Source organism: Mesoplodon bidens, assembly GCF_964165515.1.
Source record: "Mesoplodon bidens genome assembly, chromosome: 5".
Lineage (NCBI taxonomy): Eukaryota > Metazoa > Chordata > Mammalia > Artiodactyla > Ziphiidae > Mesoplodon > Mesoplodon bidens.
In genome coordinates, this window is record NC_138161.1 from 86,625,315 (window position 1) to 86,697,403 (window position 72,089).

General features: G+C 40.1%; 1 protein-coding gene across 1 annotated transcript; it reads left to right on the forward strand.

Moving 5' to 3' along the window:
• Positions 1-12,803: 12,803 nt before the first annotated feature.
• On the forward strand, positions 12,804-51,623 carry SAMD7 (sterile alpha motif domain containing 7; the record flags this gene model as incomplete). Its single annotated transcript, XM_081235480.1, has 8 exons — positions 12,804-12,908; positions 21,351-21,477; positions 22,702-22,826; positions 33,005-33,083; positions 34,179-34,807; positions 35,817-35,938; positions 48,117-48,227; positions 51,429-51,623. The coding sequence occupies exons 2-8, from the start codon at positions 21,377-21,379 to the stop codon at positions 51,621-51,623; spliced, it is 1,362 nt and encodes a 453-aa protein (XP_081091606.1). The 5' UTR covers positions 12,804-12,908; positions 21,351-21,376.
• Between the last annotated feature and the right edge of the window lie 20,466 nt (positions 51,624-72,089).

Consider the following 72,089-nt stretch of genomic DNA (forward strand, 5'->3'; position numbering starts at 1 on the left):
ATTACATGAAATGGACCAATCTGACCTCTAAGGAAAAGTCAAGAAAAAGAGGCCTTGATTATCTTGATTATTGTTCTATACAGGATTTCCACTCTAGAAAGGGAAATCCTGTAGTACTTAGTGCTCTCAGTTAAGTATTCTATACAGGAACCATAAAGTATTGTTGAAATAAATGAAACCTTGCTGTTCATCCAGATGTGCTGAGTCAGTACTCCTCTCCATCCCTATCTGACCTCTGGAGGCCTGGCCAGAGCAGCAATGTTGGAGACAGGCTTCAATGGATCCATTCATCAGAATATTTTAAAAAGGAGACAACTGAGTGTTTAACCCAATTTTATTTGTCATGTTTTTAAAATATTAATGGTTGCTGGGCATATAATAGTGCCTGTAAGTGTTCATTGAATGAATATTTGTGTATATAGTATTTTACAGGATTTACACTTATACTTCAGGGGAGAAGACATTCTAGTCATTCACCAAAACACGGCCTGGACCGAGAACACAATTTATGGGGCATAACCTCATCGTGATAGTGAGAACTGCTGTCCCTTTCATTCCTTGATATTAATGTTCCAGTACCTGGTGCTCTGAGGGCTTAACTGGATGCATTAGTTTCCTACAGCTGCCATAACAGATTCACAAACTGGGTGGCTTAAACAATAGAAATTTATTGTCTCAGTTCTGGAGGCTAAAAGTCCAAGATCAAGGTTTGGGCAGGCTTGGTTCCTTCCGAGGGCTGTGAGGAAGAATTGGTTCCATGTCTCTCCCCTAGCTTGCAGTGGTGTGCTGACAATCTTTACTGTACCTTGGCTGGTAGGAGCATCAGTCTGATTTCTGCCTTCATGTTCACATGCTGTTCTCCCTGTGTACATGTCAGTGTCCCAAATTCCCTTTTTATGAGGACACCAGTCATTGGATTAGGGCCCATCCTAATGACCTCCTTTTAACTTGATTACTAGGCCCTATCTCCAGGAAGGTCACATTCTTAGGTACTGGGGGTTAAGACTTCAACATATAAATTTCAGAGGAATGTAATTCAACCCATAACATGGGGTGACTCTTATTTTCCCAGGCTCCCTGTCCTTGGGGATGAAAACTCTTGAGTTTTCCAAGGAAGCCACTGGACTCCAAGGCCCCAAGCTTTCCTTCCTTTTCTTATTGGCTATAAGGCAGGCTTCCTGGTCTTGCTCCTGAAGCTTTCTCAACAGATGAAGCTGTGGTTCATGTTGCCTGTTCCAGCTCTTGGTGACCTGGGTTCGTGGCTACTACTTCCCTGTCACTGGAATATGATTCTCATCTCTCTCCTTTCACTGCAATAATCCTTAAAGCTATGGAAGAGTTTCTCCCCTGCCAGCAAACACAGTTTTTTTGGCCTAACTTCCAGTGGCCTGGTCTTATACTGGCTATTACATTCTTTAAGCCCTCCTTCAAAAGGTAGCCTACTTGTTTGAGGGACTTGGGATATATCTCCCAGATCTAGAGAAATGTGGGCAAGTAATAGCGCACCTCTCCTCTATTGTCCTTGAACTCTTCTCCGGGGATCAATTTTCCTTCCTTCATTCAAGACATGATACATCCTCTGCATTTCAGGGTACCACAGTCCCCCTAAATCAAAGGCAGCCTTCATCACATCTTTGTTTAAGACTCATCTTGATGTTCTAGGAGTTTGTAACTTCCCAAAATTCACTATCCCACTTCCCAAGACCCCGAGGGGGCCTCATGCAAACGGGAGTCCTAGTAACCAGCCAGGATACTCAAGATTTCCCATGGCCAATGTGCAAACCAGGTGTCCATTCAGCTCTCAATGTGTGAGAAACATCTTCACATAACCATCATTCCTGCTGTTCGGAATCTGTGCTCAGAGCAAACAAGCAAAGGAAAGCCTCACCCTTTCAGATATGTAGAGTTCTAGCTAGATTGGCTGCATTCTTAATCACAGTGCTTCCAAAACTAGAGCTAGAAAGATGACAGCTATGGACTCATGTTCCTTTAGCCGAAGAGTGCCAAGCATCATTAGCAGAGAACTTCAGGGAACTTATGCTCACCTTGTGTTTTCAAAGAGTAGACAGTTATGCTCCAGGTCACCACACAATAGTAATAATTGCGTACTGAGACCTCAATTGCAAGAAAAAAATGAGTAACCTGGGGAGACAGGACCAGGGGCTGGATAACCAGGAAAAGGCCCAGAAATTCCAATGACTCAGACCTGGGGGTGGAGATGCGGAGAGGAAGAGGGAGTTGTGCTCCAATCCACTCAACTCCCACCTAAGGCTGTGTGTGAAGGTGAGAAGCTTGTGAAGCCAGACAGACTTGGGTTCAAATCCCAGTTCTCTTACTAGCAGTGGGAGCCTAACTGTATCCTTGCCTCAGCATCCTCATGTATAAAATGAAAGTAATAATAGTACCTGCCTCACAGGTCTGTTGTGATGAATACATGAGATACTGTGTAAGAAGTACAAAGCATAGGGCTTAATACAGAGTAAGCACTCAATAAATGTTAGCTATCATCATCATTCTTGTATTAAGTCCGAGGTATTCTTGTGTCCTAAGGCTCTGTTCTGCTGAAGGAACATTGATAACCCTCTTGGCCCTAGCTGCCTGCATTTATGGACAAAGAATTTCCTCTCTCTAAACTCAGATTGGCACCTTGAGGTCAGTGTTATCCTGTGAAAAACATGCTGGCATGTTTCTCCCAAAGCCCAGGGCAGAACTGCCAAATTTCTTTGGCATTTTGTAAGATGGAGGTGCTTCCTCCAATGTTACATTTCATAGTCACCCTCTCTTCACACCTCCCACAGTTTGACGAGTATGGCTAGCTCATCCGTCTCACCAAATAAGACAAAATGTCCACAAAATTGGAGTTGTGTCCCAAAATGCATGGCTGGAAAGACTTGGATCCAAAGGAGCTTTCTCTAATTGAGAACAGGGACACAGGCAGCCTTTTACTCATGAGTGATAGGGTGAAACTCTAGCTAGAAAGGCTGTTGCCATGGTTGCTGAGGCAGGCATAGAGAAGAAATACCATTTTGCACTAATAGATGGAAAAGATAATATCTCACCCTTGTTTCTCACAGTGTGTCTTTAGAAGGGCAACAGCAGTTGAATAGAAAATAGGAAAAACTAGTAACAAGAAAAACTGATGCATTAACCCTAGGGACAAAGAGGCAAAATTACTTATTTTTCTATTATATATAAGCCATCCCAGAAAAATCACTTGACATGCCAGAAGTTGCTTGTATTTGCAATTCACTTCTTCTCTTCATGACTGACTGGTCTTGGCTCTATGGCTGGCCCCTGATTGCCCCAGAGTCTCCTCTGGGCCCTCCCCGTATGGGGGAACTGGAGGAAATCACGGTCCCTGGTTAATCCATACGGAGACCAGCTGCAGCTTGTTTTCCCTCTGAAGCATATTCCTCTTTCCATTTGAGAGCACCTGGGTTTATGACCCCAGGATATAGCACAAAGCACCTATCTTTGGTCAGGGGTTGTCCCTATTGTGTCAGGGTGATTTTGTTTAGATAAAAATTGGGTACATTTGATTATTAATTTTTTGGTGAACCTCTGCTGCATTTTTGACTGGAAACCTGAGAGGAGGACACTGCAAAGAAATGAAAACAGAACAGCGCTTGTGCAAAATGGTGACTAAGGTGTTTATGTGTTGGTGATGGGGGCAGGGGGTGGTGCCTGGGGAAGCTGCAGTGGTGTGTGTCAGCTGAATAATAATAATAAGGGCCAGACTGTTTTTCCCTCAACACTTCCTACACATGTTTTCAAGCATTTCGTCTCTAATCATTTTCCAAACCTACTCAAAGCTACAAGGTATTTAGAACCTTCCTTTAGGTGATGAATTTTAAAACCTCCCTTCTGTTGTAGGAAACACGGTTCTGACACGAGGAAGCAAGGACAGGAGGCACTAAAATTTAGCTTGATTCCCCTGGGGTCTGAAATCCAGTTCTTAGAACTACACCCAACAGCAACGACATTATTTCCTTTAGTCATTATTATCCTTCCAAGATACTGTCCTTATGACTGTCTTTAAAATTACATTGTAGGTGACATGTCAGGCAAGCTCTCGCTTTATTTGCCAAAATTTCTGTTGTGCTTTACAGTCACCATGTTTTCGACATCCATTTCATCATGCATGTTGCTACCTGGCTTCAGTGTGCCTAATGCTCTCATATTCAAGAGAACACAGACCCTATCCCAGGGGTGCAGGTACTCTCAAGGAGGGCAGGAGGGCAAGCAAAACCCCACAGCAATGAAACAAGGGTCACAGCAGAGATAAAAACACTTGGAGCGATCTCATGTCTGTGTGGTCCTGCAGCTGCTGTGCTCACCCTCATCAGACCCGAAGCCCCCTTCTCATAACAGACATTTTGGAGCACCCCTTAACATCCTGATGTGGAATTCCTAGATTATATAACCTGCTTACACACTTCCAGAAAACCAAGGTAATGTCCTAAGTGTAATAGGAAGGAGAAAAGCAAGTAAAATAACATTGAAAAAGTCATATGTATTTTAACATGCAAATACTCCAGCACAACTACACTGTAAGATACATGAAAAGTCAGCTGCTTATACCCACTTATATTGAAAATGTTTTATTTAATTTTTATGTGTGCTTACATTATTTAATACTTTATTATATCAACATATTTAAATTATATCTAATATTATGTTATTTATAGTCAATGTAATATTTTTGAGTTTTTAAAGTACTCGACTTTTTGAAATCAGGATTAAATTAGTATATTGTACAGATTAGCATGTTGTAAGATTTTCTAGAGAGAGATGTAGACATATAATGACTAAGAATGCAGAATGATATGATGTATTGATTTAGTGACTCAAATAGCATGAAGGGCATTGCTGTTTATGATGTGATTATTTTTGGAATGATGAACAACTCAAAAAAATTTGGAATGGAAGAAAGCAATTTTCCCTCAACAAACATCCTAGTTGAATATCTGGAAAATTCAGTGTATGCCAAAACCACTTTCTTCATGTAAAGTGGAGTTCAGTTCTAAGTTCTGCTAATTATAATTCATCTTCATAAATTCCCAGCAAAACAGTTTAAAATTGTGTACGAAACAACGTGATTCTTTGTTGAGCATGACTGTCCACACATTGCAGGATGTTGCCTATCCCTGGAACCACCCAGAAATGCCATAGCATTCTCTAAACAACCTAACAACCCAAAACCCTCCATTGGGTTCCACAAAACCCCTGAGGAGGTACCACTGTCCCCTCCCCATTGAGAATCCCTGGTCTAAGATCCCTGCTAGCTCTGAAATTCAGTGGTTCTATTTGTATACTTTACCCCAAACTTAACCTAATTAATTATTTTTAATTCCTAGTGTGTGCCTTGTCAATGAGGTAGGCAAAGATAAACTTGTGTCTTGTTCCTTTACAAAGACTTTTACAAATTTATCTCTAATGCCTAGCATAGCCCCTGATATATGGTAAATGCTCAATGAATATTTTTGAGTATATGCATACATATAGGAAGGATACTCAGGAGGTATAAAACATGAGTCTTTTCCTTACATTCTAATTGAAGATGTTATACATTTCCAATACATTCTAATTGGGAAATTAAGAACAACATGTGACAACAATAAAAGATCAGTACAAAATAATACTTCATTAAGAGGTGCATCTTATGGTAGAAGCTATAAGTATAATAAAGTGGTAAGAGAAGTTGCTGAGGTAGCCAGAGAATTCATAGAGTCAGTGGAATTGGAGCTGGGCCCTAATGGAGGGATTGAACTTGTATGAGGATAGGAGAAGGCTTTCCAGAGAAACTGAGAGGATACAGGGCCCAGAGTCAAGAATGTGCAAGGGCTGTGTGAAGACAGGGCTGGGAGGCACCCGGCTGCACTGGAAGTGCAGCAAGGTTCACATTAACGAGGTGTGGGAACATTGTGGTGAGGTGTACAGGGCCCAGATTTAGAAGGACTTGGAATACCAATTAGTTGAGACTTATTTGAAAAATTTTAAGGAAAGGCTAAAGTTATACACTGTTTTAGAAACCCAAACAAAATGCTTACATTGTTGGAGGAGGGAAGGACTGTTCATGGCTGAGAGCAGAAGTGGTCTAAACAGAGATGTGCTGGGGCCAGCTTGTACCAACTCACAATAGTGATTATTAAATTTTTAGGAATTTTGCAAGTTTGCTGTTAAACATAGCTATTATTAAAAATCAAGTTATGTACACACACTATTGAATCAATTATATTAAAAATAAGGTAATACATACTCAAAACATCACTTGCTAATTATTTTACCACATTTTACTATTTTGTATGCTTTTGAGGTTGTTTACATCTACTTATCAGAAGGGTGGAAGCAATGTATAATGCTGCTGTGTGTCCCTTCAGAGATGGTGGTGGCTTGAAATCAGTGGTGGTGAGAGTATGAACGCCATGGAAATCAGAAAATGCTTTGTATCAGTGCTCGATATGTTTTGTTGATCGTAGACTTAATAAGATGATGGAGAAAATGTTAATAATCCAGATGAAAACTTTAAAAGTGCATCATGTTTCTAAGCCATTGCTTAGAGAATAGCATAAAAAATTGAGGGAATATTCTTTCAGTATTTATAAATGTTTTTTCAGCTTTATTGAGGTATAAAATTTCCTCAAGAAAAGTAAAAATAGAATTACCGTATGATCCAGATATCCCACTCCTGGGTATATACCCAAAAGAATTGAAAGCAGAGTCTTAAAGAGATATTTGCACACCCATTTTCACAGTTGCATTATTCGAAATAGCCAAAATATAGAAGTAACCCAAGTGTCCCTCAGTGGATGAATGAATAAAAAAAAGATCATATATACATACAATGGAATTTTATTCAGCCTTAAAAAGGAAGGAAATTCTGATACATGCCACAACATAGATGAACCTAGAGGACATTATGCTAAGTGAAATAAGCCAATCACAAAAGAACAAATACAGTATGATTCTACTTATATGAGGTACCCAGAATAGTCAAAATCCTAGAAACAGAAAGTAGAATGGTGATTGCCAGGAGTTGGGGGAAGGGGAATGGAGAGTTGTTGTTTAATGTGTATAGAGTTTCAGTTTTGAAAGGTGAAAGGAGTTCTGGAGACTTGGTTGCACAACAGTGTGAATAAAGTTGCTACTGAACTGTATACTTAAAAGATGGTTAAGATGGTAGATTTTATGTTATGTGTATTAAGCCACAATTCAAAAAAAGATATTTCATGCCATGTGGCACTCATAAAACTGATTCATTATTGACATCTGAGATTGCTTTGAAACAGGATAAAGTATTGACATCTGAGATTGCTTTGAAACAGGGTACTGCTCAAGCCAGGAGTCAAAGCACTAAACTGGAGGGGAGTCAGGGAACCCAAGACCACTTCTGGTTTCATCAACGATATGCCATGTGTGAAGTACAGTTACTGCACCTTTGGAGGATTTGATCAAATGCTCTTACTGCCTTCTAAAAAAAAACTAGATGTTTTAATTATGAATGGGGTAATATTTGTAAAACTACAGAGGCTCTTTACCAAAAAGAAGACTTTAAGGAAAAAAAGTATCACTAGTGTTATTATGCTAATTCTATAAACATTGTTACATTGTTAAAAGGAATCTGTCCATTTAATGGTCTGTGCTAGATATCTATTAATGATAGGCCCTTTGTCACAGCAAGTAATATTTAGTTTCCAGAAACCAATCTTTAAAAGCCTGCTTTGTACAACTGTTGAAGTCTATCATTATGAGGATTTATTTTTGGCACTGGATCCTGGAGCTTTGGCTAATAGCAGTCAGCTGAGGTAATTCTACCTTAATTTTGCAAGTGTTCTAATGGCAGTAAAAATATATTACCCGTGAATCATGGTGACACTCAGCACAAGAGCTCAACATTTTATAAAGCTACAAGAGCACAGTAACTGTAGTTTTCATTTTTCATGGTCATTTTTTGTTGGAAATACTTTTATTATTTAGAGAAATGCAAATAATTTGGGGGGATCGAATTCCATTACAATTAATATCCACATAACAAAAATGTGTTCAATTCTAGAAGTGGTCAAGTAATCTAGATTCAAATTCCCTGGAGGAGTTTTTATCCTGTGTTCTTGGTACCAAAGAAAATATCACCATCAACACACAAGTGCAATTGTTTTAATGATCCTTTTAAATTAATTTTCCTGTTTGAAGATGAAATGCCATTTCTTTCTGTTTCCTAGACTACTTCCTTTCCTATACCTTGTCAGTTATTCTTCATGCTTGTTCTTATGCTATATCAGTAGTGAAGAGGGAGGAACAGGGGACTCATGTAGCAAAAAACAAGGGTCTTTAGAAAAAAAAAAAGTCATAGATTATAAGCCAGAAGCAAGAACCATGTTTCCAGCATACAATTCTCATCGTGCTTGGCATTTTATGGCCATTAAAAATCACTATTTAAGATCAAATGATATTTTTAAGGTACTTTGCAATGCAGTAAATAATTTTTTAGTATTATTTTTATTTTCAGGGTTCATGGCTTTCGAAATCTTAGTAAGATTTTATGTAATAAGATAATAAGTAATCTTATTTTTGAATGGGAATATCAAGGAAAGTGAGGCTTTCTAAAATTAGGGTAATTGGGACTTCCTTGATGGTTCAGTGGTTAAGACTTTGCCTTCCAATGCAGGGGGTACAGGTTTGATCCCTGGTCGGGGAGCTAAGATCCCACATGCCTCGTGGCCAAAAAATCAAAACATAAAACGGAAGCAATATTGTAACAAATTCAATAAAGACTAAAAATTGTCCACATCAAAAAAAATCTTTAAACAAATAAAATAAAATTAGGGAAATTAAGGAAAATAACAATTAAAACTAGTATTGAAAGAAACAAAAACCTCTGCTGATTGTCTTTCTTATCTTACCATTTCCAAACTGTTGTCCGCTTGTGTGATATACATGAGCAAGAGATGAACCAAAGCTCACTGATTGAATGAAATTGCCATTATAAAAATAATATACTTTATATTGATATGAATATATGCAAATTGATGGAAAATATGTTTGTTATTTCCAACTCAGTTATTTCCAGAAGCAAATACTTTTCATTTGTTCAAAGCTTATACTAAATACAGTATCCTATTAATTGTTAGAAGCATTATAAGGTAGCACATAACAATTTCAGAAGAACGTATCTAATGCTATCTTTTTTTTTTTTTTAATTTGGCTGTGCCAGGTCTTCATTTTGGCACGTGGGATCTTTAGTTGTGACATGTGGGATCTTAGTTGCAGCATGCATGTGGGATCTAGTTTCCTGACCAGGGATCGATCGAACCCAGGCCCCCTGCATTGGGAGCGTGGAGCTTTACCCACTGGACCACTAGGGAAGTCCCAAGTCTCCATATTTTTAACAAAGAATCACAATCTTATTAAGCTAGAGGTTCCAATTTTTTACAAACTCAGTAGATTTGAAGTTTTCACAATTTCCTTAGATCATGAAATAATTACCATAGAAGTTCTGGGCAAAGAAAGGGAAGAACAGATGAAGAAGGAATATTTCCTATTCTTTCTTTATAAGTCTTTTGTTTACATGGAAAAAGTGTCCTTGAAATTAATCGTATTACATTCTGTTTCTATACTTACATGCTTATCTTACAGAAAAAGATCTCTCAGCACTACAGGAGAAAATAATTTCAAGTGCGTGGTGGATCAGAAGTGTGTCAGCATCAAAACAAGTGAGGATATAAAATAGTTCTAAAGCAATCTTTATTTTTCAGTGTATCCTCACCACAATTAGATAAGTCACTGACAGTAAGTCAGTAAGAACTTTAGTAGTAAACAAAACCTGAAAGCTAACTTTATATTTTTTAAATAGATGGAGATGATACAAAAATGTGAAGCTATAAAGCCAGCAGCCACTTATGACCCCTCAGCAGCAGAGTCATGAGGCTCATGGCCACAGGAATGGAACGTGTGTGAGAACTCCCATCACCAAAGAGGCTGGGGTGGTCTGGCTTTGAGTCCCACACTTCCTTTTTTCATCTACTTAGTTGAGACTTTTATCCTTAAAACTACACTTTGTGGTGAGAGAATGGATAACTAAATTCCAGATCATCTCTGTTGGTTAGCATAACAAGAGCCAGGACTGGAGGACCTGCTCACGGTTGTGCGTCATCGGAAAGTCCCAGCAAGGCAGGAAGAGAGTGGCCTAGTTTTTGATTCTGGGAGCGCCCAGAGTACTCTAGGGTCCAGGAGAGGAGAACAGTGTTAGATGAGTAGAGGGGAAGCTAAGCACAGAAGCACGCTTGCCGCACGTCTCGTGTGGTTTCCTGGAAGAAGACTTCCCAGCAAGGTGCCCTAGAACAACCTCAGAGTGCCAAGAGGCCAGGCAGAGAGAGAGCCTGAGTTAGCTTTCCTGAGGAATCCAGAGTGGTGTGGAAGGAGGTGCCTGCATCCTCTTAGGCAACATTAGAGTAGCAGAAACTCTGCCCGGGAAGCTTGTTAGGGTGGGTCACCAATGCCAGGGCAAAAGTAACTCTGTGGTCAAGGGCTATAGCGAGGGCCACCTAAGCCAGGGAAGGGAAAGCCAAACCTCAGGGGCTCTGCTGTGTCAGAGGTTGAGTCAGCAGGTGGGGACTCTGGGTGAGCAGACCATAGATGGTGTCCACATGGGAAGCCAACAGAGCCTCCAGCCTGAAGCAGCATCAGGAGAACCAAAGGGCAGTATGTGGCCCCTCAGTACTCTCCAAGATCCCTTCCCCAACTCCTCCACCACAAGGACACTGCAAGCTGTCCACCCCCGGACTCCCATGCCATCTCAAAGAATAAAAAAGGAAAAAATCAGAAGGAGACCATTGAACTTGGAAGAGACTAAGCTACCGGAAAAAAAGAATTATAAATGGTAACTCCATATTGAAACAAGCACTGCTATTACACTGTTAGACAGGTGCTTATGCCTTGGCTGGGAACCTAATTACCCTTTAGGAAGTTGCATGTATAGAAGCAAAGCATTTATAAGTTCCCACTGAACAAAGTATAAACAAGCCTTTCAGGCACAAGCTCTTCTAATTTTTTTAAAAATTTATTTATTTGTTTTTGGCTGCGTTGGGTCTTCGTTGCTGCGTGCGGGCTTTCTCTTGTTGCGGCGAGCAGGGGCTACTCTTCGTTATGGTGCAAGGGCTTCTCATTGCGGTGGCTTCTCTTGTTCTGGAGCACAGGCTCTAGGCTCGGGGGCTTCAGTAATTGTGGCACACGGGCTCAGTAGTTGTGGCTTGCGGGCTCTAGAGCACAGGCTCAGTAGTTGGGGCGCATGGGCTTAGTTGCTCCGCAACATGTGGGATCTTCCCGGACCAGGGCTTGAACCCATGTCCCCTGCACTGGCAGGCAGATTCTTAACCATTGCACCACCAGGGAAGTCCCTCTTCTAATTTTAAGACTACCAGAGTGATGAAAATCTATATGCATTTATTATTTGTTGGCAGAAACTTCAAAATATGCATATAATACAATAAGAAAACACTTTAGTAAAGAAATCAAGGCAAAAGGAAAATAATGTTAGGAAAAACAAGATGAAGCCATAGATAATTTCTAGTTTTAAAATGCATGCTTAAAAGCAGGCCACAGATTTGGCCCTGAGCTTCCTAGCAGTTAATGCAAAAAAATAAATCACTAGTTACATGATTCTTGAGATTTTGTTTTGGCCGGATTTCTCAGGGAAAAACTCAATTATTCCTGGTACTGTGGGCTGAGAAAATTGTCTCCCGTGGATCCTCAACAGAGGACTTCATGTCATGTAGTTATCTAATACAATGGCTAACGCTAAGCGGGAACTAGCCAGGTAGTTTGTCTATTTTGTCACCTTCACATCTCAGAAAAACGCTATGAGGCCCTTCCAAGATAAGGAAACTGAAGCTCAGAGAAGTTTAATACCTTGGCCAGGTCGTACAGTTCATACACGGTGGGCCTGGGACTTGACTGGGTCTGTTAGTTAGTCATTTTAAGTCCCTGTTGTTGATGACTGCGTCATGAACAATCACCCTAAAATGCAATCAATACATCCCATGTGGTATTTTCTATAATGACCTCAATATCCAATGCTAAAAATGTGTGTCAACAAAGCAGCAAGTTATCGTCACTAGAAGCTGAAAACATTACTTGTAACTCAACTGTAGTTTTTTCATACAGTATTCTTATTTCGTACTTTCCACCAGTAAAATTGTTAGAAAAATATGGATATTCTTTTTCAAGGTTTCAACTGTTTCTTTAGTAAATAGAACAGGTCTATTTCAAAATTCCATATTTTCTCTTTTATATGGATCACAGCTCTCGCACAGATTATGAAAGGTTTCTTTCACTGTCTATAGGAATTAAAGTACAGTTGTCAATTCTAGAAGCTTCTTCCTTAAATATACTGCCATCTTTTGTTTAATTTTGCAGCTCTGTGGAAAATAACTTTTTTTCCCTACTTGCAAAAGGAACTTTTCCACTCAAAACCTGTTGGAAATAAAAAAATAGTTCTATTTCTATCAAAGAAAACCTTATTACTTATACGCAGAGTATTTTACTTTTGTGTCAAATTGAAGAGTGGCATTAACTGAATGCCCACAAAGCATCTTAAAGGCTAAGGAAGGATTAAAGTAAAGGCTAAACTCTGAGACAGGTTTATGTACACTGTGGTGCACTTTCCTGGGGCTTAACGTCTTTTCTCCTATCTGTAGAGGATATAGAGGGCAGCGTTTCTGTCATGAAATAGGACTAATCAACTTAGTTGAGTTCGTATTTAAGGCAAGGTGAATTAATTAAGACAGTCTAACACAGTTGTCAGATGTGTTTTTCAGCCTGCATTCAGAGAAGCTTCTGCAATTGAAAGACAGAAAGTCTTTGGATGGTTCTTCTATGAGCAATGTCTAAACCAAGACGTCTTCACAGTGGATGTAAGTACACAAATCTACACATTGATTTGTCCAAACGGAGGCTAATTACTTTCAGAAAACATGTTTGCACATAAAAATAAAGGGACAATTTTATCTTAAAAGGAATACGGTTCTATATGGGTCTAATGAAAAATGAAGACATAAGGAAATATTCTTGTATTATTCTTGTGTAAATAACATCAACAGCATTCCTCCCCAAACCACTGGGTATACTATAAAACATGATACACTTGGGAAAAATAAATATGTATAGAGAAATACTTAGATTTATCTATAAATTTTATCGGCTTCATTACTAACAGTATGTTAGCTAATAAATTCTTATTTGGCTGAAGTTACTAAAGAGTAAAGATTTATTTGCCAAATAAGTAAATACTGCCTGGCTTTAGTTTGGTTTTTTTAAGTAAAAGTAAAAGGAATTTTATTTGAAATAGTCATTTCAAAGTTGTTACATAAATTTATTAAGTGTTTCATTATCTTTAAATAGATTAAGTACCTGCTTCTGTGTGTCACAGCTATACATTTACTCCCCTTTCTTACTTTAATGGCCTCCCATTACTGCAGGTAACTATGTGCAAAAAAATTGTCACGAGGTATGGACCATGAAATGACAGAGTAGGAAATTTGGGGGAAAAAATTGAGGAACAATCAATGATAATCATGAAAAAAATCTCATTTTAATATTTCTTCATTCCTTTAAAAAGATCTAAGTGAAATATCTAAAATTCAGTTCAGTTGAGCACTGCTGGAATTTCACTTTAGTCTATGTACAGATTTATATATAATGGGTTTTGCTTCACAATCTTTGGAAGAAAGTGAACACAATGTATACAAACTGTGGTAGCACTTAAATTATGTTGATTTCAAGAAGAAAAGAAATTACGTAATTTCTACTTGCTTAATGATGACAAAGGCTTATCCCTTTTCATTATAATACTTGCAAATAGACCTAGAACTTTTCATTTCAAGAAGACATGGGTGGATCTGAGGACAATGAGCTTCCACAGTGAAAAGAAATAGGAGGTGAGGGAAGCACGCGCAAGCCATCTGTCATCAACAACACTTCCTAGGGAATGTGCATTTAGATGCATTTAGAAGAGTGCAAAAGTATATGCCTTCAGTAAAAGTGAAATATATTTTAGGGCCACTACCAAGTGCTTCAGTATTAACTGTCTTTGTTGTCAATACTACTTGCCACTATAGTGCTAACTCATTTATAATGTGCTTGTATAACAGAGAAAGTGCTTATTATTTAAAACCAAAATTAAGTCTAGCTGCCTTCAAAAGTGAGATGTTAGTGGTATAATTCAAACAAATAGAGATCACTAAACTCCCCTACCCTCAGCAAAGATGGAGTTGGGGAGGAAGATATGAAGAGACCAGAGTCAAAGGCCCACTGAGGAAAGGCTAAGAGCAGACTCAGGGAGAGGGGCTAGAGTGGTCTCTGCAAAATAAAGTGGGAAGAATTGCTTTAGAGTTATTGGGGTAGCAGCTGAGAGAAGGTTTAAAAAAAAAAAAAAAAAAAGAGCAAGAAGCCAGAGCCTGCATTTGTCAAAATTGCCCAAAGGACTGTTTCACAATGGAAAAGTCTGATGTTCAATTTTAAGATGTATTTGACACACACCGTCCCCAATCGGCCAAGACCTTGGTAAAGTCAGCTACACACACGTGTTACCTTGTGTTAGTGGTTTTATGTGGATATTGAGGGAAGTGGACTGCATTCTGAGTCAGTGTAGAGCAGAGAGGAGGGAAAAGCTTAAGGGAGTAGACTGGGAGGCCCACAGTGGCATAAACTCAGAACCCGAGCACCCACGAAGATGAAATCCCCAGGATTGGGCAGAGCCTTGTAGAAGATGTGAGATAGGGGCTGAAGGTGATATCAGCTGCTCAGATTTTAAGGAGTAATATCATTTGTCCTGTTATAAATGACCATGCTGCACATTTGGGTTGAAGATATTTTAAATGTAACTATTTCTTCCACTTGAGATAAGTGCTTGGATAATTTTAGAATTGCCGTGTAATCTTCTCAGGAAATACATGTATCTACAATTAGAAACAGTCAAGTATATATATATATTTTTTTGCAGTACACGGGCCTCCCACTGCTGTGGCCCCTCCCGTTGTGGAGCACAGGCTCTGGACGCACAGGCTTAGCGGCCATGGCTCACGGGCCCAGCCGCTCTGCGGCATGTGGGATCTTCCCAGACCGGGGCACGAACCCGTGTCCCCTGCATCGGCAGGCAGACTCCCAACCACTGCGCCACCAGGGAAGCCCAGAAACAGTCAAATATTTTATGCCAGTTATGCATCTAGTCTTACCTTAAACTTTATTTCAATTAACAAATGTATTTTGAATATCAATACAATTATTTTTATTTTATACAATTAACATTTATATAATTATTTTTAAAAACTTTTTTCTTATAGGATATAAAAATGGACTTTTTTCACGCTTCTAACTATAGCAATGAAAAATTGCCGTGACATCTCTTCTCACAGCTAGTTTTTCTGCTAAAAGTATTTGATCATGAAATGCTTTGGGGCAGCTCTCTTGGCCTTCCTAATTTAAAAAAAGATTTCCCATTTATTATTTTAAAACACTGAAAATATACTTAAGGACAAGTGAATTACACTTTAGCATTAACATGCTTTTCAGCACTCACATTAATACAGGATACTTAGAACAGTGAACATGTGAAGCTACTAAGGATTGTTTTATAACTTAAAAACCTTTAAGAATATCTCCCTCTAGTTTTAAGAATTTATATTTATTTTTCTCAGAATTATAGAAATAATTAATTCTATTGATCTACCTTTCAAATGTAAAAACTTACCAAATACAGCAGTTATTTAAAAATTAATTTATCTTAATGAATATAATCCCAGAATTCATGCAGCATATGTGCAATAAGTATTCGATATACAATTGCTTAAATTCAGGGTTGGCCAAACTCAAATTGTACTGACTTTAATGAATGGTCATAGTAAAGCCATATAAAGAAATGTAACGGAATTGGCACCTGGCTACGATGCATAAGGCAGGCAAGCGTTCTCCATAGTAGCAGTACTCAGTAAGTATCTGCTGATTCGGCAAGGGCTTTGTTTCATGGTTCAGCAAGTTCATGGAGTTCACGTCTTACTACTATTGCCCTAATCAGTTGAGACAGAATTAGCACTAGCTAAATCTTCTATGTGCTGCCTGGAAGGGTTTGTTGAGGGTAAGAGTCTGAAGACAGAGATTAAGGAGTCTTCATCCTCCTAAAGTGCTGGGCATCCAGGATCAGAGCCCTAGGTCAAAGAAATCCAACCTGAATGCAAACCTAAGCACCAGTGCATTCCTGCATTGGGGATCACCAGACACGCTCTGCATTCAGAACGGATATCCCAGTCTACGCTTTGACTCAGGAGCATTTCATCTGCCACAGCAAAGTGACCTTGGTTCAAAAATTGTCTACATGTTTCTAAACATGTAGAAGAGGATACCCTGAAAATGGGAAAGTTAATGTTTAAAGACTCATGGGTTGGTTGATCCATGACTGAGGAACTCCAAAACGGTGAGTTTGTAGAAACATACATTTGGAGCTTCAAGTATTTATCTACCTAGCTGATAAAGTGAAAGGTCTGGTCAACCCCAGAGTACTTCCTTGGAAGTGTCTGATTATATTTGCTTTAAAATATAATTTGGTTTAGGGCAGTGAAACTATTCTGTATGAGACTGTAATGGTGGGTACATGTCATTATACATTTGTCAAAACCCAAAGAATATACAACACAAAGAGTGAACCAACCCTAAGGTAACTCGTGGCCTTTCAGTAATAGTGAGGTGTCAATGTAGGTTCATCATTGTAACAAATGTAAGACTCTGGTGCAGGATGTTGATAGTGGGGAGGCTATACATGTGTGTGGGAGAGGTATGTGTGAATTCTTTGTACTGTCTACTCAATTTTGCTGTGAACATAAAAATAAAATCTGTTAAAAAAAAACAGTATGGAGGTTCCTTAAAAAACTAAAAATAGAACTACCATACGACCCAGCAATCCCACTACTGGGCATATACCCTGAGAAAACCATAATTCGAAAAGAGTCATGTACCATAATGTTCATTGCAGCTCTATTTACAGTGGCCCAGAGATGGAAACAACCTAAGTGTCCATCGACAGATGAATGGATAAAGATGTGGCACATATATACAATGGAATATTACTCAGCCATAAAAGGAAACGAAACTGAGTTATTTGTAGTGAGGTGGATGGACCTAGAGTCTGTCATACAGAGTGAAGTAAGTCAGAAAGAGAAAAACAAATACCGTATGCTAACACATATATATGGAATCTAAAAAAAAAAAAAATCTGAAGAACCTAAGGGCAGGACAGGAATAAAGACACAGATGTAGAGACTGGACTTGAGGACATGGGGAGGGGGCAGGGTAAGCTGGGACGAAGTGAGAGAGTGGCATAGACTTATATATACTACCAAATGTATAATAGATAGCTAGTGGGAAGCAACTACATAGCACAGGGAGATCAGCTCGGTGCTTTGTGACCAACCACCTAGAGGGGTGGGTTAGGGAGGGGATATGGGGACATATGTATATGTATAGCTGATTCACTTTGTTATAAAGCAGAAACTAACACACCATTGTAAAGCAATTATACTCCAATAAAGATGTTGATATATATATATGTAATTATAAAATATATATAAAATTTGGGACATTTCAAAAGATAACAGGCATGACATTAAAAATTGCCTTCATCCATTCAGGCTGCTATAACAGAATACTATAATCTGGGTGGCTTATAAACAGAGATTTATTTCTCACAATTCTGGAGGCAGGGAAGTTCAAGATCAAGGCACTAGCAGATTCAGTGTCTGGTGAGGACTTGCTTCCTGGTTCATAGATGGCCTTCGTCTCACTGTGTCCTATGTGGAGGAAAGGCTGAGGGAACTCTCTGCGGTCTCTATTCTAAGGGTACTAATTCCATACATGAGGGCTCCACACGCATGACCTAAATCACCTCCAAAACGCCCCACCTCCAGATACCATCGCTTTGGGGATTAGGTTTTAACATACGAGTTTCGAGGGGAGACAGTCAGTCTATAGCAGTGGGCTATAATTTTTTTTTAAGAAAATTTGGGCACTAGTAGATGTCGTGATAAGTAAGTAAGCACTTTCTCACAGGTGTAAATATGAAAAGAAACTAGGGAAGCCAAGTGGAGCCCAGAACTGTAACATCCAGGTGTGGTAGATGCCAATGACTCATTGTCCTCCTCAGGGACCTTCATGACAAAGGGACATTTCTGTAGACTTGGGAATAATTTACATTTTAGGAAAACATTTGGTAGACTGATTAAAAATAATAAATTACCATGTCAGAAGTGTAACAAAATTTTATAGATTACATTCAATCTCCCTGGCATTGCAAAAAGAAAGAAAGCCAGATTCAGGCACCATGGAATCCAGAACAGGTATGGTACCAAGGAGGGCTTTAATGGTAAATTAGATGAGACTTGTCTCCGATGCCTCATTTCTTCAACTCCATTGGCCAATAGTCTTAAGTTCCCCACTCATTTCACTGAACACATGAATAACAGTGGAAAAAAATCCAGCTGTGTTGTTGCAGACCATGGACCCTACAGAGCCTCATAGAAATATGCCTATGCCTGGCAAACCTGGTAGTCCAGAAGAAAGGCATTTGTATCGATTATCTAGTGGAATGACATTAGAAAGTAATCACGTGGCCTCAACAATGCTTGCTGCCTTACCCATATCCCCTTTCTGAGTTCACCTGCAACCATAGAGGTCATTTCCCATCTCAAGCACCTGTATTTGTCTGCTTCAGACTGAAGGCTTTCTCCCACACTGTAGGAGCTTGTTGGATCTAGCTCCGGCATAACCCAGATGCAAGGGAGAACTGTGCCCTCCACCAGTGGCTGACAGAAATCAATGGGTAAATGGCCAGCTCTGTGTCTTTCACTGGGACAATTATGAGGTGTGTACTACAGGTTTTCTTAGAGGGTCCTCAGAAGGTTGTCCATAGTGGTAACTCACAGATTATCTCACATCTTATTGGCTTTTTTCCCTTCCTGGTCTCACCCACTCCCTCATGTGGGCTTCCTGGGATTACCTCCCAAATAAATTACCTTCATTCAAGTCCTTGTCTCAGGCCTGCTTTGGAGGAATCCCAAAGTAAGGTAGTCTCATCCACTTTTGGTGAGTAATCTCCATGGCACTTCCCTATGGTGACGTGTGAAGTAGCGGGGTGGTTAGCCTCTAGGCAATGCTTGCTCTGGAGGGATTCTGCACTCCTTTTCTTCCTTCTCCTTCCTGCAGATTTGTTTCAGGCATCACATAAAATGCAAGATGAGCACTATATATCACAGCTTCAAAGTTTCTATCTATCTCATAGGTAAGTTCAAACTTCTACCCGAGACTGTCAATTCATGACACAACTCAAAGTTCAACAGTGTTTCAAGAGGAAACACCACATCGTGTCCCACACTGTTCTGTTGTGTAATAGACGAGGTGAAAAAAGGTGGCTGTGCACCACATCTCAGATGCGGAGGACCTGAGGTTCTAAGCCAAGGAGCAGTGTCCTCGCCACAGATGCAATCCCACAGCTGACACACCTGGCCTGAGTTCTTTCTTGGCATCTCACCCTGGCTGGTAGGCATCTGGCAAATATTTTTATCCTGATTCTGACTGGTCACTACTCTGAGGCCACTATCAGAGAAGAAATTATATTGACCTCACAGAAATAGTGAAAATAAATCCACATTAAAAACTTTAGGGCTTCCCTGGTGGCGCAGTGGTTGAGAGTCCGCCTGCCGATACAGGTGACGCGGGTTCGTGCCACGGTCCGGGAAGATCCCACATGCCACGGAGCAGCTGGGCCCGTGAGCCATGGCCGCTGAGCCTGCGCGTCCGGAGCCTGTGCTCCGCAACGGGAGAGGCCACAACAGTGAGAGGCCCGCGTACCGCAAAAAAAAAAAAAAAAAAAAAAAAAAAAACTTTAAAAAAATGTATATAGGGCTTCCCTGGTGGCGCAGTGGCTGAGAGTCTGCCTGCCGATGCAGGGGACACGGGTTCGTGCCCCTATCCTGGAAGATCCCACATGCCGCGGAGCGGCTGGGCCCGCGAGCCATGGCCACGGAGCCTGTGTGTCCGGAGCCTGTGCTCCGCAACGGGAGAGGCCACAGCAGTGAGAGGCCCGCGTACAGCAAAAAAAAAAAAAAAAAAAAAAAAAAAATGTATATGAATGGTGAAACCCAATGATAGGTGACCTGTGGACTTGAATTTTGAAGTTGATCAGTAGGTTTAGGCCTGGAAAAGAAACTAAAGAAGTGACTGCTTATTTAAATACCATTATATTTTTAGTTTTGGAACCATATGAATGTATTAACTCTTTTTGTTTTTTTGTTTTTGTTTTTGCATTATGCGGGCCTGTCACCGCTGTGGCCTCTCCCACTGCGGAGCACAGGCTCCGGATGCGCAGGCCCAGCGGCCACGGCTCATGGACCCAGCAGCTCCGTGGCACATGGGATCCTCCCGGACCGGGGCACGAACCTGCGTCCCCTGCATCGGCAGGCGGACTCTCACCCACTGTGCCACCAGGGAAGCCCCTATATTAACTCTTTTAAAAATTAAATATGCACACGAGAAAGAAAAAAAACACTACTTTGAAAAGCAGAACACTTTCTTCCTGATTTCCTTTTTTTTTCAAACATAGTTGTAGTTATCTCAATTTTTTTTTAAAGTAACGAGGATGAAGAAGCTAAAGTGACCTGTTTGACTAACACTCATTTAATATTTAAAATTCAAAATATGTTAATAATTAATAAAATATAAGACAAAATTTTACCCCTTTTATAATGGTCCCTTTTTCTGATCACTAGGTTCTAGATAAAGTTATGAATGCTTGTGTTTATGTATGTTTGGATATAACTTGGTCACTTGTTCTAATTAGACACATGCAGTCAGCCTGTATTCACTTTAATTAGATGTATTTTGGGCCATTAGGAAGATTTTCCTCTTTTCTGTTTTAATCTTATCAACTAACTAGGAATATTTTTCCAAAAATTTAACATATGGGAGCATACATGCATTTGTACTTCTGGAAATATAAACATCAAAATAAATTGTAATAAAAGAAGATGGTATTTCTGGAATCTTGCAAAACTGGTTTAATTTTATTAGTGTTGCTTGCAGTGTGGTATGGTATTACCTGTGGAGTCTCGAACAAATTCCAAAGGCACACGGAGTTCTACAATTGTATCTGGGTACTTACAATGGAGGGGTTTTTGTGTAACTGAAATCTTGCTGTAGTTAGTCTTCCCAAGTGTTGGGAAAATACAAAAGGTGTTCATCGTGTTCAAGAAGAATTCAAATAGTTCACAAAAAGTAGAGGTATTTGTTGACATATCTATCCGTTTTTTTTTTAGAACTCCATCAGTGGCGAGAGATATTGATGATAAATCCAATGATGGCCGTGAACCCTTTATTGACAGCATCAGGGCATCAGAGGATTCCACTGGTTCCCTCACCATTTGAACCTCCAAGTGTGGATAGGTATTTCTCTTCAATACGATATTCCAGTCAAAGGAGAAAATGGATATTATTAAGGTTTCAAATGCTGTTCATCCCAGTGTTGTTTTATTGTCTAATGTTATTTCAGGGAACTGTGGTGCAGTAAATCTGCCAGCCACATCTTCAACAAACTTCTCATCACTTCCCCTTTGAGGCCTGCTTGACATCCTCACTCAGCAAATAGCTAACGAGCACTTTCTATGTGACAGGCATTGCATAGGTGCAAACGTGGATGTAGTCTGCTAGGGCTGTGGTAGCAAAATACCACAGACTGGGTGGCTTAATTTTATTTCTTACAGTTCTGGAGGCTGAAAGTCCTAGATGAAGGTACTGGCAGGTTTTGTTTCTCCTGAGGCTTCTCTCCTTGGCTTGCAGACTTGGCTGCCTTTTTCTCTGTGTCTTCACATGCTTTTTTCTCTGTGTGCAAGCACTTCTGGTGTCTCTTCCTCTTCTTATAAGAACACCAGTCCTACTGGGGTCCCACCCTTATGACTTCATTTAACTTTAATTACCCCCTAGCCCTAGCTCCAAAAACAGTCACATGGCGGGGCAGGGGTTAGGAGCACAATTCAGTCCATAACAATTGGGTATCCTGGATTTCCTGTGATAGAGCAATTCTTTCTTTGCAATAAAAGTGAAGTTATCAGTATTTTGGTTGTACACTCTGGCAGTTTTCTGTCTTCTTTTGGATATATTGATATAGTCTGACATTCCGAGGAGAAAGAAAAATTCAGTATTTATGCTTGTTCATGGAGCATGAACAAAAGAGTTGGACTTCTAGAGACCACTGAAGTTTGGAGAAATAAATTGTCCACCCAGGTAGTCACTGATCCCAGATGGCAAAACTCAAGCCACAGTATGTTTATCAAATGAGAAAAGAATGTTGTGGTCAAGAATGGAAAATCAGACATTGGTACTGATTTGATTGGATCTTTTTTTTTTTTCCTGACATCCCTAAAACTTCCCTTTCCTGATATCTCTGTTGTGTCGGCAGCTGAGTTAGTCCTTCCTTAGTAAGAGCCCTTCCTCCTAAGCTTTCTCATCATATTTCTGTTTAAGCCAATAGAGACCGCAGGACTTCTGTACTTCATTTTGGGAAGAGATGATAGAATCCCATATGGCAATAAAAAAAACCTCACTGCCTATGCAATGGAAATTTTGTTCAATTCCATTTTCATTTTACCTAATTTGTATCTTTTTCCCTAGAGATTTATTGCCTCTCACTGTAGCTCCAACTGACCCAAGACAGTTTTGTGCTCCTTCCCAATTTGGATCCTCTGCTCTACCAAATGCAAATATGCCGCACGTGCTGTCCAGTCATGTCTACTCAGGTATGAGCAACAGATGGCTCTCGTCTGTGGAGCCACTGTGAACTGAATTGCTGCATTAAGCTTGCCATCAAATTTACTGGCAAATTTTAGAGGCAAAACTGTATGGTGATTATACTTGTAGTTTCTACAGTTACTACCTAGGTTTAAATCATGGTTCCACCACTGCATAACCAAGTATAAGTCACTTAACTCCTCCAACCATCAATTTACTGATGAATAACATGAAAATCTGCAATTACTATCTGTCTTATCTTACAGGCGGGAACTGATGAGGTCATGAGGAGATGAGGTCTGAGAGTTAAAGGCCCTGGGGCAGTTTACCTATGGCCTGATAGGTCATAGTGAGGACCTGCCTTTTATTCTGGGGAAGAGGGAAAGCTTTTGAGGAGTTTGAGCAAAGGAATGACATGGTCTGACTTACATTTTACCAGGATCACTCTGCTGCTGTGTTGGGGACAAACTTGATAGGATTAAAGTTCTGGAGTTAAACTGATGGGAGTTAATGGGCTATCAGAATAGTCAAAAGATTATGATGGATTGGCCCTGCGTGGTGACAGTAGGAATAGTAAGAAGTGGCTGGATTCTGTAAATACTTTGAAGGTAGAAACAACAAGATTTTCTCAGAGTTTAGATATGAGATGTGAAAAGAGGAGAGGTGTTAAGGATGACATCAGAAATTATGGCTGAGAAATGGGAAAGGTGGAGTTGCTCTTCACTGAGTTGAGGAAGACCATGAAAGCAAGGTTCTTGGTGTGGGAGGATATCCTAGGCATTTGAGATGCCTAATAGACAATCAATGGGGGATGTGTGGAAGGCAGCTGAAGTCCAGGGAGGACTTCTGGAGACAACATGGATATATAATTTTGGAAGTCATCAGGATATATGAGACTAGATGAGATCATCCATAGAGTGAGTTAAAAGGATGAGTTAGAAATTAAAAGGATGATCCCTGGGACATACCAACAGGGTCCAGAAAATAAACGGAGATATAGAAAAAGCAACCACTGAGGTGGGAGGAAACCCAGGAGAGGACGGAGGCCTGGAAACCAAGGGAAGCAAGTGTTTTAAAGAAAGAGCGAGCAACTGTGTCAAGTATGCCACTCAAAGATCAAGGAAGATGAGGACCAAGAATATATGATTAGATATAGCTTTGTGGAGGTCATTGATGATCTCGATAAGAGCAATTTCAGCAGAGTGGTGTCAGTAAAAACATGAGTGTAGGGGGCTCAAGAGGGAATAAGAGGGGACTTCCGGGTAAGATGGCGGAAGACTAAGACGCGGAGATCACCTTCCTCCCCACGGATACACCAGAAGTACAGCTACACGTGGAACAACTCCTACAGAACACCTACTGAACGCTGGCAGAAGACCCCAGACCTCCCAAAAGGCAAGAAACTCCCCACATACCTGGGTAGGGCAAAGCGGAGAGATTCCCGCACAGAGGAGCGGTGCCGAGAGGCACTCACCAGCCCGAGAGGCTTGTCTGCTCGCCCGCCGGGGCGGGCGGCGCTGGAAGCTGAGGCTCAGGCTTCAGTCAGAGCGCAGGGAGAGGACTGGGGCTGGCGGCGAGAACTCAGCCTGAAGGGGGCTAATGTGCCACAGCTAGCCGGGAGGGAGTCCGGGAAAACTCTGGAGCCGCCGAAGAGGCAAGAGACCTTTTCTTCCCTCTTGGTTTCCTGGTGCGCGAGGAGAGGGGATTAAGAGCGCTGCTTAAAGGAGCTCCACAGATGGGCGCGAGTCGCGGCTGAAAGCGCGGAGACCAGTGACAGGCGTGGGACGCTGGGGCTGCTGCTGCCGCCGCCAAGAAGCCTGTGTGCGAGCGCAGGTCACTGTCCACACCGCCCTTCCGGGAGCCTGTGCAGCCCGCCACTGCCGGGGTCCCGGGATCCAGGGGCGGCTTCCCTGGGAGAACGCACGGCGCACCTCGGGCTGGTGCAACGTCACCCCGGCCTCTGCCGCTGCAGGCTCGCCCCGCACTCCGTGCCCCTCCGTCCCGCCCGGCCTGAGTGAGCCAGAGTCCCCGAAGAGGCTGCTCCTTTAACCGTGTCCTGTCTGAGCAAAGAACAGACGCCCTCCGGCGACCTACACGCAGAGGCGGGGCCAAATCCAAAGCTGAGACCCAGGAGCTGTGAGAACAAAGAAGAGAAAGGGAACCTCTCCCAGCAGCCTCAGAAGCAGCGGATTAAAGCTCCACAATCAACTTGATGTACCCTGCATCTGTGGAATACATGAATAGACAACAAATCATCCCAAATTGAGGAGCCAGGAGTCACTGCTGTGCTTCTGAGGTGGGAGAGCCAGCTTCAGGACACTGGTCCACAAGAGACCTCCCAGCTCCACATAATATCAAACGGCAAAAATCTTCCAGAGATCTCCATCTCAACACCAGCACCCAGCTTCACTCAACGACCAGCAAGCTACAGTGCTGGACACCCTATGCCAAACAACTAGCAAGACAGGAACACAACGCCACCCATTAACAGAGAGGTGGCCGAAAATCATAAAAAGTCCGCAGACACCCCAAAACACACCACCAGACGTGGACCTGCCCACCAGAAAGACAAGATCCAGCCTCATCCACCAGAACACAGGCACTAGTCCCCTCCACCAGGAAGCCTACACAACCCACTAAACCAACCTTAGCCACTGGGGACAGACACCAAAAACAACGGGAACTACGAACCTTCAGCCTGCAAAAAGGAGACCCCAAACACAGTAACATAAGCAAAATGAGAAGACAGAAAAACACACAGCAGGAGAAGGAGCAAGATAAAAACCCACCAGACCTAACAAATGAAGAGGTAATAGGCAGTCTACCTGAAAAAGAATTCAGAATAATGATGGTAAAGATGATCCAAGATTCTATTTCCCAGATCCAAAATCTTGGAAATAGAATAGACAAAATGCAAGAAACAGTTAACAAGGACCTAGAAGAACTAAAGATGAATCAAGCATTGATTAAAAACACAATACATGAAATAAAAAATACTCTAGATGGGATCAATAGCAGAATAACTGAGGCAGAAGAACGGATAAGTGAGGTGGAAGATAAAATAGTGGAAATAACTGCTGCAGAGCAAAGTAAAGAAAAAAGAATGAAAAGAACAGAGGACAGTCTCAGAGACCTCTGGGACAACATTAAATGCACCAACATTCGAATTACAGGGGTCCCAGAAGAAGAAAAGAAAAAGAAAGGGACTGAGAAAATATTTGAAGAGATTATAGTTGAAAACTTCCCTAATATGGGAAAGGAAATAGTTAAGTCCAGGAGGTACAGAGAGTCCCATACAGAATAAATCCAAGGAGAAATACGCCAAGACACATATTACTCAAACTGTCAAAAATTAAACACAAAGAAATCATATTAAAAGCAGCAAGGGAAAAACAACAAACAACACACAAGGGAATCCCCATCAGGATAACAGCTGATCTCTCAGCAGAAACTCTACAAGCCAGAAGGGAGTGGCAGGACATAATTAAAGTGATGAAAGAGAAAAACCTGCAACCAAGATTACTCTACCCAGCAAGGATCTCATTCAGATTTGATGGAGAAATTAAAACGTTTATAGACAAGCAAAAGCTGAGAGAGATCAGCACCACCAAACCAGCTTTACAACAAATGCTAAAGGAACTTCTCTAGGCAAGAAACACAACAGAAGGAAAAGACCTACAATAACGAACCCAAAACAATTAAGAAAATGAGAATAGGAACATACATATCAATAATTACCTTAAATGTAAGTGGACTAAATGCTCCCACCAAAAGACACAGATTGGCTGAATGGATACAAAAACAAGACCCATATATATGTTGTCTACAAGAGACCCACTTCAGACCTAGAGACACATACAGACTGAAAGTAAGGGGATGGAAAAAGATATTCCATGCAAATGGAAACCAAAAGAAAGCTGGAGTAGCAATTCTCATATCAGACAAAATAGACTTTAAAATAAAGACTACTAGAAGAGACAAAGAAGGACACTACATAATGATCAAGGGATCGATCCAAGAAGAAGATATAACAATTGTAAATATTTATGCACCCAACATAGGAGCACCTCAATACATAAGGCAAGTACTAACAGCCATAAAAGGAGAAATCGACAGTAACACAATCATAGTAGGGCACTTTAACACCCCACTTTCACCAATGGGCAGATCATCCAAAATGAAAATAAATAAGGATACACGATACATTAAACAAGATGGACTTAATTGATATTTATAGGACATTCCATCCAAAAACAACAGAATACACATTTTTCTCAAGTGCTCATGGAACATTGTCCAGGATAGATCATATCTTGGGTCACAAATCAAGCCTTGGTAAATTTAAGAAAATTGAAATTGTATCAAGTATCTTTTCCGACCACAATGTTATAAGACTAGATATCAATTACAGGAAAAGGGCTGTAAAAAATACGAACACATGGAGGCTAAACAATACACTACTTAATAACGAAGTGATCACTGAAGAAATCAAAGAGGAAATGAAAAAATACCTAGAAACAAATGACAATGGAGACACGACGACCCAAAACCTATGGGATGCAGCAAAAGCAGTTCTAAGAGGGAAGTTTATAGCAATACAATCCCATCTTAAGAAACAGGAAACATCTCGAATAAACAACCTAACCTTGCACCTAAAGCAATTAGAGAAAGAAGAACAAAAACATCCCAAAGTTAGCAGAAGGAAAGAAATCATAAAAATCAGATCAGAAATAAATGAAAAAGAAATGAAGGAAACGATAGCAAAGATCAATAAAACTAAAAGCTGGTTCTTTGAGAAGATAAACAAAATTGATAAACCATTAGCCAGACTCATCAAGAAAAAAAGGGAGAAGACTCAATAGAAATGAAAAAGGAGAAGTAACAACTGACACTGCAGAAATACAAAAGATCATGAGAGATTACTACAAGCAACTCTATGCCAATAAAATGGACAACCTGGAAGAAATGGACAAATTCTTAGAAATGCACAACCTGCCAAGACTGAATCAGGAAGAAATAGAAAATATGAACAGACCAATCACAAGCACTGAAATTGAAACTGTGATAAAAAAATCTTCCAACAAACAAAAGCCCAGGACCAAATGACTTCACAGGCGAATTCTATCAAGCATTTAGAGAAGAGCTAACACCTATCCTTCTGAAACTCTTCCAAAATATAGCAGAGGGAGGAACACTCCCAAACTCATTCTACGAGGCCACCATCACCTTGATACCAAAACCAGACAAAGATGTCACAAAGGAAGAAAACTACAGGCCAATATCACTGATGAACATAGATGCAAAAATCCTCAACAAAATACTAGCAAACAGAATCCAACAGCACATTAAAAGGATCATACACCATGATCAAGTGGGGTTTATTCCAGGAATGCAAGGATTCTTCAATATACGCAAATCAATCAACATCATACACCATATTAACAAATTGAAGGAGAAAAACCATATGATCATCTCAATAGATGCAGAGAAAGCTTTCGACAAAATTCAACACCCATTTATGATAAAAACCCTGCAGAAAGTAGGCATAGAGGGAATTTTCCTCAACATATTAAAGGCCATATATGACAAACCCACAGCCAGCATCGTCCTCAATGGTGAAAAGCTGAAACCATTTCCACTAAGATCAGGAACAAGACAAGGCTGCCCACTCTCACCACTCTTTTCCACATAGTTTTGGAAGTTTTAGCCACAGCAATCAGAGAAGAAAAGGAAATAAAAGGAATCCAAATCGGAAAAGAAGAAGTAAAGCTGTCACTGTTTGCAGATGACATGATACTATACATAGAGAATCCTAAAGATGCTACCAGAAAACTACTAGAGCTAATCAATGAATTTGGTAAAGTAGCAGGATACAAAATTAATGCACAGAAATCTCTGGCATTCCTATATACTAATGATGAAAAATCTGAAAGTGAAATCAAGGAAACACTCCCATTTACCATTGCAACAAAAAGAATAAAATATCTAGGAATAAACCTACCTAAGGAGACAAAAGACCTGTATGCAGAAAATTATAAGACACTGATGAAAGAAATTAAAGATGATACAAATAGATGGAGAGATGTACCATGTTCTTGGATTGGAAGAATCAACATTGTGAAAATGACTCTACTACCCAAAGCAATCTACAGATTCAATGCAATCCCTATCAAACTACCACTGGCATTTTTCACAGAACTAGAGCAAAAAATTTCACAATTTGTATGGAAACACAAAAGACCCCGAATAGCCAAAGCAATCTTGAGAACGAAAAATGGAGCTGGAGGAATCAGGCTCCCTGACTTCAGACTATACTACAAAGCTACAGTAATCAAGACAGTATGATACTGGCACAAAAACAGAAAGATAGATCAATGGAACAGGATAGAAAGCCCCGAGATAAACCCACGGACATATGGTCACCTTATCTTTGATAAAGGAGGCAGGAATGTACAGTGGAGAAAGGACAGTCTCTTCAATAAGTGGTGCTGGGAAAACTGGATAGGGACATGTAAAAGTATGAGATTAGATCACTCCCTAACACCATACACAAAAATAAGCTCAAAATGGATTAAAGACCTAAATGTAAGGCCAGACACTATCAAACTCTTAGAGGAAAACATAGGCAGAACACTCTATGACATAAATCACAGCAAGATCCTTTTTGACCCACCTCCTAGAGAAATGGAAATAAAGACAAAAGTAAACACATGGGACCTAATGAAACTTAAAAGCTTTTGCACAGCAAAGGAAACCATAAACAGGACCAAAGGACAACCCTCAGAATGGGAGAAAATATTTGCAAATGAAGCAACTGACAAAGGATTAATCTCCAAAATTTATAAGCAGCTCATGCAGCTCAATAACAAAAAAACAAACAACCCAATCCAAAAATGGGCAGAAGACCTAAACAGACATTTCTCCACAGAAGGTATACAGACTGCCAACAAACACATGAAAGGATGCTCAACATCTTTACTCATTAGAGAAATGCAAATCAAAACTACAATGAGATATCATCTCACACCAGTCAGAATGGCCATCATCAAAAAATCTAGAAACAATAAATGCTGGAGAGGGTGTGGAAAAAAGGGAACACTCTTGCACTGCTGGTGGGAATGTGAATTGGTTCAGCCACTATGGAGAACGGTATGAAGGTTCCTTAAAAAACTGCAAATAGAACTACCATATGACCCAGCAATCCCACTACTGGGCATATACCCTGAGAAAACCATAATTCAAAAAGAGACATGTACCAAAATGTTCATAGCAGCCCTATTTACAATAGCCCGGAGGTGGAAACAACCTAAGTGTCCATCATTGGATGAATGGGTAAAGAAGATGTGGCACATATATACAATGGAATATTACTCAGCCATAAAAAGAAACGAAATTGAGCTATTTGTAATGAGGTGGATGGACCTAGAGTGTGTCATACAGAGTGAAGTAAGTCAGAAAGAGAAAGACAAATACTGTATGCTGACACATATATATGGAATTTAAGAAAAAAAAATGTCATGAAGAACATAGGGATAAGACCGGAAGAAAGACACCTACTAGAGAATGGGCTTGAGGATATGGGAAGGGGGAAGGGTAAGCTGTGACAAAGTGAAAGAGCGGCATGGACATATATACACTACCAAACGTAAGGTAGATAGCTAGTGGGAAGCAGCCGCATAGCACAGGGAGATGAGCTTGGTGCTTTGTGACCGCCTGGAGGGGTGGGATAGGGAGGGTGGGAGGGAGACGCAAAAGGGAGGGGATATGGGAACATATATATATGTATAACTGATTAAATTTGTTATAAAGCAAAAAAAAAATAAAAATAAAAAAATACAATAAATACAATAAAAAAAAGCGGGAATAAGAGGTGATCATTTCCTCACAATATTGAAGATCAGATGGATGCATCTTATCTCCCCAAAACTATATTCAGTGAGTTTCTGTTTGTCCCTGCTCTCCAATTCCAACAACTCTTAATATTGAGTTAGCTGAAAAGTTCATTCGAGTTTTCCATGTTACAGGAAAACCCAAATAAACTTTTTGACCAACCCACTAGATATGAACAATGTGAGTGAAAAGCCTGAGACAGAAGGAAATGGGATTGGTGGCAGGGCCAGTGAAGATACCGGCCTGCCTGGATTTAAGCATGTTGTCTGCCACAGTGCATGTGGATCCACTTCGATGAGATTGAGCAGGGGCCAGGTCTGAAACTAGACACACCCACTGGAGTGTGACAGGCCCATCAGCTGAACCTGGATGGTAGCCCCATCTGGCAGCAAGAACCCGGTTAAATCTATAGCCCGAAGTTACAGGCAGCAATTAAGCAGACCAGTGAAATAGCTGCATTGCTGACTCAGAAAGAGCTTCTTAGTGATGAAGAATCCAGAAACTGCCAATAGTTGGATACAAAGAGGCAGGTTGACAACCTGTCCCAGGAACAGAGTAGTCAGTCTCTCACCTCAAGGCTGACGTGTAAGAGCGTAAGCAAGGGCAAGGTAAGGGCCTCAGTCCTGTAGAAACCGAGCTACTAGGTAAGTTAGCAAAATAGGGATTAAGACAAGGATCTGTTTCAAAATTTGGGATGTTAGGTAGGGAATGGATTATTACAACAGGACTAGCACTAAGTTTGATGTCAACTATTTGGGAAAGAGAAAGAAACTTGAAATAGGTTTGATGAGTCCACATTTCATAGGGTGTTAAAATCCAGGTAATGAGAATTGTGCCCTCTACACTGATCTTCTTACATGGACATTCTCTGCATCCTTGGGCATTACCCCATGGGTTGGCAGTCTTATGCATGCCAGCTGTCTCAAGGAGAATATCTCAAAGCCCCTGAACTATAAAAACATAGAGCTTTAGAGTCAGAAGGATTTTTAGAGGCCATGTCATCTAACCTCTGAATTTTACAACTGAGAGAGAATCTCATAAGAATAGATACAGTATGGTGTATTTCAAGATAGGTTATTATTAATAGGAGTTTAACGAGCTCTGCTAGCTTGGTACAAGGCAAGTATAAAAACAGTTCTAGCCTTCATGATACTTGCCCTCTTGTTGGGGAGAAGAGATTTACACACATAAAACTATCATTGAACAAAACTCTGTAATAAGTATAATTTGTGCATCTGTTATTGTTACAGTGTGGTCTGTAGACCTATGCTGGTCTGAGAAGTGTTTGTACAAATAAATGCATAAACAGAGAGTAAGGCTTAGAAACTTTCACAGCAACTTGACAGGGTAATTTTATGTCTATTATCTAATCATTTTAAATTGTGCTTGTACTTGTCCTTGCTTTCATTTCAATTTTCTAAAATGTCATTTTATGTATTTTCTGAAAGTATTGGTCCATGTTGGGTTGGAAATTTTAAAAGAAAAATATAGTCCTTCACCAAGGGATGATTTGAGAAGCACCAGCATAGACTCTAAGTATATTAGGAGTCCAGAGAAAGAAAAAATCAATATAAGCATGAAGTTACCAGGCAAGAATAGAGCCTTGAATTCTGACGATGCTGTCATTATCTTAAGACATATTGGAAGGTTGACACAAGAATGTAATTGCTGTTCAACTCCATTGAAATTGTTTTGTAAAAAGTATTTTCCTCAGCTACACCCAAAAGTCCGTGTAGAGAACTTCATATTTTATCCACTTAAAACACTGTATTTATTTCCAGGGATTTCAGTGCATAAAGAAGCACTTAGTTACTTCTTTTTTTTAAGGTCAGTTAATTCTTTTCTTCCAAAAATAAATTATCAATATTTACTTAAAAAGCAAGTGATCAAGAGATCCACAGTTAATTTCATCTTTTTCCTTTTGAAGCATGGTAGGGAAACATTGCCAGTCATGAGACCCATACTTAAAGAAAAAAAATTATCTGGGGAATTCCCTGGCAGTCCAGTGGTTTGAACTCGGTGCTTTCACTGCCAGGGCCCTGGGGTCAATCCCTGGTCAGGGAAATAAGATCCCGCAAGCCGCAGCCGTAAAAAAAAAAATTATCTGGTGTTATCATGCCATCACCAAAGTGACTCTAAGATTCTGAACAGCCATGAACTGATACCATTTCCAACACTGTGCTCAGTTGGTGGTTTTTTGCAGATACTGTTTTAAATCATTATATTTTCTTTCATTATTTTCAAGTGGATATTGTTAATTTGTTTGTGGGGTGGGATGGTGGTTTTCTTGTTTAAGGTTGGGGCATTTTGCCACCTGAATCCATGAAGGCAATGGCTAGAAGGAATGAAATGATTCAAAGGCAGCATACTGCCAGGTAATGTAACAATGTTGTTTTATTTTCTATTCATTCACTTGTTTGTTTATTCATTTGTTATATATATACTTTTCTATATATTCATTCATTTATTGTTTTTGTGTATTGTTTTGTATATATTGTTATATTTGTGTATATGTATTCACTGATATATATACACACACACACACACACACACATACACGCACAAACACTGATTACAGGAATATTACAAAAAGAAACATATACAAACATGTACACAGGTTGTTTAAGGATAAAAACAAGATTAGAAATTACACAGTGAAGCCAAGTCTACAGATCACAGTAGCTTGTCAATGTCTCATAATTAAAATGCCTAGCTGTGATTCCTTTGAAATTCATACTGACATTTCTGTCTTAAATGACTTCAGTTCTGCCCAAAGATAGGAGCCAAGCTTGCCAATCCCACTTCAAACTATGCCATTAGAGCCCAGACAGCCCCCTGTCAACCTAAAAGTGGCCTTCAACAGCCAGGAGAAAGAAACACACAGCAGTGATGACTAGGGTATTGCTGTGGGCAAGAGAAAGCATCAGTCAGCTTTTTCATCGCTGAACATTAAGGGGTCCAGGTGATGACCAATAAGCAAAGTAAAGTAAGCAAAAATACCAGCAAGTCTTCCCCCCTTCTCCCTTCCCCAACCCTTACCACTGGCATTAATTTTAACAGTTGAGACTTCTGTGTTTCTTGAGTCTCACTAAAATTGTACTGTAAGGTTTAAAAACTTCTTCCCAAAACTTTAATTTCTTTGAGGATTAATCTCTGGCAAGAAGCTATGCTGTGCTGCATTCTCCCCATCCCTGCTACGATTGCCATACCCATTAGAGACAACGCTCTAAAGACTGGCCTTAGACTTCCATTGTGAGATTCAGCCAAACCCTTTACCTCTGATCTTACTCCAAACTCTCCTTCCCAGTGGCTCTTTGGGGGATTCATGTTTACACCTAACAGACTTCAGATAAGTAGCATAAGGACTCACAAGAAAAGCAGAGGTGCTACAATAGGGAAGGCAGAGGGCCATTAAAATGATATTTCTAATGGTTTTCTTGTGTTTATAAAATATATTGTTTTGTTTTTAGGATGGAAATGGAAGTGCATGCCATTTACCAACAAAGGAGAATAGAAAAAGTTAATTCCAAGGGACTAGCAGGCCTAGGGATACCATTCCTCTATGGCTTCAGTATCCCAGCTGGCCCAGCCACCAACCATGGCAGGAGCATGCTCCCTGCCAGTGACCTGCATGCTCACAGAAGCGCCCTGAGAAACCTTCAGGGAAACCCCTTGCTAGTGGCAACTGGTCCGCGCTTTCTAGAGAGCTGGGGGCAGAAATATCGTCGTCTCAGGAGAGGTACAGGGAATCAGAAAGTTCTAGACAGTGACACCGAGAGTTCTAAAAGTCGAGTAGAAGAAAAGCCCCTAGGCCAAACCCATGCAATTCCCTGTGAAGAGAATGAGTATGCAAAAGACCCAGAAACTGACACTGTCAACAATCACAAGTTGGGTGAAACCAAAGAAAAGCCATCTACAGCTCTTGCTCACACCTTTGGAGAGCTGGAGCACAGCCATGGAAAACCCTGGGGAGCTCATGGCACTCCCCTGGAAGAAAAGGCCTCGGACAGTGGGAAAGAGAAGGCTTCAGAGCAGGTTTTGGCAGCCTGTGGTGAAAAGAATGGGGTTTACCCTCCAGTTCCTCGACCATCTCTGCCAGGTAGGTGTCCAGGGGCTAATCCTCATGAACTGCAGGTCATCAAGTCCCTGAAGTTATTACATGGTGAGCTGTAACCACCGTGTTTCTTTTTATCGTCCTTTTTCTTAATCCTACTTAGAATCACCTCCTCTTGAAAAATTTATTACATTAGTTCCAATCAGCCATAACAGTGCAATGTATCTCTGTTTATATATTGCTATATAGAGAATTTTCAGCAAAGGCTAGGAAGGTAAATATGAGGAAGGATGGGAAAGCCTACTAGAATTTTTAATTAACATTTTAATTTAATTTTTAATTTAATCTAATCTCTTCAACACAAAACAGAGGGACTTCTTGCTTAAAAGTATGAATTCAGTCTCCCCTGTATTTAAGTGTAGAAAAATAAACAGAAGCTCTTTCAGTGCTCACTACTGCTATGATACTCTCTAACCTAAAAGTATTAACACACTACCCCCTGCCCCAAATAGACACACTGAATAGTTTTCAAGAACTTCTTTAGATAAAAAATAGTTTAAAACTGGAACTTCTTTAGATAAAAATATTTTAAAACACAGGGATTTGGATATGTGTAATCTAGCCACCATACCAACCGCTTCCCTGACAAAATATTAATTTGCCATTTTGATGAAGATGTAGCTAAATTCTCACATGGCTTAGAGAGCATGATAAATCATGTAACATCATAGAACCATGGTAGTATTAATCTGGAGAATGAAATCCACAGGGTATTTCTATTGGAATCTGAGATAAGCTGGAACTTTGTTTTTATTTATGATAAGGTTGTCATTAAAGATCCTTTAGAGGAAGAAAAGAAAGAAGGTAGCTAAGCTCTTTAAGAAATCCTCTCTCAGTAACTCTGTCTTTTAAGGGGGTTACGTGTAGATCTATGTAAAGGGACTGCTCTGTGGTAATAGAACATCAGGAAATGAATGTAACTATACATGAAACTGTACTCTTAGCTTCCCCCTTTTCCCTTTTCCCACAAAATAATTTTCTTTTTGTTTTAAAGGAACACATGTGCTTCTTAAAATCAAGGAAAATCTATCTTTGGATGAAGATATTCAGAAATGGACCGTGAATGACGTGTACAACTTCATTAGTGGCCTTCCAGGTTGTTCAGACTATGCTCAGGTGATGCAACATTTAAGTATTTTCTTAAAAGTTAGACACTTTGAAATATACTTCCTTCATAATGAGTTCTGTTGAACTTGATTTTGACCCCAGAGAGCATTCCTAATAATCTCTCTCTTTGTATGTCATTGGCTCCTCTGGAACAGAAGCCTCTGACTGGTGGAGCATGGGTCATGTGCCCACCACAGCCTCAGGGGAGGCTGGGAAAGCCAGTGTCTGGCTTTAGTTTCTGTCCCATCAAGGCTCCTGAGATGTGGAATTCTCCCAGAATTAGGAGGTTCAGAGGCCAAACATCCAAGAAGAATGAGAGGTATCTACTATATTCCCTACTCATCCATTTAGCAAACATTTGGAGGCATGTACTTCTGTATCAGAAGTTTTAGGCTACTCATCATACATAACAGAAATATATACTTTATTCTAAAAAGGACAAGAAGGAAATACATCTGAAAAGTAGGAAATTAACTATTTTAAAATTCCATTTTTATGCTGGGGCAATATATAAAAATGCCTACACATAATTTAATCTGGTAGATAAATACTATTTTTTAAATTATAATGAACTATCAGGACAGTTGAAAAGTAAAACTAGCCTCACTTATATGGGAAAATTGCAGATAAAGATGGTGGGTTGCCAAGTTTTTGAAGTTTATGTCTGTGCTTCATTTTCATGCATATAGTTTACTTTTTCAAGTGATTTAATAACACAATTCCAAGCAACAATGTGCCTACTATATCTGGTATCACTATCTTTGGTTTATATTTTAAAGTAAAAGAAAGCAAGAAAAGGACATTATGATTTAACTACATTATAAGTAACAGATGTTAGAGATAATTTTTTTCAGATCTCATTTTGTGATATTTTCTTCAGTGTAATGCTGTTAATTTTTTTTAAATTTTCATTTCTTTCTTTCTTTCTTTCTTTCTTTATTTATTTTCCTTTCTCTTTTTCTTCCTTTGTTCTTTTTATTGGACCAATGGAAAATTCATATAGAGTAGTGATTAAGAGTATGGCTTATGAAACCAGAAAGTACAAGTTCAAATCCTGGCTTTTCCACTTTCTGGACATGTGACCTAGGACAAATTGCCTCCTTCCTTGGTGTCTCAGTTTTTTCATCTGTAAAATGAGGATAATAGTATAATACATTTTCAAAGGATTGTTGTAAGCATAAATGAGTGCCTAGCACTCAGATTCTAATTTCAGCATTACCTCAGAGGCTTCTAGAGAAAGCAGAATCTCAAGTTACTTATGAGGCAAGTTGTATTCTTCAAGTCACCTACTTTTTCTTTTTGCATACCTGCTAAAAAATTTTGTTCTATTTTTTCCTATTCAATGAGTATAACCTTATTATTTTATTACTAGTCATTAACCGTGAGTAAGTCACTTTTTAATTGTATCTATGCCACTTTTCAAGTGGTACAATGAAGTTACCAAATTCTGATAATCAGAAAGAAGCAACCCCATGTATAACGCACATTTGATTACTGACTTCTGATGGATTGAATCTGTTTGAACTCACTATTTTTAATTAGTGATTCACAGTCATAAAAATGCAGTTTATAATAACCACTCTTGTAATAAATAATGTTACATGCATTTTATATTTTATAATCCCAGATGTCCCCTTATGGGTATAAAGAAGTCACATAAACGCGAAGACCCCAAACTTTGCTGACTCAGTTATCTCTTACCAACAGGATGTTGGTGCTTCCTTCCCCACCCCAAGAAGTGGTACCGTTATTTCTAGGTGTTTCTCAAATGTCTTTAGGGTCAAGTCCTGCTCTTGTTTCCTCACTAAAGTCAGTTCCCCTCCTAACAATTGCTGGTGACCTCAACAGCAAAGGATGCCATTACTCTGCTGGGCATGACCAGGCTGTGTTCAGTGACGGTGTTCTGTACAGAAATGGGGAGAACCGACGGATACACCAGAAATACAGCTACGCGTGGAACAACTCCTACAGAACACCTACTGAATGCTGGCAGAAGACCCCAGACCTCCCAAAAGGCAAGAAACTCCCCACATACCTGGGTAGGGCCAAGCGAGAGATCCCCACACAGAGGATCAGTGCCGAGCGGCACTCACCAGCCTGAGAGGCTTGTCTGCTCGCCCGCCGGGGCACGCAGCGCTGGAAGCTGAGGCTCGGGCTTCAGTCAGAGCGCAGGGAGAGGACTGGGGCTGGCGGCGAGAACTCAGCCTGAAGGGGGCTAATGTGCCACAGCTAGCCGGGAGGGAGTCCGGGAAAACTCTGGAGCTGCCGAAGAGGCAAGAGACTTTTTCTTCCCTTTTGGTTTCCTGGTGCGCGAGGAGAGGGGATTAAGAGCGCTGCTTAAAGGGGCTCCACAGACGGGGGCGAGTCGCGACTGAAAGCGCGGAGCCCAGAGACGGGCGTGGGACGCTGGGGCTGCTGCTGCCGCCGCCAAGAAGCCTGTGTGCGAGTGCAGGTCACTGCCCACACCGCCCTTCCGGGAGCCTGTGCAGCCCACCACTGCCGGGGTCCCGGGATCCAGGGGCGGCTTCCCTGGGAGAACGCAGGGCGCGCCTCGGGCTGGTGCAACGTCACGCCGACCTCTGCCGCTGCAGGCTTGCCCCGCACTCCGTGCCCCTCCCTCCCGCCCGGCCTGAGTGAGCCAGAGTCCCCGAAGAGGCTGCTCCTTTAACCCTGTCCTGTCTGAGCAAAGAACAGACGCCCTCCGGCGACCTACACGCAGAGGCGGGGCCAAATCCAAAGCTGAGACCCAGGAGCTGTGAGAACAAAGAAGAGAAAGGGAAACCTCTCCCAGCAGCCTCAGAAGCAGCGGATTAAAGCTCCACAATCAACTTGATGTACCCTGCATCTGTGGAATACATGAATAGACAACAAATCATCCCAAATTGAGGAGCCAGGAGTCAGTGCTGTGCTTCTGAGGTGGGAGAGCCAGCTTCAGGACACTGGTCCACAAGAGACCTCCCAGCTCCACATAATATCAAATGGCGAAAATCTTCCAGAGATCTCCATCTCAACACCAGCACCCAGCTTCACTCAACGACCAGCAAGCTACAGTGCTGGACACCCTATGCCAAACAACTAGCAAGACAGGAACACAACGCCACCCATTAACAGAGAGGTGGCCGAAAATCATAAAAAGTCCGCAGACACCCCAAAACACACCACCAGACGTGGACCTGCCCACCAGAAAGACAAGATCCAGCCTCATCCACCAGAACACAGGCACTAGTCCCCTCCACCAGGAAGCCTACACAACCCACTAAACCAACCTTAGCCACTGGGGACAGACACCAAAAACAACGGGAACTACGAACCTTCAGCCTGCAAAAAGGAGACCCCAAACACAGTAACATAAGCAAAATGAGAAGACAGAAAAACACACAGCAGGAGAAGGAGCAAGATAAAAACCCACCAGACCTAACAAATGAAGAGGTAATAGGCAGTCTACCTGAAAAAGAATTCAGAATAATGATGGTAAAGATGATCCAAGATTCTATTTCCCAGATCCAAAATCTTGGAAATAGAATAGACAAAATGCAAGAAACAGTTAACAAGGACCTAGAAGAACTAAAGATGAATCCAGCATCGATTAAAAACACAATAAATGAAATAAAAAATACTCTAGATGGGATCAATAGCAGAATAACTGAGGCAGAAGAACGGATAAGTGAGGTGGAAGATAAAATAGTGGAAATAACTGCTGCAGAGCAAAGTAAAGAAAAAAGAATGAAAAGAACAGAGGACAGTCTCAGAGACCTCTGGGACAACATTAAACGCACCAACATTCGAATTATAGGGGTTCCAGAAGAAGAAGAGAAAAAGAAAGGGACTGAGAAAATATTTGAAGAGATTATAGTTGAAAACTTCCCTAATATGGGAAAGGAAATAGTTAATCAAGTCCAGGAGGCACAGAGAGTCCCATACAGAATAAATCCAAGGAGAAATACGCCAAGACACATATTAATCAAACTGTCAAAAATTAAACACAAAGAAATCATATTAAAAGCAGCAAGGCAAAAACAACAAATAACACACAAGGGAATCCCCATCAGGATAACAGCTGATCTCTCAGCAGAAACTCTACAAGCCAGAAGGGAGTGGCAGGACATAATTAAAGTGATGAAGGAGAAAAACCTGCAACCAAGATTACTCTACCCAGCAAGGATCTCATTCAGATTTGATGGAGAAATTAAAACGTTTACAGACAAGCAAAAGCTGAGAGAGTTCAGCACCACCAAACCAGCTTTACATCAAATGCTAAAGGAACTTCTCTAGGCAAGAAACACAACAGAAGTAAAAGACCTACAATAACGAACCCAAAACAATTAAGAAAATGGGAATAGAAACATACATATCGATAATTACCTTAAATGTAAATGGACTAAATGCTCCCACCAAAAGATACAGATTGGCTGAATGGATACAAAAACAAGACCCATATATATGCTGTCTACAAGAGACCCACTTCAGACCTAGAGACACATACAGACTGAAAGTAAGGGGATGGAAAAAGATATTCCATGCAAATGGAAACCAAAAGAAAGCTGGAGTAGCAATTCTCATATCAGACAAAATAGACTTTAAAATAAAGACTACTAGAAGAGACAAAGAAGGACACTACATAATGATCAAGGGATCGATCCAAGAAGAAGATATAACAATTGTAAATATTTATGCACCCAACATAGGAGCACCTCAATACATAAGGCAAATACTAACAGCCATAAAAGGAGAAATCGACAGTAACACAATCATAGTAGGGGACTTTAACACCCCACTTTCACCAATGGACAGATCATCCAAAATGAAAATAAGGAAACACAACCTTTAAATGATACATTAAACAAGATGGACTTAATTGATATTTATAGGACATTCCATCCAAAAACAACAGAATACACATTTTTCTCAAGTGCTCATGGAACATTCTCCAGGATAGATCATATCTTGGGTCACAAATCAAGCCTTGGTAAATTTAAGAAAATTGAAATTGTATCAAGTATCTTTTCCAACCACAATGTTATGAGACTAGATATCAATTACAGGAAAAGGGCTGTAAAAAATACGAACACATGGAGGCTAAACAATACACTACTTAATAACGAAGTGATCACTGAAGAAATCAAAGAGGAAATTTAAAAATACCTAGAAACAAATGACAATGGAGACATGACGACCCAAAACCTATGGGATGCAGCAAAAGCAGTTCTAAGAGGGAAGTTTATAGCAATACAATCCCACCTTAAGAAACAGGAAACATCTCGAATAAACAACCTAACCTTGCACCTAAAGCAATTAGAGAAAGAAGAACAAAAACATCCCAAAGTTAGCAGAAGGAAAGAAATCATAAAAATCAGATCGGAAATAAATGAAAAAGAAAAGAAGGAAACGATAGCAAAGATCAATAAAACTAAAAGCTGGTTCTTTGAGAAGATAAACAAAACTGATAAACCATTAGCCAGACTCATCAAGAAAAAAAGGGAGAAGACTGAAATCAATAGAATTAGGAATGAAAAAGGAGAAGTAACAACTGACACTGCAGAAATACAAAAGATCATGAGAGATTACTACAAGCAACTCTATGCCAATAAAATGGACAACCTGGAAGAAATGGACAAATTCTTAGAAATGCACAACCTGCCAAGACTGAATCAGGAAGAAATAGAAAATATGAACAGACCAATCACAAGCACTGAAATTGAAACTGTGATAAAAAAATCTTCCAACAAACAAAAGCCCAGGACCAAATGACTTCACAGGCGAATTCTATCAAGCATTTAGAGAAGAGCTAACACCTATCCTTCTGAAACTCTTCCAAAATATAGCAGAGGGAGGAACACTCCCAAACTCATTCTACGAGGCCACCATCACCTTGATACCAAAACCAGACAAAGATGTCACAAAGGAAGAAAACTACAGGCCAATATCACTGATGAACATAGATGCAAAAATCCTCAACAAAATACTAGCAAACAGAATCCAACAGCACATTAAAAGGATCATACACCATGATCAAGTGGGGTTTATTCCAGGAATGCAAGGATTCTTCAATATACGCAAATCAATCAACGTCATACACCATATTAACAAATTGAAGGAGAAAAACCATATGATCATCTCAATAGATGCAGAGAAAGCTTTCGACAAAATTCAACACCCATTTATGATAAAAACCCTGCAGAAAGTAGGCATAGAGGGAATTTTCCTCAACATAATAAAGGCCATATATGACAAACCCACAGCCAGCATCATCCTCAATGGTGAAAAGCTGAAACCATTTCCACTAAGATCAGGAACAAGACAAGGCTGCCCACTCTCACCACTCTTATTCCACATAGTTTTGGAAGTTTTAGCCACAGCAATCAGAGAAGAAAAGGAAATAAAAGGAATCCAAATCGGAAAAGAAGAAGTAAAGCTGTCACTGTTTGCAGATGACATGATACTATACATAGAGAATCCTAAAGATGCTACCAGAAAACTACTAGAGCTAATCAATGAATTTGGTAAAGTAGCAGGATACAAAATTAATGCACAGAAATCTCTGGCATTCCTATATGCTAATGATGAAAAATCTGAAAGTGAAATCAAGGAAACACTCCCATTTACCATTGCAACAAAACGAATAAAATATCTAGGAATAAACCTACCTAAGGAGACAAAAGACCTGTATGCAGAAAATTATAAGACACTGATGAAAGAAATTAAAGATGATACAAATAGATGGAGAGATGTACCATGTTCTTGGATTGGAAGAATCAACATTGTGAAAATGACTCTACTACCCAAAGCAATCTACAGATTCAATGCAATCCCTATCAAACTACCACTGGCATTTTTCACAGAACTAGAGCAAAAAATTTCACAATTTGTATGGAAACACAAAAGACCCCGAATAGCCAAAGCAATCTTGAGAACGAAAAATGGAGCTGGAGGAATCAGGCTCCCTGACTTCAGACTATACTACAAAGCTACAGTAATCAAGACAGTATGATACTGGCACAAAAACAGAAAGATAGATCAATGGAACAGGATAGAAAGCCCAGAGATAAACCCACGGACATATGGTCACCTTATCTTTGATAAAGGAGGCAGGAATGTACAGTGGAGAAAGGACAGTCTCTTCAATAAGTGGTGCTGGGAAAACTGGATAGGGACATGTAAAAGTATGAGATTAGATCACTCCCTAACACCATACACAAAAATAAGCTCAAAATGGATTAAAGACCTAAATGTAAGGCCAGACACTATCAAACTCTTAGAGGAAAACATAGGCAGAACACTCTATGACATAAATCACAGCAAGATCCTTTTTGACCCACCTCCTAGAGAAATGGAAATAAAGACAAAAGTAAACACATGGGACCTAATGAAACTTAAAAGCTTTTGCACAGCAAAGGAAACCATAAACAGGACCAAAGGACAACCCTCAGAATGGGAGAAAATATTTGCAAATGAAGCAACTGACAAAGGATTAATCTCCAAAATTTATAAGCAGCTCATGCAGCTCAATAACAAAAAAACAAACAACCCAATCCAAAAATGGGCAGAAGACCTAAACAGACATTTCTCCACAGAAGATATACAGACTGCCAACAAACACATTGAAGGATGCTCAACATCTTTACTCATTAGAGAAACGCAAATCAAAACTACAATGAGATATCATCTCACACCAGTCAGAATGGCCATCATCAAAAAATCTAGAAACAATAAATGCTGGAGAGGGTGTGGAAAAAAGGGAACACTCTTGCACTGCTGGTGGGAATGTGAATTGGTACAGCCGCTATGGAGAACGGTATGGCGGTTCCTTAAAAAACTACAAATAGAACTACCATATGACCCAGCAATCCCACTACTGGGCATATACCCTGAGAAAACCATAATTCAAAAAGAGACATGTACCAAAATGTTCATAGCAGCCCTATTTACAATAGCCCGGTGATGGAAATAACCTAAGTGTCCATCATCGGATGAATGGATAAAGAAGATGTGGCACATATATACAATGGAATATTACTCAGCCATAAAAAGAAATGAAATTGAGCTATTTGTAATGAGGTGGATAGACCTAGAGTCTGTCATACAGAGTGAAGTAAGTCAGAAAGAGAAAGACAAATACTGTATGCTAACACATATATATGGAATTTAAGAAAAAAAATGTCATGAAGAACATAGGGGTAAGACAGGAATAAAGACACAGACCTACTAGAGAATGGACTTGAGGATATGGGGAGGGGGAAGGGTAAGCTGTAACAAAGTGAAAGAGCGGCATGGACATATATACACTACCAAACGTAAGGTAGATAGCTAGTGGGAAGCAGCCACATAGCACAGGGAGATCAGCTCGGTGCTTTGTGACCGCCTGGAGGGGTGGGATAGGGAGGGTGGGAGGGAGACGCAAAAGGGAGGGGATATGGGAACATATATATATGTATAACTGATTAAATTTGTTATAAAGCAAAAAAAAAAAAAAAAAGGGAGAACCCCCCTGGATGCAGCTGGGCTCCGTCTGAGTGCAACAAGCTCTGAAGCAGCGCTGCTTGTGCACAACTCTGACAGGAACCCTTGTCTGCAATGTGCCATCCGCTTTTCCTCACAGCCCCTGGGACTACTCAGGGCCACACCCCCTGTCCCCTTCTCTGTCCTCTTCTTCTTCACCTCTGCCTTAGGTGCAGCAACCTCCAACCACCCACCTTCTGCAGGTAGAAAAGAAATTCAGGAAAAAATAACCGCAGTGAAAATCTAAAGCCCCTTGCAAATGAAATCTTTTAAATAGATGTGAAGAGAGGATGGGTGGTTCAGCCATTTAGGGACATCCAAGGATACCGTGTAACACATTTTTTTTGTTGTTCAAAGTCAATGTCTAGTTCAAATAAGTCAGCAGTTAAAGTATTCTCTCTAAAAATATATGAAATTATTAAAAATACATGCATATTTACATCATGCACTTGGCCCAAACTGCTCTCATGAGAATGAAGTGAGGATATCTTCTGAGTGACAGAGGCATGTTCTGCATCCTTGCCTCAGGCCCAGGGTCCATCCACCATGACTGAAGGTTAGGCCCTCATGCATTTCAGGCCCTGGGTGCCAGCCTACCTCTGTGTGAAAATTTATCTCTGTGATTTCTCCTTCTTTGGATGCTCTCTCATGGTCCCTTCACTGCTCACTGGAATCTCTACAAAGGAGAGAGAAATTAGGTAAATTTTCTACCATAAATATAGGTAACTATTCTTATCAGCACTCCTTTTTCTGATTGGCAGTGGGGTTAAGCAGGGAAAATTCTGGATCAGAATCATGAACTATACATTATTTTACAAGTTCTCTAACAGGCAAGCTATGCTTTTTGGGCAACTCACTTAACCTTTTCTATGTTGGTTCTCTCATTTACAAAAAACCATAATAATAGCGCCTACTCTTTATTGGCAACAGACTGTGTGCCAGGCACAGTACTAAGTAAATTATTTAGATTGTCTTTTAAATTTAATCTACACCATACTTCTTCAAAGGAGATATTAACTCTATTTTGCAGCTGAGTAAAGCTGAACTTCAAGGTGGCTAGAGGACTGCTTAAAAAAATGTGTGTGTGACTACAAATCTAGCTCTTTCCATTATAATTACTCTACATTGAGGATACTGGGCCGTATGATTTTCGGCCAAGGGTACCTGGGGCCCTAGGAATTCTCAAAGGTGGTAGAAGTTATGCTTAAGTTATTCAAGATATTTCAAAACAACAAACAACCTAAGAAATATCATACATTTCCCCAAAATAAGGCTACATAGACTAACCCAAAGTGTCCACTTTTTTGCTTTGGCCCAAATTAAGTTACTTATATTAGCCATTCTACAATTTTATCAGTTAAAATAGGAAAAGAAATAATTACTTAATAAATATAGTTTGTAAATAACTAAAATCTGTTAGAACACAAAGTTCCTGGTACAGAAGTTTCCCAAGAAGAATCTAATCAGCTGGTCCTGAGGCATGCCCTCCAAGGCACAGAACACACAGTGGAAATGGGACAAATATGGTTCCTCTTCTCACGGAGCTTGTACTCCAGAAGAGGGGCACCATAAGGGATTCCACATCAGCGTGACCATGCTGGAGAGGGCAGCTACAGGGCGCGGTAGGAACACATAGGAGGGCCTTACGGTTTCCTAGAGGAAGAGGCATCGAAAGTGAGACCTGACAGTGAGGAGTTTACCACCTGAGGGGGAACAAGGTGAGAGGGAGGCAAAGGAGGAATTTCCAGGTGAGGACCAGAAGCCAGAGAGAACTTAACATGGTTGGGATTTGAGAATAATTTTTAGTGGCCAGAGGGCCAGGGCCAAGGTGGGAAAGGTGAGGATGGCAGGATAGGGGACTGAAGAGGCTGAAGGGGCCAGGCCACAGAGACTTGAAGGATTGTGACTTCATCCCGGAAACAGTCTAGGTTTTAAGGAGGAGTGGCGTGCTTAGCTTTATGTTTCAGAAAGGCCGCTCAAGTTGCTTTTATGAAAATAGGTTAAAAGAAGCAAGACTAGTGGGGAAGCCTTCTCAGATGAGCAATAATGGAGTTTGATCCAGGGTAGAAGCAGTGGGGTGGACAGGTAAGAATTCTACCTAAGAGGCAGAATTGGCACGATTCAGCTTCTAAGTTAAAGATATACATTAGGGGGCCTTCAGTATACAGAGACACTGAAGCCAAGAGACAGACTGAGATGAATCCAGAAGACCAAAGAGGACCTGGGTCAGAAGCCTAAGGGACTCTTAACACGTAAGGATGGACAAAGAAACAGTAGTCACAAAGGTGACAGCAAAAGGGAGGGCAGAGGGTCCCCAGGAGGGAGAAGCCTCAGGAAGTGCATTTTCTTGAAGGAGTAGTCAACAGTGTCAAATGCAGCCAGGAGTGTAAGAGATACGAGGACTGAAAAATATCTACACGTATGGCAGAGTCACCAGGGACCCAGAGGAGAGCAGGTTTAATGGACTTGTGAGGGTGGAAGTCAGACTCCTTGAGACTGAGGAATGACTGGGAAGTAAGAACATGGAAACAGGGAGCATCAAAACTCTTGAGAAATTGGGCTGTGAAGGGGATGAGAGACCTGGGGCAGGGTATAGAGATGGAGTGAGGAAGCGTTTCTGTATTTTCATCATTATGGCTTGTATAATGATGGTGGAGACTTGCTTAAAGCCCACTGGGAAAGAGCCAGCCAAAGAGGAGACTGACGATGAGACAGGGGATTATGTATTGTGCGGGGCCTGGAGGTGGGAAGGGTGCAGACACTTAGCCTATGTGGAGAGAGTGCCTTTAAAGAGTGAGGGGCCACTCTCCCCCTGTATCAGTACAGAGGAAGAAAATGTAAGCTTTTAGGTTGGTTTGGGCAGAATTAGAGGAAGTTCTTATCTACTGGTTTGTTTGTTTTAAGTAGGAAGTTACATGATCTGCTGAAAATAAGGGGGGATTCTGTGGGTTCTGAAGTTTGAGTGTGAAGAAAGCTTGAAATGGAAAGAAAAGAAAGCTCATCAATGTATGTAAGATTGCCAGGCAGTTTGAAGTTGGAGACCATAACGTTACAGTACTACCAGTCTGCCTAGTGTTTTCTGTCCCTCTCCTTATCTGCCTGGAAACTTTGTCCACCAGCAGCCTTCCTAGTTTCTGGAAGAATGGAAGGCATGGTGACATCCACTACACAATCAGAACAAATATGTCCAGCGTGACAGCTCTCACCTGAGTTTTCCTCTTCTCCCTTTACCACTCATCTAAGGCAGTGGACAGAGGCACTGAGTCTGTAAATGTGAGAGTCTGAAATTTGCCTGAAATGGTTTTTACCCACATCCCTTCACTCATACTATTTGTCCATTCATTGATTTGTCCAGCAAGGATTATTGCATATCTTCTGTCATGGGCCAGGCACTGCATTACACGTACATTGGTGAGTAAAACATGGGCTTGCCCTCAAATAATAACTATTCCAGGTTGGAGTTGCATTCTATATACAGAGAATTAGAATGTACTCCAAGGGTTGTTAAAGACTACAAACAACATGCTATTGGAGCACAGAAAAGAGAGTAACTGAAAATAAGAAATATTATGATTTTTGGTGTCATCCTCAGGCAGTCTTAATGTTTCCTCCAAAGCTAAAAATCTATATATAAAACAAGGTCTTAAAAAAAGATATTTAAACAAAGCTGACATCTTTTGTGTTTAATAAGGTGTTTAAAGATCATGCAATTGATGGAGAAACTTTGCCATTACTCACAGAGGGGCATCTTCGAAGCACTATGGGCTTAAAGCTGGGGCCGGCACTAAAGATCCAATCGCAGGTAGGGTGATTTTTCGTAACTAAACGTGTTAATGGTATGAAGCTTAAGAGAAATATGTTACCTTTATCTTGTTGTAACATTAACAATACCTATTTAACCTCTTTATTAAGCTTTTTCCCTCTGGTTGGGGACATGATAAAAGTGAGGGAATCTGAAAACTTTGGATGGGGCATTGGTACACGTTCCTAGTTTTGGTTGGGAAAGCACAAAGCAGTGGTGTGCTGGCCAGTGTTTAACAACCTGCTGTCTTTTAAAATGAACCCCGATTCGTAGCATTTGTCCATTTCTGTGGTGTCAGTACTCCCACCATGGCTGACAAACTCCACATGCAGCGTCACTGAATACAGAATTGGGAAGAGATGCACAGCAGCTCCCCATTTCAGACTATCTTCACCATGTGGATAGCACAAGTGTAAACAACCTCAAGAGCAGAGATAAAAATAAACAATTATAGTAAAATAAGTAGGTAAAAATAAGTGATAAGTTTGGGGCATTTAATACTTTAGTTTGCAATATAATATATCTAATTGTAACTTTATATAATTTAATTTTTAATAATGGCATTTTTAGCAGTTAGCTTGCACATTTCCTAAAAATATAGCAATCGGTCTCAAGAGCTGGAACAAGCCAGCTCCAGAGCACCACTTCTCATCACTACCTCCACTGCTTCATTCTGGTCTAAGGCACTATCTTCTCTCGTTGGATTACTGTGTTAACCTTCTGACTCTTCTCCCTGCTCTGCCCTTGCCCACCCAGAGCCTATTCACACAGCAGTGAAGAATGATTCTTCTAATACATGAGACAGATCATGTCACTCTTCTGCTCAGATGTCTGCAATAGCTCCCCATTTCTTTCAAAGTCCAAGTCAAAGTCTTATATTATTTGCACTCCTCCCCACCCATCACCACCCTTGCCTTCCTGACCTCATCTTCTAAGTCTCTCCCTGCCAGTTACTGCTTTTGTCAACTCACCTCTGGATGCTGTTTGAACATCTAGACAGGTTCCACCTTCACACTGTTCCCTCTGCCTGCGATGCTCTTACCCCAACATCCTCATGCTTTGCTCCCTCATCTCCTTCGTCTTTGCTCCACCATACCATCTCAGTGAGGTTTGCTTGGTTCACCTTACTTAAAATTGCACACGGCCAGGGCTTCCCTAGTGGCGCAGTGGTTGAGAGTCCGCCTGCCGACGCAGGGGACACGGGTTCGTGCCCTGGTCCGGGAGGATCCCACATGCCGTGGAGCGGCTGGGCCTGTGAGCCATGGCTGCTGAGCCTGCGCGTCCGGAGCCTGTGCTCCGCAACGGGAGAGGCCGCAACAGTAAGAGGCCCGCGTACAGCAAAAAAAAAAAAAAAATTATTGCACACGGCCCAGCCCCCATACATACTACTGCTATCCCTTTTTCTGGTCTTCTCTTTTTCCCCATAGCACCCATCACGTTCAATCACACAATATAATTTATTTATTTGTTATATTTATATTTATTTTTGATTTCCCTCTGCCCCCACTAGAATGTAAGCTCCATTAGAGCAGAGATCTTTATTTGTTTTGTTGACAGATATAACCTTAGAACATGCAAAACCCATAATAGGTCAATAGTTATTTGTTGAAAGAGTGAGTTTCCTAAAAGTCAAACCAAGAAGGCTCAACTAATTCTTTCAGAATTTATACAGTACTTTACTTATTCACAATACATGCTTAGACCAGGAGCTGAGTTTCCAGGATGTCCTTCAAAAACCTTTTTTTTTTTTTCCTAAACTTTTCAGGGTAAAGAAGTTCTTTATTTCTAATGCAAATACTTCAGTGTTTCCATTGATGTTCTTTTTTTCAGCTTCTTATCTTGGAATAACTTTAGATACAGAAAAGTTGCCAAGATAGTACAGAGAATTCACCTAGCTTTTCCTAATGTTAACATAATACATAACAGGGCACATTTGTCAAAACTAAGAAATTAACATTGGTACAATATAATATTCACTTTTAAATGATTTACTTTTCTTTAGTGAGGATACTATACCTCTTGGAATACTTACAATAACACTGCAGTTTTTTCTCAAATCTGATTTTCTTTGGCTTTGGTTTATCACTTTCGTTGCACTTTTTGTTCTGCTTTGTCCTTACAATGTGGCCAACCCCAAGTCATTCTTAATATTCTTCTCACTTGCTGCTAGCATTCTTATGCTCCTATCTGATACATATAAGTACTTCCATGCAGCCCAGCTGACCTATTATATCCCAGGCCCCATCTGCCAGCATAACAGGACAGGACTCCCACAGAAGCTGGGTGTGGGGTGAAAGTGGAGGGGGAAGGTCCAACTGATGCCAGATGTTCAACCAAGCAGAACAGTTTTAGAGTCCTTGGGATTGGGAATTTCCAGGGGTCCAAATGAAGCAGGAAAATTGGAAGGTTCTGAGTAACATCTGAAAGTCCCAGAAGGTGAGCAGGCAGGAGTTCATCAGTGGATAACAAAATCTCAATCTCCAAAATGGGAATCAAGGGCAAAATTCCATTACAGCAAGAACTGCTAAGAAGAAGGAAACCTACCCTCCAGAACAGAAACATAGAAGGTAGACCGGGACTGAGTACACAAGGAAAGGGGTAGGAGAAGAAAAAGTTACTGGAATTTGAGAAAGATATTATTAGAATGGAGGGTGTTGGGGTTTTGAGTTGTAACAATGTGAACAATATAGAAATCTCCTGGGCCCCACTCAGCATCAGGTTTGTGTAGGAGCCTGCTGGTTAGTACTAGGGCACCAAGTCCCAGCGCAGCCTTATTTATGTCTCAACACTAAGCCCCACTGAAGGCCAGTTGTGTGCTAAGGTTCTAAAGAATTCCAGCCTCGCCTGGAGAAGGACGGGCTGGGTGTTCGTGAAGGTGAAGTAGGGTGTCTGTGGGAACCCTTGTAGGACCATTGGGAAAGGAAGAGCTAGAGTGAACTCAGAGTGGAATAATTGTGTGTGCAGATGAACCACAGCAGAACCAAGAACAGGAACTGGTAAGCTCCTACCACCTTGATATCCAGTTTTACAATGTAAACACTATGATTCTAAAAGAAAAAGCCCACCGCATCCTAGAATTTTGTTCTTCTAGATGTCCCATGCCTGAAATTACCTCAGCCTCCCTGCCACCTGTGGCTTAGCAGAGTATGCTGAGTTATTGAAAGAATTCATAGATATAATTACTATATTTTGTCTTCTAAGGTATCTCAGCATATGGAAAGTATATTCTACAAGAAAAGTCTTCCACTTCCTACCCACATGAAACAAGCATTCGATCAACCAACAGATACAAACCCTCTTTTGGATTTTAATTCCTGGAGTGATACACTGAACATTCCTTGTTCCCAGGATATGATCATTCCTAAAAGAACAGAGCGAGATACTATGAGAAATTAAAACCCTCATGGAGCAAGAGCAGTCTTAATCAGTTTTCTGAAAAGTCTGGCATATTCTGAAAGGTGTGCGGGGGTTTCCCAGGACCAGATGGCGGCTCAGAGGGAGAGAAAGCCCACTCTCCTGAGCTCTCTGGGAGGAGGCCTTGCCCAGGCTTCCCGAAGTGACCACATCACAAAGTGGCTGGAGGCGTATCCTTGGAAGCAAATACTAAATGAAGGATAGAATTTGCAAACATCAAATTTGTATATATAAGGAGGTCTATTTCTTTTTTTTCCCTTCCAGTTTTATTGAGATACTATTGGCATAACAGCACTGCATAAGTTTCAGGTGTACCACATAATGATATGACTTAAATACATCATGAAACAGCTATCACAATAAGTTTAGTGCATATCCATCATCTCATAGATGCAAAATGAAAGAAAGTTTTTCCTTGTGATGAGAACTCTTAGGATATACTCACTTAACAGCTTTCATATATAACGTACAGCAGTGTTCATTCTATTTATCATGTGGTACATTGCATCCCTAGTACTTATTTATCTTACAGCTGGAAGTTTGTACCCTTTGATGACCTTCATTAAAGAGGTCTATTTCTGATTTTCAAAAAAAAAAAGAAAGCTATATTTGGATGTTTCCACGAGGATATCTGTGCAGAAGCCAGAAGAGCTGACACTGAAAAAGAGCTCCTAACCTGTCTTCACTGGCTTCCCATCCCCCAGCCCAGAGAGAGACAGAGGCAACCCAGTGGAGCCAGAGGAGGAAGAAGAGAAAGTGAAGTACAAAATGGAGAAATAGAGGAGCTGAGCACAAGGCCCCACCTTTTCTCATTGCAGGCTTTCAGGCTGAAGGAAGCTGGAGAAAGGAACGGGCAGAAGTTCTAACTTTAAAGTTCAGAGTTCGACTGTTACTCAGCATTTTCCTTCTGATATGAAACCATGTTATGACTAAAAACAACTGGAGGACTCCTTATGACCTGAGAGGGAGAGGAAAGGGCATAGTGACCACCTCCTATTTCACCCAAGACGTGGGGAAGAGTTACCTCCTCAAAGCAGTACTGAACTGGCAAGATCGAGGGGAGACGATGACGGCAGCCTTCTGCTCGAGCCCCGTGGAATCCCACTCTTTCAACTTCACATTTAACAGAAAGACTGTGAAAGGATCCGCAGGGAGCTGATAAGCGTTTGCTCGAGGGCATTGGGTGACAGCGGTGTGAGGGAGACTTCTTACTATATACCCTCTGGTACATTTTAAATTTTTAACTATGAGAACATATTTTCTGTTTTTAAAATTTATATTTAAAATAAACAAACTGGGACTTCCCTGGTGGTCCAGTGGTTAAGACTCTGAGCTTCCATTGCAGGGGGCACGGGTTCAATCCCTGGTCAGGGAACTAAGATCCCCCATGCCGTGGGGCGTGGCCAAAAAATAGGAAAAATAAAATAAAAATATAAAGTGTGGTAGGCAGCTTCTAAGATGGACGGCAATTACTCCTGCTTCCTGATGTTCATACCCTGTGTGATTCCCCTCCCCTTTGGGGTGGGCTGCAGTTACGACTCCTTTCTAAGGGATAGAAGATGGAAGACATGATGGGGTGTCACTTCTGTGGCTTCTGTCTCAGGTCCTCTCTCTCATTCTCTTTGGATTGCTCGCTCTGGAGGAAGCCAGCTTTTCTGTCTCCTGGCGGACCTTTGGAGAGGACGGTGTGACTGATCTTGGCAATAGATCTTCTGAGACCTGCCAATAGTCACGTGACTCTTCCCCAAGTCAAGCCTTGAGATGACTATCCAGCTCCTGCCCACAGCTTGATGGCAGCCTTGTGGCTGACCCTGAGCCAGAGGCCCCCAGCTAAGCCGCGCCTGGATTCCAGACCTACAGAAACTGTGGGATAATAAGTATGTGTTGTTTCCAGCCACTAATGGAATAATTTGTTTTGTAGCAATAGATTGCTAAAACAAACAAATTGCATTGATAAACATAGATAGCGTGCTTCCCATGTTCACTTTTTGATTTGGAAGATGGGCTTTTGAAGTCATTTCCCCAGCAAGCCATGTTAATTTAGTTGATCTTTGCTTTCTTTCATCTTTAATGTGAAAACAACAGGGTTTTTTCCTGACATAAAATTATATTATACTATCAAACATGCTTGTGGACCAAAGAGGGAGTATTGGTAACTTTGAGGGGAGAGAGAGAGAAAGGCCGAGAGAAATAATCCTTTCAAATTTCAAAATTTTAAGAACTATTTTGTCACATGACCTTTCACCTGCTGTAATTCCCAGCATATAAAAGTTTCACAAGGTGCCAAACGTGAGTTAACAGGTGTTATGGTACGGGATAAAAAGAAAGCTTAATTAATACTTTTAGTGGCAAAGGGATCATGGGATTCAATCCATATGATGGCTTTTGAATTTCTTTTCCCAGCTAAATGAGTCAGTTGAGTTGGTAACTGATTCACTTGAACAGATGTGTCTCAATGTTGCTCTAAGGAAAATGTTCTTATGTCATCCTGGCATGTACTATCACCAAAAAAAAGCACTGTGCTTAATTTTAGAACCATGCATAAAAAGAGAACCACGTAAAGGAGGCTCTCCCCAGCTCTCAGCACTATCCTTTGGAAGAAAAGGAGACTGAAGTTGCTTGTCCACACTAAGATTATTCTTTCCAGATTCATGACTCTAGGGTACCTTTTAACAAAAGACCCACTTTAGTAATCAAAATTATTTTGAAGGGTGAAAATTTTACTGATATTATATAGAAATAGTTTTTAACTCTTCTGCAAATTCAACTTTAGTCTTGATTGTACTGTGTACTCTGGAGAATAAAATAAAGAACAGCAAAAACAACAAAATTCGCTCTCATGTTTGAAAAACAATCACAATAAAAATGTGTTTGCTAAATAGGCTCTTCTGACTTATGAAACATTCTGTTTAGACAAGGGGAATAAACATCCATACAGTGGAGTACTATGCAACTGTTGCTCTATGGAAGTATTAAACAGCTATTAAAAAGCAATAATAGAATTCAAATATCACCACTTTGCACCCCTAAAAACTAAAGGACCTAAACAGTGATCATAAATGACTATTAACACCACAAAAAGAGAAACAATCAGACATTATATGCCTCCTCATGGAAGCTTATGAAACTGTTAGGAATATAGCAAAATCCAAACTGTGGGAAACTGTATAGTAGAAATGATCTGATTTTCTTCAACAAATAAATTGCAAGGAAAAACAGAGAAAGGGAAAAGGGAAACCAATAGATTAAAAGATACTAAAGATTTAAATCACCCAGATGTAAAAGTTTTAGGAACAGGTGGTGATGATGGTGGTGCTACATTGTGAATGTTATTATTGCCACTGAAGCGTACACTTAAAATTGGTTAAAATCACAACTTTTATGTTATATATATTTTACCACAATAAATTTTTTAAAGATTCATATCACCAATACAATTATTTGAATGCCTATTGAATATATTGTTAAAAAAAGAGAAATAATTGGGGAAATTTGAACATGATTGATGATATTCACTTCTATTAAAGAATAATTGTCTGTTTTTTAGATGCAATAATAGTGACGTTTTTATTGTGGTAAGAACATTTAACACGAAATCTTTCCTCTTAACAAATATTTATGTGCACAATACAATATTGTTAAGGCACAATGTCGTGTAGCAGATCTCTAGAACTTAGTCATCTTACCTAAGTTGTTTTTTTTTTTTTTTGAGTTCTTATCTCTTAAAGATGTATACTGAAATACGTACAGATAAAATGGTGTATATTGGATCTGGGATTCGATTTTACCTGACCTACAATCTAGTAAATTATCCACTTATTATTTTATGGAGCCTGGCAGAATACTCAAGACCCTTGGGTCAGAGACAAAGAACTTTATTACTCATGACACAATAAGCAGCACAAACATCAGCATATTTGTTTTGGGTCCCCTTGGTCTCGGTGCCACCAGGGTAACACAGATGGATGGCTGCACATGCAGTGGGTTGCTTCACAGCTGTGGAACACTGAGTTTGGGGAACTCACTAGTCTTGCAGCAAACAGTAAGCAAGAGCAAAGACCTACTCTTTGTCCAGGGGTGGGAGTGGAGGGTGGAGGGGTGGGGAGGAGATGTTACCTCATTTCTTAAAGTTACTGAGTACACAATCAACCTTGAGAAATGGGCCTGGTGAAAGCAGTGAGGGCCTTGCCATCTTGGTCCATCCAGCAAGATCTGTAGGAACGTAAGAGGCCCAAAGAAGAGTATCTCTCCCAACAATATCATGACATGAATTTGCTTCAAAAAATCCATTGAGAAATGAGGGTTTGGTAAGTCAGTGGGAGTATAGTGAAACAAGTTTGGCCATGAGTCGATAGTTGTTGAAGCTGGGCTGTGAGTATATATGAGTATATAAGGTCCACTGTACTATTCACCGTTTTTTTGTATATGTTTGAACTTTTCCATAATAAAAGTTCTTCAAAAATCTGTTTACTAAAGAGTTATACAATATGTATGGATTCCAATATTTTTTAATAAAATAGAATATGCAAAAATATTTGTTATTTTTAATTTATGGAATATTTAGTTCTGCCCAATAATACTAAGAATATACTTCAAGCAAATGCTATTCCTCATTATGGTAAATATATACATTGTCATCTCATTACAAATATATGAAAGGTCTGTTTTATAGAGAGTTGTAGTCAATTTACTGTACTTTTCCAGCCTGTCCTCTGCCAAATGAATGTGTCTTCACATAAGCCAATAACATGAGGTCCAAGGTCTTCGATGTATCTGCTAAGAATCCTGAGATGTCATTGTACAGCTGTGAAAAGTTAACGTCCCCAGGAAAGGTAAGAGTTCACTTGAACATCATTGGGTGCCATTTTGAAAAAAATCTGAATGCTTTTAGGTTGTGCATATATGTTTTTTAAACTAAACTTCTAATGTATTTCACCACTACCACCCTCATTCCCTAAGGAATGGCTCATTCCCTAAGGGGGGGTGGATTTTATTTTGCTAGTTAGAGTGACAAAAAGTTTACTGATTGTTTAATTGAATTAGATTAATATTTCTTTCATTTTGCTAAGAAGTTATTCTCATCAAATAAAAGCAGGGACTTCCCTGGTGGCGCAGTGGTTGACAGTCCACCTGCCAATGCAGGGGACATGGGTTCGTGCCCTGGTCCAGGAAGATGCCACACGCCGCAGAGCGGCTGGGCCTGTGAGCCATGGCTGCTGAGCCTGCGCGTCCAGAGCCTGTGCTCCGCAACGGGAGAGGCCACAGCAGTGAGAGGCCCGCGTACTGCAAAAAAAAAAAAAAAAAGAATCCGCCTGCCAATGCAGGGGACACGGGTTCAAGCCCTGGTCCGGGAAGATCCCACATGTTGCAGAACAACTAAGCCCGTGCACCACAACTACTGAACCTGTGCTCTAGAGCCCATGAGCCACAACTACTGAGCCTGTGTACCACAGCTGAAGCCCGCACACCTAGAGCCCATGCTCTGCAACAAGAGAAGCCACTGCATGGACCTAAAGTCTATCATATAGAGTGAAGTCAGAAAGAGAAAAACAAATACCGTATGCTAACATATATATATGGAATCTAAAAAAAGAGAAAAAGAAGTGGTTCTCATGAACCTAGGGGCAGGACAGGAATAAAGACGCAGACGTAGAGAATGGACTTGAGGACATGGGGAAGGGTAATAAGGCTGGGATGTATTGAGAGAGTAGCACTGACATACACACACTACCAAACGTAAAATAGCTAGTGGAAAGCAGCTGCATAGCACAGGGAGATCAGCTGGGTGCTTTGTGACCACCTAGAGGGCTGGGATAAGGAGGGTGGGAGGGAGACGCAAGAGAGAGGGGATATGGGGATATATGTATACATAAAGCTGATTCACTTTGTTATACAGCAGAAACACAACATTGTAAAGCAATTATGCTCCAATAAAGATGTTAAAAAAAAAAGCCACTGCAACGAGAAGACCGTGCACCACAACCAAGAGTAGCCCACGCTCGCTGCAACTAGAGAAAGCCCACCGGCAGCAACGAAGACCCAATGCAGCCAAAAATAAATAAATACATACATAAATTTATATATAAAAAAAAACAAAACCAAAAGCAAGGATCTCAAATACCTTGTTACTGTAAACAAATTTATCACCTTTTGTCTTAGTTCAGGCTGCTATAATAAAATACTATAGACTGGGTGGCTTATAAACAACAGAAGTGTATTTCTCACAGTTCTGGAAGCTGGAAATCCAAGATCAGGGTGCCAGCACGGTCAGGTTCTGGTGAGAGTCCTCTTCCAGGTTGCAGACTGCTGACTTCTCGTTGTATCCTCACATGGTAGAACTCAGAAAGCTGGAGCAAGCTCTTATGACCCTTCTTAGAAGGGCATTTATCCCATTCTTGAGAGCTCTACCTTCATGACCTCATCACCTCCCAAAGGCCCTACCTCCTCATACCATCACATTGTGGGTTAGGATTTCAACATGAATTTTGGAGGAACACATTCAGTCTATAACACCTTCATAGGCCCATTTTCTGTTAGTCTTCTCTCAACATTCTTGGGTTCTTTGATGTCTAAAAAATTATTCAGCAATCTCAGATGCCCTTCTGTGTCTTTTTGGGGTGGGGGAAATAGCCAAATTTCTGAACTTTTTTTTTCACAGTTCCACTCCTATATAGAGAAGAGCTAATTTCACTTCAAAAAGGGTGTTTCTCTCCTAATAAGCTGGGCCACGAACTGCCTTGAATCACAAACTAGAAATGCCTTTCAACTGCTCTTTGAACACTGCAAAATGTCCTGTGGAAGCTAGAAATTTCAGTGCTTTCTATATGGGACAGGTAGATAGTCTGTTGAACGCTCAACTTGTTTCTTGACATTTGTGAGACTAATCCAACCAGTTTTGTGAAGGGAGCACAATATTTCTTGGAGTTATGTCAAATGCAGTGCTGTGTTTTGCCTTGATAACAGAACTCTGCTGCAGTTTTTTTTTTTACTTTCAAAACAGGTATGATAAGTGTTTATGAAAAGCATTTGTATGATTTAATAAATAGTGGGAAACAGTTCCCTGATATTTTCAAAACTTCAGTTGCAGACCTCTACTAGGGCAACATCTTTTTCATACATTTAGGTCCCCAGACACTGAATAAATAAAAACAGCTTCATTCCAAGCTGCAGAAAGAAATTTTGTCCATGTTAGGTTTTTTTTTTATGAATTAGATGATGATCAGGTGGTTCCTTGTGTTAATGAGATTGGAGTTATTATTGTAGTCTAATAGTTGGTTTAGAATCCTTTAACACTCAGCTTTTCCTAAATTATCATCTTGGTTCTTTGTGCTTTAACACCAGTGGCTACCACTAAAACCACTCATTTAATTGACTAAGCAAATAAATATTCACAGCACAGGAATCAGAATGAACCATCCAAAATCTGGTTGTATATAAGAAAGATATCAACAATTCCAAAGAATAAATCTATAAAAGGCAACATTTTTAGTCCTGGGAGAATATGAAAAAAAGTCTTTATTCCAGGCCTGATGACTGCTCCCATGCTAGAGGCATAAAAAAATCATTACTCACCAGCCTTTGTCTACACTCACCAAGTCTTTAGGGAAATCATGTATGGAATAGATTCTAAGCATTGCTTCCCTCATAGAGAACTTTCCAAAGTGAATGGTCTGATTAGGTTACTTCTTATAATTACTATCCCTAAAACACTTGTTAATTCGTAAATCAGGGCTTTCTTTTAAAATTTAGGATGAAGAATAACAATAAAATGCAAGCATTCTTGTGAAGACTCACTTTTCATGTTTGAAATCTTTAATTTGAAATAATAGTTTTTTCAATTATTTTAGGGTAGTGTGTCAATTAGGATACTCTTATGATGCAAATGACAGAAAACCCAATTCAAACTGGCTTAAACTGTAAAAAGGAGCTTGTTGGATCTTGTAACTAAAAAGTCTAAATGTTCGGCTTCAGGCGAGGCTTATCCAGTGGTTCAAGTGATGTCACCAAGGATCCAGTTTCTCTTTGTGCTGCCTTCCTTTGACTCCAATGTTAAGTTCTATAGAAATGGCTTCTGAGCAGTTCCAGGGCCTCTTCCCCTGATAGTGAAATGCCTCTAACAGTCAAGACCTAATATTCTCAAATCATAGGATAGAAAGGAAGAGCATGTCTCTTCTAATAGATTCAAACTCCTGGGAGTCACTCAGTTTCATTGATTCCTTTGGCTCCTGTGCCCAATACCTATGAGCTGGATACAGATTGGTTCATCCCTAAAGCCTGAATTTGTACCTATATTGTAGCTCCTTAATTTTGTTTTTCATTTGTAATATCTCATCTCACTCTTTTGGGTATTAGCCCCTTGAAAGCAACTATGGAATCTAAATTTCTTGCACTATTTCAAAGTACCCACAACAATGAATGCTCAACAAATGGAACTGAATTATATGTAGCAATGATCATAATGATCATTCTTTTATTTATTCACTGTCTCTAGCATCCCAAAGTACTTTGTAAAAAATATGTTAGAGTCACAGGATGACCAATGTTCTCCATTGAGAGTGGGAGGAAAGATAAGTTAGAGTGTTTATTTATTCCTTGGGATACTTTCCTGCAAGTCTGCTTTCCTCATAAAGCCCACAGCTCCTGTCAGGCAACCCTCTCTAGAAACAACAGCTATGGCCCTTCCTAAGTTCTGGGTTGTGGGGAACCAGCCCCTCCTCTTGTCATTTCAGGCTGGGGGATGAAAAGGTTTCCTGCTATTGCTAGTTCTTGTTGGTTTCCCTTAACCCCACTCACACATGTGTAATTGGTCCTTCATTAAACTCTCCTCAATTATCTGGTTTAAGTGTGCCATTTGTGTCCTGCCAGCATCCTGACTTACACACACATACACTATTAGAAAATCAAACTCAAACTGCCTTAAATCATCAATGGAATTTATTGAATCATGCAGCTAAAAAAACAAAGATGTCTTGCTTCAAGTCAGTGCAGTGGCTCAAATGACGGCATCAAGGCAATTAGAACTGGAAGAAACTTTATTAATCAGATTGTTCTCTTGATTATAATATAATTAAATTTGTGTGCAGGAGGGATGAAAGGGTTTTTTCTGTTTTGTTTTTTGGGTTTTTTTGCTCCATTTTGCACTAAAGAATAAGGAAAATAGTTTACTGGCCCAGTGGTTTCTGAATCCTATATTAGCACTCTAAACATTTGAGATAAATAAATGAGAACTTTCAGAGGCCAAAAGCAAAACTAACTTCACAGAACTATATGGAACCTAAAGGAAAGATAATTGCTTCATCATTTTTATTTTTGCACATCATTAACTCTTTTATTCACAGTACCTGACACAGTCCTTACAGGGTAGGTTCAGTAAACTGATGGATGATGGAAAGTAGTGACTAGCTCTTTTCTCTCACATGATGCTGGAGATGGTATAGCAACTGATGTACCTCTCTGTTCCCAAACACTTGCTGGCCATTCCTGCCGATTTTGTATAGTGGAGAGACTGCAGAAGACCAAGGGCACTACTAGTAAATGATTTATAGTAACCAAGGACAGCGAAACATACACTAGTTCTAATTTTTTCAAATAAGAAGACTTTCACTCTGTACACAATATTTCCAATAACACTATAATGTCAAAGTTAAAGAACAAGATAACATAAAGTATGCTTAAAAGTTTCCCTTTGTTTCAAGCACTTTGTTTTTCCCTGTGAACAATGGACAATTGTGCCTTTAAACTGAAATACTTGTATGAGATTTAACACAGCTGACTTTCTCTCATAAAAACAAAAATTCATCTTTTACACTTTCTAAGTTAGGAAAAGGTTATTTAAATGTTTTTGATTCTTTCATTTATTTCTTTTTTAGGTAACCAGTGAGTGTGTCTCTGTTGTTCCATGCTATGCCAATGACAGCAGTTTGTCCCTTATTTAGCATGGACAAGTATAACAATCAAGAGGGTAATGTGACCATGAGAATTAATGCAAAGCACTTGCTGCCCAAGAGGCAGTAGCTGGGGTAAGATAGGGCCGTGGGAATACAAGAACGATCCCCTCCTCATCCATGCTCCCACCCAGCCATGGCTTCCCAGAAGCCAGATCTTTGGGGGAGGTGAGAGACCACCAAGGACATTTCAACCGTAGCCCACTTGGCTCTCTGAAGAACCCACACAGCATGTCTTAGTCAATTTTTTAAATTAAAAATAACTTTTTTCCCTCTTCCAAAAGCAATGCATGTTTATTATGCAGAGTGTAAACATTTAAGAGTAACAAAAGAAAGAAGAAGGTAGGAGAGAGTAGCCTTTAATTACCCCTCTTAGGAATGACCATGGTTAACATTTTGGTGTATACGCAAAGCTCACTCACTCCTTGTCTCCCTCTCTCTCTGGGATTTTACTATAAATATCCTTTTGAATATCTTTATACACCATTAATTTTATTCATCTTTTATTCCTCACAGAACCTAACACAGTCCTGCATGAGGAGGTATTCAATAAAAGGATGAATGGCTGAATGTCCAAATCAGCTCCTTTTATTCATATGCTGCTGGAGGTTAATATAGCAACTGCTGCACCACTCTGTTCCCATGTGCCTGCCAAAGGAGTATCAGGTATTGGGACTTATCTGAAACCATCAAGAAATCACAGTATTTGCTAACTCCACTAGAAAACCCCTCCTTAAAAGGAATGCTTCACAAGTGACAGAGCCCTTAACTTGGAGCTAGAAGATATAAGTTTGAATTACAATTGGTCATCTTACTTCTTAATTTACTTCTTTAAGCCTCCATCTTCTAATCTGTGAAATGAAGGCATTGACCTATGATGTATAGGATCCCTAGCAGTTAATAGTCTATGTTATCTATATATGTCTGTCTATCTATCCATCCATCCAACCAAACATACATACATGTATGTGTGTATATATTTTTAAAATTTTTTTAGTGAAGAAAGGACCCAGGTGCTAGGCCTTGAGGTGCTACTATGACAAAATCTGGTTTTGTTTGCCTGTTTTGTAAAAACTGAAAGTCTTATAGGAAACCCAGCCAACATGCTTTTCCATGCCCACAAACACTCTCTGTGGATAAATTGGGAAAATTAAAAGCATGAAAACCAAAAAGGAAAATAGAAAATAATGAAAGCATCTCTCTACATGTGGCTTTTATTGATTCTCAGATTCTCAGATGATTGTTGTAGTCTGTCTGAGGCTCCCTTTCTTGTTTCATAGCTTTACACTCTGTTGTGTCATTTTCAAAATACTCCCTCCCCCCATTTCCAAGGTTACAAGCAGAGAATAGCTCTTCACTGATCTGTGAACAATGAGCTCTGTTTGGTAAGAGAACTTGACAACTGAAGCAGAAGAAATCCTAATATCAAAACAGGTTGAGACAGGAAAATGATTAGTAACTCAAGTGTCTGGGTGGAAAGGGAGTATGAACTATCACCACCTACCCATTCCTTCCCATCAAGCTTGGAGCCATTTTAAAACCCCATACCAATTCCTGAGAGCACTTAAGAAATGATGTGTTTCCAACATGTTCTGGCTGATGCTGAGGGCTCCTTCCCACATGTGCCTCTTCACCCTGCCTAAGCAGAGGGGATGTTAAGCATGGTGGAGGGGACCAGAGGGAACCATACTTAGAAAACCCTGCTGCTAGAAGTTTGTCCATGCAAGCCCACCGAGGCTTTTGGAACTCACCACCTCCAGAGTGTTTGCTTTTTCCAAATGATCAATCTGAACAGGTTTGTTCATTCCTAATACAGGTGAAATGCACCCAATTCTTACTCACTTCCTCTAACTTGGGACATTCTGCCCTTATGCTTGTAGCACCACCGTGCTAAGCCTGGCTGGAAGTGTCGTCTTTGATTCCTAGGGTCTAGGCCAGGCCTTGCTGACCCAGCTATCACTGCTGTGGCCCCGAAATGGGAGGTGTGCTTAACACCTGGGTCCTCCTATCCCTGCAGTGGTGGGGAGCCACTGCTGCTTCCACCTTGGCTAATAAATGCTGCTCCTCTTCCCCCCCTTCTTTTGCTTTTTAAACTTAAATTTTTTAGTTTAAGAAAAGTAGTGCATAGGGTCACATGGCTCAAGAGGGTAAACCATGAAAAACCTCTGTTCCATCCCTGTCCTCCAGCCACTAATTGCCCTCCTGCAACAAGCAAAAATGTATATCTATTTTTTCACCCTCTTTTTACACAAATATTAACATACTACATTTGAGAGGGTTGTTTTTCATTTAACAAAATATTACACTGTTGCCAGCAATGAGTGAGTGCCTGTTATTCCAGCTCTCAACAACTTTTTTTTTAAGTTGAAATGCAGCTGATTTACAATGTTGTGTTAGTTTCAGGTGTACAGCAAAGTGATTCGGTTTCATATATATATTCTTTTTTAGATATATATTCTTTTTTAGATTCTTTTCCATTATAGGTTATTACAAGATATTGAGTGTAGTTCCCTGGGCTATATAGTAAGTCCTTGTTGGTAATCCATTTTATATATAATAGCATGTATATTGTAATCCCAGAGTCCTAATTTATCCCTCCCACACACACAGTTCTTTTCATTAATACACTAAGCAACTTTTACCAAGGGTCACACTAAAGCCAGAGGTCTGTGTTCTACATCAGAGGTAAGTGCTACATCAGCGATCTAAAATCTATACCTCCTCTGAAGCTAGCACTCTGTTTGGGTCTGACTTACCAGATCAGGCTCCTTTTTCTCTTATCAGGAGCTCCCTTTGCTCTCATGCCCCACATTGTTCCTTCCGAAACTCTGGTCCCATGAGGACCACATCCATCACACATGTTGCATATGCCTTCACAGAGTTCAAGGTCTTTTTCTTGGAAAGATGTTCAGCCACAGTGCAGATCCATGGATGCAAACAGATTCATAGTGAGAGATGAATCTTCTCTATGATCCTCTCTACAAAACCATACAAGTTCTTTTCCAGATCAGCCCCAATTAAAAAAAAAATCAGCTCCTCAGATATCACAAAAGGAAGCAGTTCTTGGGGGTGTAGGGAGGGGGAATGGAGATTACAGTACCCAAAGGTTGTCATATTAATTCTCATTCACAAACCATTCCTGACTGATGGTCTCTAGAGTCAAGCCAAATTGATAATTTTAAAAGTAAATAAATAATGGCTGTATCAATTTACATTCCCACCAATGGTGCAAGAGGGTTCCTTTTCTCCACACCCTCTCCAGCATTTATTGTTTGTAGATTTTTTTTGATACAGCCACTATGCAGAACAATATGGAGGTTCCTTAAAAAACTAAAAATAGAACTACCAGATGATCCAGCAGTTCCACTCCTGGGCATATACCCCGAGAAAACCGTAATTCAAAGAGAGACATGTACCACAATGTTCACTGCAACACTATTTACAATAGCCAGGACATGGAAGCAACCTAAGTGTCCATCAACAGATGAATGGATAAAGAAGATGTGGCACATATATACAATGGAATATTACTCAGCCATAAAAAGAAACGAAACTGAGCTATTTGTAATGAGGTGGATAGACCTAGAGTCTGTCATACAGAGTGAAGTTAGTCAGAAAGAGAAAGACAAATACCGTATGCTAACACATATATACGGAATTTAAAAAAAAATGTCATGAAGAACCTAGGGGCAAAACGGGAATGAAGACGCAGACCTACTTGAGAATGGACTTGAGGATATGGGGAGGGGGAAGGGTGGGCTGTGACAAGGCGAAAGAGAGGCATGGACGTGTATACACTACCAAACGTAAGGTAGATAGATAGTGGGAAGCAGCCGCAGAGCACAGGGAGATCAGCTCGGTGCTTTGTGACCGTCTGGAGGGGTGGGATGGGGAGGGTGGGAGGGAGGGAGATGCATGAGGGAAGGGATGTGGGAACAGATGTATATGTATGACTGATTCACTTTGTTATAAAGCAGAAACTAATTAAAAAAATAAATAAATAAACTTTTAAAAAAAAAAAAAACAGATGAATGGATAAAGAAGATGTGGCACATATATACAATGGAATATTACTCAGCCATAAAAAGAAACAAAATTGAGTTATTTGTAGTGAGGTGGATGGACCTAGAGTCTGTCATACAGAGTGAAGCAAGTCAGAAGGAGACAAACAAATACCATATGCTAACACATATATATGGAATCTAATAAAAAAGGTTCTGAAGAACCTAGGGGTAGGACAGGAATAAAGACGCAGACATAGAGAATGGACTTGAGGACATGGGGAGGGGGGAGGGTAAGCTGGGACAAAGTGAGAGAGTAGCATTGACATACATAACACTATCAAATGTAAAATAGATAGCTAGTGGGAAGCAGCTGCATAGCACAGGGAGATCAGCTCAGTGCTTTGTGCCCACCTAGAGGGTTGGGATAGGGAGGGTGGGAGGGAGACGCAAAAGGGAAGGGATATGGGGATACATGTATACATATAGCTGATTCACTTTGTTATAAAGCAGAAACTAACACACCATTGTAAAGCAATTATACTCCAATAAAGATGTTAAAATAAATAAATAGTAAATAAATAATTGAATAAACTATTCCTTACAATATTATCCCAATTAATATATGTAGAAGGAATGTTGACAATAGAAAATCAGCATTTAGCAACAGAAATAATTATTTCAGGCAAAGATAATTAATGAGTGCTAAAATGAGTGGGCAAAAGTATGATGAAAAGCAAAGTATTTACATAAAGTATCCTCTCTTAGATGCTATTTAATTTCAAAGGGAAGAACTGTAACTTGACAACAGTGAAACCTGGCAGATGCCATCTTAACTAAGTGATCAAGGTTAGCATCACCAGTGATGGAACACATCAACTATATTCCTCCTGATAGAATGTACTGAGCAGGGCACGATGTCACTTCTGTGACATTCTTGCCAAAAATTCATAACCTGAATATAATCATGAGGAAACCTAAATGAGCAACATTTTACAAAATAACTGGCCAATACTCTTCAAAGAGTCAAAGAAAGGCAAAGAAAAACTACTGTTTCATTGTCATGAAAGACAAAAACTGAGGACCGGCCCAGATTAAAGACTAACAAAGCATGAAAACTAAATGCAGTCTAAGATCTGGGATTGAATCCTGAGCAAAAAAAAGTAGTAGGACATGACAAAATTTGAATAAGGTCTGCAGATTACTTAGTAGTACTCTGTCAAGTTAATTTCCTGTTTTGAAAATGTTACTGTGGTTACACAAGATGTTAACATTTGTAGAAGCTGGGTGAAGAGTATATGTGAATTCTTCCATTTTTTTGAACTTTCTCATAAGTATGAAAGTATTTCAAAATGAATAGTTGAAAAAATTAAAAATAAATTCTAAAAAACATGGTTGAGAAAAATTCACTTATTAAAATATTAGTTTGTGGACAGAGTAAAAAATACATATTAATTAAAAGAAATATCTTCACTCTTGAATTTAAGACTAGACAAGCAAGCTTTTTCTTTGATTAGTCATGTGTAGAATTATTCAGGCATTTCTTAAAATCACACTCTAAACTCTCAGCATATACTTTATTACCAAAAGTTGAAGTTCAGTATAGCAACTATACATAAAAGTACTTAGATAATCTTGGTCTGTCCTTGTCACCATATCAATAGACCTCTGCTGGGAACTGTTTCATTATGACAGCCGAGCACTAAATTCACTAATCTTCAGGTCAGCAATTCCTGGGTGTATAGAAGAAAAAAGTTTTCCATTTGGCAGATGAAAAATCAAGACCCCCAAATCCCTCTCCTTAGGAAGTAGAGCTTAGGAAAAGAACCTGGTACTTTTTTGCTGTTTGCTCTGAAATACAGCACTTTAAATGCACTGAGTTCATTTCCAGTGGGGTTAGGGGTGACCCTGCATAACTCAGAAGCAACCTGTAGGGAAAAAAAAAAGGCAAGTGCAGTCATGGGAAGCAGAAGGTTTTACATGTCACATAGGAATATAATATGTTATATTTAGTAGTTTCTTATATATACAAAAAAATTGAATAACTATGGGGCGGGTAGACCCATAATTACCACAGCCTCCACCAGATTATTTAGGTAATTACCTAAAAGTTAACGTATCTACTCCGTAAGATTTACTGGCCTTTTGTTCCTTTCATTTCAGAGAAATCAGCATTACTGGACCAGTTCTTGAGCACAAGTGCTGTCTGAAAATTTTCTGAGGCCAATATAATGTGAACAAAAAATTAATCAATAGTTGATCTAAAAAAGAAATGGAAAATTTTATTCGAGCCAAACTGAGGATCATAACCAAGGAGACAGTCTTTCAGAAAGCTCTGAAGACTGTTCTTCCCATTAGAGATCAAAACACAGTTATATAAGTTTTTGAGACAAAGGGTTATATGTCAAATGACTATTGACAATTTACATAATCCAGATCTACACATACAAAGCAAGTAGTGGGTCATGCTCTTTTTTTGTTTTTTGTCTTTTAAATTTATTTTTGGCTGCATTAGGTCTTCGTTGCTGCACACAGGCTTTCTCTAGTTGTGCTGAGAAGGGGGCTACTCTTCATTGTGGTGTGTGGGCTTCTCATTGTGGTGGCTTCTCTTGTTGCAGGGCACAGGTTCTAGGCGCACAGGCTTCAGTAGTTGTGCCACGTGGGCTCAGTAGTGGTGGCTCATGGGCTCTAGTGCGCAGGCTCAGTAGTTGTGGCGTGTGGGCTTAGTTGCTCCGCGGCACGTGGATCTTCCCAGACCAGGGCTCGAACCCATGTCCCCTGCATTGGCAGGCAGGTTCTTAGCCACTTCGCCACCAGGGAAGTCCCATGCTCATTACAAGATTAAGAAGGAATGTTATTTCCTAAGGAGGGCTGGTTAATGCAGATCCACAGTACACACTAAAGGGAAGGTAGGAGACCCAAACGGCAAAGAAAAATTTTTATGTTTAAATTTTTCTTGTCATGACATAAAATATGAATTTTATTTAATCAACAAGAAGAAAAAATGTTAGGATTTTTCTCCCAATCTGCATGTGAGGTCCAGGTCTAGATGCCCTGGTTTTCTTGGCCCTCCTGACTTCAGGTTCCATGAATTCTGGGCCAATTGAACTTCTGTTCTCACCCTTGCCATCCCTCTCCTCTCTTCCCATCTTCATAGATGTTGCGTTTGGACAGAAAACAAGCTCTAGATATATTAATAACCTATGAGGTTTAGCTTTCTTTCCTTGTCCAAAAGGCTTTAATGTGGGGGATTTTTTGCTTTGTCAAACCCTGTATTTTCTCTCAAATTGCTGGGTTGGAGGTAGGTTGAGAAGGTGGATCCTTACACGTCTCTGTTCTCAGGTAAGACTACTATTATACAGGAAACCAAGCACAGTGACTGAAAGCTAGAGTCTCTCGTCTTGCACAAGGAAATGCTTCCTCCATCAAACCTAGGGAAGCTTATTAAACCGGTTTCTTCTAATTTCATAGAGGACTATAGAGATAACAGAGACCATGGATATAATGAAGACTTAACATAATTTTGTCCGTCTTATAAGTATATTTCTCTCCATTTATGAAAGCTGCAGAGGATAAGGACTATGTCATTGTCATCATTCATTATTTACTCCATTGACACCCATTCACACTAAGCCAGGCACTGGACTAGATATTGAGAACAGCAGAATAAGACGTAGTACCTGCCCTTAAAAGGTTCACAGTCTGGTAGAAAGAAAAACAACAAATTATACTATTTGTTTTTTAAATTGTATTATATATATATATATAATTTATAGAATTATTTTACATATAAATATATTAAAACTATATTAAATTATATATATTATAGCATTGATTGTATGAAATGTTGCAGAAACCCAGAAAAAGGAACAGCTAATTCTACTGAAGAAAGAATTCAGGGAAGGTTTCACTGTGGAAGTGTTAGGTTTCCTGACCCTTGAAGGATCTGCCAAGTGAGAAGGGGAAGAAAAAAATAGGAAACATGTGGGTATGGAAAGGCACTTGGCAGGATGGGGGAGTAGGAGAAGTGTGGTCTCACAGTATGAAAGATGAAGCAGGAAAGTAGTGACCCAGGTGATTCTAAGGAAGAAGATGATGGTTGGATATGGTCAGCTGGCACATGGCAAAGGATAGAAAGCTAAAGTCTTCATTCCTCAGACTCCCTTGCAGCTAGAGTCTGGTTCTAATTCAATGCACTGGTTGTATATCAGAAGGACAAAAGTGATGAGGAAGCCACCTTTCTGCTGCTGGCTGGCTTTCACTTTGCTGGCAAGCAAGGTCATGGAGACACAGGGTTCTTCTACAGCTCCAGTGTTCAGCCTTGATTGTGGGAGTTAAGAGGCAGCTGCATCAGTGCTGGCAACAACTTCTGATGCTGGCTTCCCGACAGGTTGATCACAGCTATCTGGTAATTTCTTGAACTCAGCGTGGCTATCGTGGACTCCTCACTCCTCCAAAGTAGAGATTCCCCTGAGTGGTTAGTTCTGCAGGGTCTGACAGGCCCAGACTTGATCCTGCTCTTGCAAACTTTCAATGATTTTGGAAGCATCTAATTCCCCTAATTAGGTCTTTACAAACAGCAACATTAGTAGTACAATCTTCATTCACATACACTGTACTCATGATTTCCTTATCTTTGCTCTATTAGGGTTCAGTGCAAAAAAAGAGAAACTAATCTCTGTATTTTAACAAGGACTTAATTAGGGGAATGACAAAACAATTACCATTTCGGTTAAAAAGTCAAAGTGACTTTTAAAAATGTTCTTAGTCAGGGCTTCCCTGGTGGCGCAGTGGTTGAGAGTCCGCCTGCCCATGCAGGGGACACGGGTTCGTGCCCCGGTTTGGGAAGATCCCACATGCCGCGGAGCGGCTGGGCCTGTGAGCCATGGCTGCTGAGCTGGCGCGTCCGGAGCCTGTGCTCCACAACGGGAGAGGCCACAACAGTGAGAGAGGCCCGCGTACCGCAAAAAAATAAAAAAATAAAAAATAATAAAAATGTTCTTAGTCTAATATTAGCGTACTAAAATTCATGTGCTTTTTTCAAAACAAAATATTGACGCTCATTTTTCAGTAATACATATTCATTGTCTTATTTATGCTGTTTCCTGAGTGGAAGTCTAAAGAATCAACTAAAACATTGACTGAAATTTTAAGTAAAATTAGGTTTACTGTATTTTATTTTATATTAAACATATCTATATTAAATTTTGTTTCTTTGTGATAACAGCATTAAGTCACTGACATTGTCAATTAACATATTTTAAAGTGCTTTTATAAAAATAATGCCCCCAAAGGCCTGGGCATTATTTGCTATACTTCCTTACAATTTTTTTCTTTTCAATTTAGTCACACATATATACTTAACATACAAGATGGACCCAGAGAAAGTGTTATTTAAAACAAAAACCTAAATGTATCAGTTTCCAGTTTGGTTAAGTCTGATCAATGGGAATACATTTCTATATACTATTCCATTCCACTTACTGGGATGGTAGATCCCAGGAAACTGACTTTTTCAAGTCCCCACCTAATCATCAGTCCTCAAGAGAGGGGAACCTGATCAGAGAACCCTTTGTTTAGCAGAACATGGTAATGAGTTTTTATATATTTATGCATCCCAAGGAATCCAGTAAAGAGTAAAGACCTAAAATTCTCTATATAGCAAGAAAAAAGCTGAGTTTCAGCCCCAGGGAGAAGAATTGACAGAGTCCAGGGATAAACAGAAGTTTTGCGTTGGCAAAAGAAAGGGAGAGGGGTAATGTGCCTCATTTGGGTGAGAAATAAAAGTCAAGTGACAGGAATGAGATTGCAAATTCATAGGGAAATCAGAGCAAGAAGTGGCCAGGAGAAACTGCCCACTACCACCATCAAAGATATAAATGGGGTGATGAGAAGAGTGCTTGAGCTATTTTTATATAAATTTTAAATGGAGGGAGGACCCAGAAACATGACATTTGGGTTACATGTGCAAACATTAGCCATCCTTAATGTTGCTGTACACTCTGGGGAGCAATGGTGCCTGGCGGGTGGTTAACAAGGGAGTGGAAGATGGTCTGGAGTGTAGAGAGGGTAGAGTTGGGGCGGAACGATTAGCAGGCTTTTGCAACAACATTTCAGGTAGGAAATGATAAAGACCTAATCAAAGCAATGGCAATAGGAATGATGAGGAAGGGAAGAATTCCAAACATCTCAGTTGCAGAGTCAACAGGATTGCTTACTGAGTGGCATGGTTGAGATACCTCCAAGGTTTCTAGCATGAGTGATTAAGTGAACAGTGATGCAGTTAACAGAGTTTAAAAATACAGTAAAAGAGACAGGTTTTGTGGGGGGGGGGGAATGGTGATTTCTAGTTGGACATTCAGTGGAGATATCCAGAAGACAACTAGAAATAAACATTAATGCAGTATTTTGGAATTAAGCTGTAAACATGAATAAGAATCCCCAGAATGCATGGAGAAAAGGGAACATGAGAATGGAAACATGGTGGCCAGGAACATTGAAGA